The sequence below is a fragment of the Protopterus annectens genome, chromosome 1.part0 (assembly GCF_019279795.1).
Source record: "Protopterus annectens isolate FY-2018-M chromosome 1.part0, PAN1.0, whole genome shotgun sequence".
NCBI lineage: Eukaryota > Metazoa > Chordata > Ceratodontiformes > Protopteridae > Protopterus > Protopterus annectens.
This window is the reverse complement of record NC_056725.1, coordinates 1,420,768,326-1,420,840,414: the sequence shown is the minus strand read 5'-3', so window position 1 is coordinate 1,420,840,414 and position 72,089 is coordinate 1,420,768,326.

The following is a 72,089-nucleotide window of genomic DNA, read 5'->3' as shown; positions in this document are numbered from 1 at the left end:
CAAGTGTAACCCCCTAGATTTAGTAGGCATTGCCCTTCCAAACACTGGTCCTTTCTAACCCCCTCCAGGCCTTCTCAAACCAGACCCAGGGGAAACAGACCACCCAGACTACAGTCTCAGAGTATGCAAAGATCTAAGCAATGGAGTGCCCCCACCCCTAAAGCAGGGAGTGGTAAGCCACCTTCTTACGGAAAAAACTCACAATGACTTCCTTACTCCACTCCCCAGCCCTCCCAATTGCTTGTGCTCCTAGGAGGAAAACCTGCCCTTCATGCAAAAAACTGGATGTCCATCACACAGGACCACTGGGTCCTCAACATTGTATCCCAGGGGTACAAATTTTATATCCATTCACTGCCAACCCCAAGCAGGTTTCCAGACCTTCCTCCAAACCAGTGGGCAGAGGTTCAAAGTCAAGTAGATTCCCTGCTCAATATCAGAGATATCATTTCCAGTAGAACAGAAGGGTCACGGATTCTACTCCAGACTCTTTCTGGGACCCAGGAAAGAGAGCTCTTGGTGCCCAATCCTGGATCTTTCAATTCTCAACACCTTCCTGGTGGTACTAAACTTCAAAATACTTACCCTGCAACAGCTTCTTCCTATGCTAGCCAAGGATGCCTGGTTAGTCACCCTAGACCTAAAAGAAGCTTATCTGCACATCCTCATAAGGGAGTCATGCAGGAAGTATCTACGTTTCAGGGGCAGGATCTATGCATTATCAGTTCTCTGCACTTCCCTTTGGCTTATTTACCGCACCCAGAGTATTCACAAAATCCCTGGCTCCAGCCATTGCATACTGCAGGCAGAGAAATATCCAAATTTATCCATACTTAGACGACTGCTTGATTCAGGTGGACAGTCAGAAATTGCTGTTGCAGCACCTGACATTTGTGAAACACCTTCTCACTTCCATGGGGTATACTATCAACGAAAACAAAACTGGTACCCAGTCAAAAAAATGTATTCCAGGGAGCAAGCTTGGACACAACATCTCAGATGGCATTCCTCACTTCAGAAAAACAAGTCTAATTGACAGCCTACTTCAAAGAAATGGACACCAGAACCCAGCTTTCCGCAAGAAAAATACTGCAGGTCCTAGGGTTCATGGCCTCATGTATACAGCTAATTCCATATGCAAGACTGCATATGAGGAAACTTCAATGGTACTTAAAAAAAGTCTTTGGTGCCAACATTCTCAGGACCTGGAAACAGTCATTCCTATCATACCCTGTCTAAGGACAGAGTTCCTTTGGTGGGTAGAAGCATGCAGCCACAAGGGACTGCCCTTTTCTCAACCCCATGCTGCCCAGACCCTAACCACAGATGCATCAGACTATGCCTGGGGAGCACACATGGACAGCAAATGCATCTGCACATCAACCAAAAAGAGATGCTAGCTGTGCAGAATGCCCTGACAGCTTTCAGATAATTTCTCTTTCCAGGATAACTGCTAATAAAAACAGACAACATCACAGTTATGTGGTACATCAAGAAGCAGGGGGGAACCCACTCCTAACCACTCTGCAGATTAGACATGGCCCTGTGGCACACAGCCTTGGATATGCAAGTCCATTAGCAAGATCAATTCCTGCTAGGCAAACAAAATTCACTGGCAGATGACTTAAGCAGAAATCTACTAGACCTACACGAGTAACAATTGGAGCCCACCCCCTTCAACCTTCTGATTCAGAAATGGGGACCACAGAGGTGGATCTCTTTGTCTCCCCCTACAACCACCAGCTCAGCAAATTCTGCACCTGGAATCCTCACAGCAGGGTCTGGAAAGTGGATGCCCTATCTTTTCAATGGGTAAATCTCTCAATCTATGCCTTTCCCCCTCTGCCCCTTCTCTCAAGAGTATTACTCAAGATAAGACAAGACAGACCAAGGATAATTCTGATTGCCCCAGTCTGGCCACGCCGGCCCTGGTACCCACTACTGCATAGCCTGTCACCGGTGCCACCCTGGCACCTACACCAGAACTCAACCCTACTCTCTCAGCAGGACGGACAAATTTTGCATCCACAACTGCAAACCCTAAATCCTGCAGCCTTGCTTATTCCTTGATTTCTCCCCCAGCAACCCTAAGCAAGCAGGTGCTGGATGTCATTCTTGAAGCCAGAAGACCCAGTACAAGAAAATCCCATGCTGATAAGTAGAAAAGGTTCTGCTCCTGGATTCAATCTAAAGGAAAGGACACAACTCTGCCCTCCCTTCTTCTAATCTAGGATTACTTAGCAGATCTACTCCACAAAGGCCTGACCTTCTCCTCCATTAAGATACATGCCTCAACCATTTCGGCTCATTACAACACAGAGCCACCTCTCTTCTCGCACCCTCTTATCAACCAGTTCCTGAGAGGGGCAGACAATTTAAGGCCACCAAGGAGAGCACCCACCCCTGCTTGGGACCTTAACTTTGTACTGGAAAAGCTCACACTTCCCCCTTTTGAACCTGCTGCATTAGTAGACTTAAAATTCCTCTCTTGGAAAACAGCATTGCTCTTGGCCATCACTTCAGCTAGACAAGTGTCTAAGCTACAAGCACTTATGGCTGGGGAACCCTTCATTATTTTCCATGTTGAAAGGTTTCCCTCAGGACTAACCCTTCCTTTATGCCTAAAGTGGTGTCCAGTGTGGCTGTCAACCAATCCATCCATTTGCCAACTTTCTTCCCTAATCCTCAAAATAAAAGGGAAAGGATCCTGCACTCCTTGGACGTGCACAAACAGCTCAGATTCTACCTTGGTAGGACTAAGGCCCTTCAGAAAATCTGACCAGTTACTAGTCAGATTTGCAACAGGGGCAGAGGGCAAGGCCATTTCAAAACAAACAATTCCCAAATGGATAGCACACTGCATCCATTTCTGCTACAAGCACCATGGGAAACTAACCCCTCAGGGGGTCTGAACACATTCCATTAGGGCAACATCTACCTCTGCAGCATTTCGCAGGGGAGTCCCTACTAGGGACATCTTAGAAGCTGCTACCTGGAGTTCTGTACACACCTTCACCAAGCATTACCAGCTGCCTATCTTTTCCAAATCCAGGGCATATTTTGCAACAGCAGTCCTGCAAGGCATACTAGCCAGCCCCAACTCTTCTTGACTGCCTCCACCTTTCTTCAGCTTTGGGAATCCACCCAAGTGTGATGACTGCAACAGTGAAACACGAAGAACATAGTACAGTTGTGTACACTTACCATTAATGTAGATGTTCAAGTGTATTCAGGATTGCAGTCCTGGTTTCCCTCCCTCCACCCCCCTGTTTTTTTTCTCTCTCTCTCTCTGTCCTCTCTATGGCTATTACTCACCCCTTTCAGGGGTAGTGGTATTGGTATTTACTTTTTACTGGTGGTGTTTTCCCCACCATAACTTAGTTCCCTATTTGGGGGGCTCCTGACATTTGGGGCAAGAAAAACTGATGTAATGGCATCGGCTGTCTGTTTTTATACCCCCTGATAACCTGACGTCATTCCTGGAGTAACAGCATCTGACACAGAAATGCTAAGTCTCTGGTATTCGGGCCGACCTGCAGGCAGATAACCTAAGTGCGATAACTGCAACAATGAATACACTCGAACATCTACATTTATGGTAAGGGTACACAACTGTACTTTAAAGATTACCCAAGCCCCATAACACACAGGGCACCACCCTTTTTTCCCATAAAATTGCCAAACTGCGGAACACTCTTCCTAAACCTATGGCTACAAACCCCAACATTTATGAGTTTAAAAACCTCCTTAAGGAACATCTACCAAAACACAGGCTCTGCTCCTGCCATACTCCTGGTTAAGCTACCTACTACTCCCTTACATTACCCTAAGCCAGCTCATTATCACAGCTACAACTATTAACTGCTGAAGGCTATTTTGATTCTACACTCAGTTTCAGTTAGCAATGTATACACATACCGCTTTGTCTTCAACTGTTACGTAGACTGCATTTCTCTATCTTGCAATTACTGTATCACATTGTACTCACTATTAACTCATGCGGCCAGGTTTTATCACTAACTGTGCCATTTTTTGTTAAATTTGTTAATTTGTTTGTTGTTTGCTAATTATTGTTATATAATTAATTTCTTTACTGACTTGCTTTGTACATTGTTGATTAATACGTGTTCAGTTTGATTGTTTAATACTATCTATTTGTATGTATGGAGATTTTCTCCCTGGGCCTCCTCTGAAAATAGGCCTCATGCCTAGTTGGACATTACCTGGTAAACAAACCAAATAAATAAATAAATATGTCTATATATACACATGCATGTATTTCTGTGTTTTGTATATTTTTATATATATACATATATATATATATATATATATATATATATATATATATATACATACATACATACATACATACATATATATGTATGTATGTGTCTGTATATCTAAATACATCTGTATATATATATATATATATATATATATATATATATATATATATATATATATATATATATATATATATATATATTTATACACACACACACACACACACACACACACACACACATGTACAGGGGTTGGGGAATCAGCAACAGTGTGGACATATCTCACACCCCTATATGTTCCCACTGCTTTTCAGGTTTTACAGAATGGATGCTTCTCACACTCCCATGCATCACCAGTGTGCTTCAGGTGATGCAGGATACTGGTTAGAGCCCTGGTTGATAATAGCCATACAGAACCTGCACAGTATGGTTGACCAACATCCATACATATCCTGCACAGAATGGCTGACCCACAGTATAATACCACCTACATGCAAACATGCTTTGCTTCATTGCCAGTTGTCTAACTGTGTAGTATATTTTTTGTAGGGTATAGCTAAATATGCATATGCATGACACGGTGTACACCTGTGAAATAATTTACTTTGTTCAATGACGAGGGCTTGAATTTAAATTTAAAAAGCTCTGGCATACATAACATTGTTTGGTGTTATTAAATTGTGCTTTGTCATTTCGATTTTTTTTAAATGCCTAGTTGGCTTTTTCCCCCTTCTTAAACCGGTAGTTTCGGTTTATTTTTAAGTACTAAAAGGATACGCTTTCTAGAAGCACATACTCTGTAGGTTGGAGTTGGTGTACATTTCCAAAGATCCTTTCTACATTCATGGTTTCTGGTATTTCTAGAAAAACATGGAATTTCTTAGTAAGTTAACTAACAACAGCACGGCTAACAGTTGGAAAGAACAATAATCTGGGTTCCATGTAGATAGAATTATCATTTGCAACAGTAGCCATCAGAAAAAGCCAGTGGAAGTGTAATAAAGAATTTGATATCCATTTCATTATTCCTCAGTCTTGGGTCTATGGAGCTAATCTCCACTCCGATTCATCTATTTCTCAAGAATTATGATCTGAGCCTTGAGCTCTACCTTCTCCCATAATGCCTCACTCCTTCTCTAACTCCTCCAATTTCATTTGCTGCTTTCCATCTCAGATGTAATTCCTTAGCCTTGAGAGAGATAAGTGGTTATTTTCTATTCCCTCAATGTTTATTTTTCTAATTTCTGTCAGTAAATCTCCATTTTCTCTAGCACTAGTGTTAATTACTTCTTATCTATCCTCCCCTTCCTTTTTAACTACTTTTTTTCACTGCCGTTAGGGTTGTTTGCCCTCCCCCTCGATGTTTCTTTTTCTGTAACTGTTGACTCTTCCTTTACTGTAAAAAAAAAAAAAAGAAAGAAAGAAAAACAAAAAATGTTCCCAGTATGTTTGTTTTTCTTTTGGTAGTGTTAGTCCAAATTGCCTGTAATAATTACTCTTTGGGTAGTGCTTGTGTGTGTGTGTGTGTGTGTGTGTGTGTGTGTGTGTGTGTGTGTGTGTGTTCTAACCCTTCTACATTTTTAGTATGTTTGACAGACCTACAGGTTTCAAGAGGTGTGCCTCTTTTGGGCATAAGTTTCCCCACTCAGATACCCACAAGAGGTGTGTGTATTGTCTCAGGATGGGGTTTTTAGAGGTCAAATGTGACACCTGTGATACCTTTAGTCCCAACGCCCTTGTTGACTGATGAAATAAGTTGATTTTGAGAGGTCTGCTACTGACCTCTAGAGCTCAAACTCCTGTTAAGCCCTGCGCTTCAGAGGAGCTTAAGAAACATGCTCCCTCAGCTTCCCCGGGGAGGACTACTTCTGTACCTGAGAAATATCAGTGATCATCACATCCAGCTACTTCAGATCCTAGAGATCTCCGAGCTTCATCAAATCCAAGAAGTTCCTGGGATCTAACTGAATCATTGCCAACTAAGACTCGAATGCTGTCAGATCCTCAGGCTTCGGATCTGAGCCGCCCCCTTGGATCCTTTCAATGTCATTCAGATCCAGAGTTCACCATCTCCAGGCGAATCTTTCTCTGTTCCACAACACTTGGATCAGAGGTCCCTGAGCCATGCTCCACATTGGAGCAAGTCTCCTTCCCCAACTCTGACTGCTTGAACCAGCCTATCTCTGGTCAAGTTAACCCATTTTTCAGCCACCCCAAGATCCTCTCGGCTGTCCCATTCAGGTATGAACAGGTTGATGCAGAGTTTTCTCAAATCCAGATTCAATTGGGGATTTTGCCATCTCCGATCCATAGGGGATCCATGAGAGTTGCAACTCCAATATCTCAGTTTCCTGTTTTGATTCCACCTCCAGTTTCAGAACTTCAGGATCTGGCTTTTCTGTGTGAGCCATCATCAGAGCAGAGAATTCATCTTTCTTCAACTTCAGCAGTGTTCCAGACTGGCTCCGCTCTGATGCCTTCAGAGCAGAGCTAGTCCCGAACCCAAGAAGTCAGTGCCAACTCCTCAGGGTGGTTTGTGCTGTGATCTTTTCGGATCCATCTCTTCCCCTAGGGGCTTCAGCCCTTGACAGTTCGAGTCTAGTGCTATCTGGAGGCATCGGATTTGGTATGACTTCTTCCTTCTCTCCCTTGGTAGCTCCAGCTGTAAGGAAGGGGAGAGGAGCCTCTCCAAGTTCTTCTGCCTTTCAGGTGGCAGAGAGAGCTTTCTCCAGACCACTGGAAGTGGCTCCTCATCCCCAAGATCCTACTCAATCTCCCTCCGATTCCAGCTTTGCGCCCATTCATCCTGTTTGTAGTCATCCCCTCCAGAAGAGTCTCCAGACCTATACCCAGCGAGGGGTACCCCTTTCCTCTGATTCCTCCCCTGAGCATCCCATGGGGGAGGGTCATCAGAAGAAACAGTACAAGAGGAAGCATTTGACTCCACTTTGGAGTCAGTAATGGAAGACACTGACTTTGATGAAGGAGGAGGGTGCCCAGTCTCCACCAACATCATCTCTTTTGGAAATATTTTGGAAATCCTGAAGCAAAAGGGTGCCTGGTTGTCCCAACCCCTTTCTTTTAAGGAGTCTATGTTCTGGAGGCCTTCAGGATGGGCACATCTATGTCCAGGGTAACTTCGGTGGATCACCTTATTGATTTGGTTGCCCACCAGGCATGAAAGGAGCCAGACACCATGGAGCCCAAACCCAAGTGTGCAGACAAGTACCTCAGCCCATCTAGTGATTGCCTGTAATGGAGCAAGCGTGTCCCTGTTGATGCCATTGTGGTGTCTGCAGCCACCAGGAAGGAGCTAGCTGAGCAGGGCTACTCATCCCCCAAACAAGGAGTCTTGGACTTTAGCAAGCAAGTGAAGTGTGTGTATGCTTCATCTACCTTTATGTTGAGAGCATTGAAATCACCAACTCTCTGGCAGAGTCCTTGTCGGAGGAGGAACTCAAGAAGGTATCCCCCCACTTGGCCACTATACCATCTATTTCTAATTCCTCAATAATGTTAATCTCTCACTCTGCAGAAGGAACCTCTTGAGCAGCCAGTGCAGGCATAGCCCTTAGGAGGCATGCCTGGATGAGGCTTTGCGGGTTTGCAGATTCCTTCAAGGTGTCTTTCATTAATGCGGCTTTTGATGGTTCCTCCTTGTTTGGACCATCAGTTAAAGAAACCTTCAATTGCACCAAGCAGGGAAAGACCTTATCTGTCATAGGAATCAGATTTTCTTCCCCCCTCAATAGACCTTTTCGAGGAACCAATGGAGTGAGAAGATGTGGTTCTGAAAGCCCTGGGGATCTTTCCTGGAGTTGCAGGACGAGTCCTCTTCTAGAGGCAGAGGAAGAAGATTTAATGGCAGGCACCTCCACAGAGGCAAAGGAGGTCCACGGAATCGGGGCTTCAGAGAACCTTTCTCTGACATGCCCTGTCAGTGCTCCTGAAGCATTGCCTGATTGTCCTACTCTGGAGGCAGTCGGGGGCAGACTATCATTGCCTGACTATCACCCTTAAGTAATGAAATGTACATGAGATCCAAAATGTACAAATGTGGTGGATGTCGTTCATGTAGGTTCATCAATAATGGACCATATTTATCTATATACAACTATGAAAAAACAATTAGATGTCCAGGAAGTTGTGATTGTAACACCTGCATGGTTGTTTATGCTGCTACTTGTACAAGTTGTCAGGCCTTCTATATAGGAAAAACACACAGAAAATTAAAAACTCGTATCATTGAACACACCAGTGACATTAGGATAAAGAAAGAAACAAGTGCCTTATATATTCACAGTACGGTGTGTGTCAATTTCAAAAAATTTTTATTTTTTGTTATAGATAGAATACCACAATACAAGTTGTACAATGGGGGCGATATTAAGACCCTTTTGGAAGCCAAAGAATGTATTTGGCAACTAAGATTAAACGCCAATAAGTGGCCTGGTATCAACGAACAAGTCTCCATTACAAGTATATTGAAGTTAAAATCACAAATTATTTAGTAGCCAATCACACACCCACAATGTTTTACTTATTTTTCTTATACATATTGTATACACTTTTTCTACCTACATATGTTTCTCACAGCCCTTTCACTTATTTGTACAATTATTATATATACATACAAAAATAGTCACGTAATTAGATATTACCTATCTAAAGGTACAATAAGTTTGTACATATTTCCTTAATCATTAAAACTATTTGTTACAAATCATTCAAACAATTTTCTTATTCCCATTTTTAACATGTTTCATTCATTTTATCTACACAATTTATTAAATTTAATAATTATTGGTACAAGTCATCACGTCAATGTATTATTATATAACTTATTCTTGTTAAACACTATTAAAATAAAATAAAATTTATTAAATTTAAATGGAATGTTAATATAAATATTAAATTAAATTAGATTTTAACAATAAGGTTCACTTAGTTTTTTAATATTTAATACTTAATATTTAATATTTATTATTTATTATTTATTATTTAATAATTATTATATATACATTTATTACATTTAATAATCAACATTATTGGTAAAAATGTTTATTACATCAATTCACAACTACATAATTTATTTGAAATTATTTTGTGATATAAACATAAAAATAGATTTAAATAAATTTATACAAAATGTTTACGTTAGTGTGAGGATTTGTAGTATGAACAAAACATTTTTAAAAATTTTATAACAAAGTGACACATGGGTTAAAACTCTCGGTTAATGTTTGCATTAGTAGTTTTATTTTAACTTATTTTAAATGCATCTCTCATTCACTGCCAACACAATACAAACTTCTGTTAATGAGTGTTGATTGACCTAATTATGTAATTAGAGTAATCAAAGTATTTGTATTTAAGGGACGTTCTAGGCTAATATATTTTGTACTCTGATGATGCCCTGACATGGAAGGGTGAAAGCGCTTAGTACTGCTGTTCATAACTGTTTTTACTGTTTTCGTTGTGGTCCAGTTTTATTCGAAATAAAGAAGATTGTGCACCAAACTCTAGGAGTCAAGGTTCTGATTGTTGCTGCTTACTAGTCTTGGTTGGAAGTTGGCAGACTATCATTGCACCCAGATGTCTAGGCAAATTTAACAAATAACAGCTGGGTGTTAAACATAATTACTAGAGGCTACTATATTCCCTTTTCCCTTCTGCCACCAAGTCCCAGGAGGTATCTCCCTGATGTACCACCCAGTCAGAGGGAGAACACCATTCAAGAAGTTCAGAAACTTCTAGAAAAGAGGTCCCGACCTAACATTAGATGTGGAACTTAATGCTTCTTTTTGGTGCCAATGAAGACAGAGGACCCACGACCAGTCTTAGATCTAAGTAATCTAAACTTATTTGCAAAGAAGTCGAAGTTCTGCATGGTTAGACCTCAGTCTGTACTGCCACTACTATGCAAGGATGATTGGATATGCTGTATAGATCTCCAGGACAAGTACTGTCATATCAAAATAGACAACGCTCTCCAGGAGTCACCTGCGCTTCCGGCTGAGAGCCAATCGTTATCAATTCAGAGTACTGCTGTTTGGGCTCACCATCTCCCCCTGAGTGTTTATCAAATGCATGGCAGTAGTTGCAGCACACATGCGACTGCAAAGATTCCACATGTTTCCATACTTAGATGATTGGCTTCTGACAGCACCCACAAGGCATCAACTACTCTGAGCCATTCAGTTTCTGCTGCAGCTCTTCAATTGCCTGGGAATTACAGGACATAGAGTCCATAGGGACACAATTAAACACAGTCATGCAAATAGCTGCCCTGCCTCCTCAATGAATGATGTCCTTGAGACAACAAGTCCAACTCTTACTGGATACCCTGGGATCAATGTCAGCTGCCATTCTCCTAGTACCATTGGCAAGGTTTTTCATGAGAGTCTTCCAGTGGATCAGTGGTCGTTTCTGTATCATCCATTATCTTTTCCCATCAGACTAACTCCAATTTGCAAGCATCATGTCCAGTGGTGGATGCTCACAGATGACCTCTATCTCGGCAGACCCCTTTCTATTCCTTCTCCCATAGCCATTGTGACAATGGATGCTTCCCTGTTTGGGTGGGAGGGGCATTATCAGGGAAGATTGGTCCAAGGTACATGGTCCACAACAGAGACCAAATTGCACATAAACATTCTGGAGATGAGGCAGTCCTTCTTTCATTGCCGTCTTCCACAACTGCCTTCCTCTGGGAATGATTGCAATTCTAACAGACAACATGTTGGTAGTCTGGCATATCAACAAATGGGGGAACCTGATCATATCTCTTGTGCAGGGAGGCCACTAGGGTTTGGGAATGGGCAATCTCTACAAACTGCTTTCTCATTGCAATGCACATTCCAAGGGCGATCAACGTTTTAGTGGACAGACTGAGCAGATCTATCTTGAGTCCACACAAGTGGTCCCTGAATCAATCAGTAGTGAATTAGATGTTCAGCCATTGGGGCCAACCATGCTGCGACCTCTTCACTTCTCCCCTGAACAACAAGTGCAGCAAGTATTTTGCTCTGATTCCAACTCTCTGGGAGTCGCCCAGGGATGCTGTAGTCCACAATTGGACCTGGGTCTCCTGTATGTTTATCCTCTGATTCCTCTGATAACCAAAGTCCTACAGAAAGCCAGCAGGTTTAAGAACATTCTGATCCTCATAGCCCCTTGTTGGCCTTGTCAAGTGTGGTTCCCCTTCCTAGGGTCTCACAGCAAGTATCCCCCATAGATACTGCATCCCAGGCAAGGTCTGATTTCTCACCCATCAGAGCTTCAAAGTCCCAATCTCAGATCCTGAAGGTTGAGTGCTTGGCTTCTCCACTTCCAATGATTTTGTGAAAGTCCAGGCTAACATCCCCGGTTTGGGAAATTATTCTTGCTTCCCAGAGGCCTTCTACCAAAAAAGTGTACAATAGCAAATGGAAGAGATTTTCATTTTGAGCATCGAAACAGAATATTGATCCTTTTTCTGCTTCTATTTTGGATACACATATTCACTTTTTCAAGATGAGGCTAGTTTTTCCACAATAAAATTGCAACTGGCAGAGAGTGCAAATTTTCATGTAGGAAACGGCAATAATCTTTCATCTTCCCTTTCAACGTCCAGGTTATGTAGGGCTTTCAAGAAAAGAATTTTTCTACTTAGACCTGAGATAAAAGATCCATCTCTGCCTTGGGATCTCAAAGTTGTACTTTATGGCCTTGCTCAGAAACCATTTGACCCTGCGAGTTCTTGTGACGTGAAATTTCTGACTTGGAAATCAGTTTTCCTGGTGGCCAACAATTCAGCAAAAAGAGTGTCTGAACTACAAGCCTTGTCATCCAAACTACGTTACATTATCTTTTTCAAAGACAGATTTTCCTTAAGAATGAATCCTACGTTTATGCCTAAAGTGGCTACAGAGGCAAATATTAGCCAAACCATTCATTTGCCAGTATTTTTTATAAGTCATTCCAATAAGGGCGAATATATACTACATTTACTGGATGTGCAAAGACAGTTGCATTTTTATTTGCATAAGACAAAAAATAGGAAATCTGAACAACTATTTATTTCTTTTTCACCTAATTGACTAGGCTGGACAGTATCCTAAGTTGCACTAGTGATGTGGATTACCGATAGTATTTCTACTGTTTACTCTTTTAATGGCATGCAACTTCACCATTCCCCAAAAGCTCAATCTACCAGGTTGATGTCTACCTTGTCTGCTTTTTCAGCAAAAACTCCTATTGACGAAATTTGTGCAGTAGCAACTTGGTCCAAGTCTCTTACATTTATTTCTCATTGTAAATTTTACATTATATCCAGGAACAGAGCATCCTTTGGCTCCGCGGTGCTCAGGCATATCCTACCATGAGGGCCACCCAGGACTTGCGTAGCTAGAGACTCTGACCCAAGAGTGAGGAATAATTAAACGGACATCAGATTAGAAGTTACCGTATTTCTCCATAAATAAGACCTAACCAGAGAATAAGGCCTAACATGGCTTTCCAGGGTGGTCATGATATAAGCCCTACCTGAAAAATAAGCCCCAGTTAAGATCATCAACAACACACGACGGATGTGTTGAATTATAAAATAATAATACTGGCACCTGTTGACTGAGGTTATCATACTCTGCTCGCCATTTTCAGACACCCAACTTCTTCTCTTTGCAGACAGTCATAAGATTCTCTCCCCGGGTGTCCTCCATGATTTTTACTTTAACCCTAATCCTCACTCACACTTGACATTTCATATCCTTGGCCCGTAAACACTGGCAAGTATTCTTTGGTCAGCATACAGATGTGCACTTGATAACAAGCGGGTGTGGTTGTGTCTTAACTGTTGCCATTTTTGTTGCCACTCCTGTCTCGTAAGTCTTCAGTTACCCCCCCAGACAAGATGAGTGCAAAAAGAAAGAGCTATTCCATTGAGTGCAAGAAAGGAATCATGTAGGACTCCTGGGGAAAGAATCTGATGGCTTTCTGCAAAGAGAAGAAGTTGGATCACCGAACGGTCCAAAAATGGTGAGCAGAGTACGATAACCTCAGTCAACAGCTGGACGAGGGAAATGCTAAGAAGTGCAAGTGTGGATCAGGTCAGCAGCCATTATTTCCTGAGCTGCAAGACATCATCCGTGAATGGATTGCAAACAGGAGAGCAGAAGTTTTGATTGTGCGCAGGGCTGATATTCAAGCATTTGTTCTTGCAATGGCACCACAGTTAGAAATACCCCAGAATAATTCAAAGCAGCACAACATTGGCTGGATGGCTTCCTTCAGCCATATGAACTGTCTCTAAGAAGATCAACAACACTGTTCAAGCTGGAAGATACTGAAGTTATTAAATGAGCACTTGCATTCAAGTCCTTTGTTGATGGCATCGACTTTTCTAAATAGCAACTCTCCAACTTGGTTGCTATGGATGAAACTGAAGTGTTTATGAGCCAAGGATCTCAAACAATAATTGATCAGAGGGGTGCCTCATCAATCTACATTCTCTCCACTGGTTACAAAAGTGCACGTGTTACCTGTATTTTGGCAATTCATCTAGATGGAAAGAAAACCCCACCTCTAATCATTACTATGGTCAAGAAAGATAGGATTGAACATGTTTCAGGCATTTACATTCTTGAAACCGTAAAAGCCTGGTGCACAAAAGCAGTTATAAGGAAGTAGGTTGATGTAATGCTGCCACTTGTTTTGAGAGGTGGTGAAAGAGGTCTGCTAGTCTGGGATTCAGCCAGCACACACTGCGCTGAAGACATGAAGAACTTCCTTGCACAGAGAAGAATAGATAACCCGCAGGAATGACTGCCTATCTCCAGACTCTTGATATTGCAATAAACAAGCCATTCAAGGACCATTTGCGCATGGAACTCAATGACTACATTGAAAATAGAATGGAGAGAAATCAGCATGGAAACTTTGTGAAGCCTAGCCTGCAAGAGGTCATGACTTGGATGAAGAATTCATGGGATAAAATCACTGACAGCTGTGTTGCCAATGCACTATGAGCAGGCTACATGGGCAAGCAGTGTTCATTTAAGGAGAGCTCTTTTGCTAGGCATGACAGATTGGGGCCAATGGTTCTACAGGAAATGGAGTCACAAGAAACTCATGCCAGAATTCAGGGGTTGGAGACTTATGACAATGTTCCAGAAGAAGATGACATGACTGTATTTGAATAACTTTTCCGTTATTGGGGCAACAGATGGATTGCTTCTGCTTTCAGCTGCCAGCAAGCTCTTGTCAGTTTTTTTACTTTATTGTATTAAGGTAACGTTTCATTATCAAAGTAAGGCCACTAGTTCCCAGACTTCATTTTTATGACTTTCCATCGTTCTCTTACAGTTTGGGTAAGGAATAAAGAAAGCATCACCACTCAAAAAGTGGCAGTTATTCACCTGTTTTATTCCCCTCCAATAGAGATGTATTGAGATTTTTCTGCACTTTCTGTTAAGCATAAAATAGTGCACTGTGAAAGCCAAGGTGCAGACATTCTGAAGCTTGAAATGTTTGTTGCACTCTTTAAGTAGAATTCTCATACAACTGTTAACGCATTACCTAGATCCATTGGCCAATAACGGAAAAGTACCAAATAAATGGCAATTTGTGTGCATGAATAAATGTCGATTTGTGTACATGAATAAATGTCAACTTGTGTACATGAATAAATGTAAATTTTTGTACATGAATAAATGTAGATTGTTGTATGGGGGGTAAGTAAGGCATCCCCTGATAATAAGCCCTAATGCGTATTTCGGCGGGGAAAAAAGTATAAGACCCGGTCTTATTTTTGGGGAAGTACGGTAAGTACTTACCAAATCTTGGCATCTGTTTCATTATTGCTCACGTTCCACCCTACCACCCCCCAACCTAAACAGTTCAGAGCAATCTAGAGGATACAGGAATCCATGAGTTCCTAGTTTGAGCTCCAGTTTTGGGCTTAATATGACTGTTTTTACTGGTGTATATGTAGAGAATGAGTGAGGCATTATGGGAGAGGGAGGAGCTCGAGGCTCGGATGGTAAGTCTTGAGAAATGGCTGAATTGGATCCAAGATTGGATCCATAGACTCAAGAGTGAGGAATAATGAAAATGGACAACACAGATGCTAAGTTATGGTAAGTACATAACTTCTATTAAACTGCATACAGGGTCTGATTATTCCAATTTTCTATGTAGTAATGACCCAGCAAATTGAATTTATTTTTTGTAAGGACTTGTCTCAATGAATTAAGGCTCATCAACAAGGGCATGGCAGTCTATCCCTGTTTTAACATTTTGTGACACTTTTATTGAATAGACAAAAAAAAATCAAAATTAAACTAAAATTAAAATTCAAAAATGTACTAAAAAGCATACTGATAAAGGACATCTTTTATATCAGTTAAGAGCTTGTTTTTTATATAACCACAAATGTCATAGATTACATGCAAGAGAATGCATATAGAGAATTAGTCACATAGACTCTGGAAAGGGAAGGCCACCACCACACCATGGTTATTTTATAGCTAGATTATCTCAATCTTCAGTCATGGTATTGGTACCAAGACATCCATTTGTTTACCAGATATTGCCTATTAGCACCCTTATGTGTAGTGTTTTCCTCATCAGCCAAGGCTATTATTGTCTATTAGTTCTTCCAGATGGGTAAATCAATTGACTTCTGTTTTCTAATTATTAGTTTTTTTATTCAGCAAAAGAGTCAAAATCATTAAATAAATGTTCCTTTTTAGTTACCCCTATTGTCTGTCAAGTCTAGGCAATGCAGCTGAAGTGATATCTGAATTTCTTCCTGGGGTACCTCCCCTAGGAGGCCAGTCAGATACAACCTGAAATCCTGCAGTGGTGGGCATTACCATAAACCATGCAGCCTACCTCCTCCTGTATACCACCAACATCAACAATCACTCACTGAAGTTCAAAATGTATTTTTTAAACTTTCACTGGGTATTAAAAGACCTCTGCAAACATTTCCACGTAAAGAAATGGAATCTTCTCGATATGGTTGCATTTGTCAGTTAGCAGCAGGCTTGATCCTATACCCTTTGTGTTAAAGTTGTATCCAACACTTTATTACATCTCTGCTTGCATTTTTCTTGGAACCCCTTAAGTCCATTAACACTATATATGCTTTACCTGTTATGCCTTTCTTTACCTGCTGACCCTCCCTAGCCTCTACAATCTAGTCTAGCACCCATGGAAGAGTTACATTGAGTTCCACCCATCCTACATTTTTTCATCCTCCACCAAGAGATCCTGACTCTCAGAATCCTGCAGTTCAAGTTTCTGTTGTACTCCTGTTAAATCTCTCACACTCTCCCACAATGCCAGAACCCCATAGCTAGGACCAAAAATGTAACTTTGCACTTTTATTTTGCCTTCCACCACCACAAAAGGTTATGATGCTTTTTATTTACTACAGAAGGCTTCAGTGGGACAAGGTCTGGCAGCCAAATCTGATGTTATCCTAGTCATCATTCCTCACCCATGGGTCTAGGATCCGATATCTGGTCCAAGCTGGCAAAAAACTTAGACAACAGCTTAGCTCAAGCTCCTCCCCTCCCATAATGCTCTGCTGCCCTCTAACCCCTCAGATCTCATTTGCCGCTTTAACTGTCAGACACAGATTGCTCAGCTCCTCGGGTTTTATGTACTTCCTAGTAAGTAGGTTCCTTCTTTGTTATTTTCTTGTTCGCCTTTATTAAGTTTTTAGTTGTAGTGTACTCCGTTAAGTCCTCTGTAGTGTCCTTTTCCTCTCCGTTTGGCCATTTTGGTTGGTTTGGCTTTTTGGTTGGGAAGTGTGGTAGTGTAAAATCTTTCCCTTGGAGTACTTGTTTCTGTTTTATCATTAAGTTTTTGTTAATTTATTGGTATTAGTGTATTGCTGTTTAGGACAACACTTTAGTGTTTGGATCTCTTGCCTGGTTGTTTGACGACTCTTTGGTTTTTCCCTTTGACTTTGGTTGTTTTTTCTCTATGTTGGTAAAGCCTCTATGGTTTAAGAGGTGCTCCTTGTGCGGTCTAAAGTTGCCGGTTTCTGACTCGCACGAGGAGTGCCTCTACTGTCTCGGCACAGGCTACCTGGAGGTTGAATACAGCATTTGTGCTGCATTCAACCCCAGAGCTCTGGTCGACCACCGGAATAAACTTCTTTTAAAATGCATGGTTCAAGGGGGGGGGGGTCCCTTGGTCAAGGAGTCTGGCCCTCTGGCCATAAAAGAAAGCCTTCCTTTTGTTCTTCTTCAGGGGAGGTTTCATCTAAGAAAGCTAGGATGTCGGATCCCAGATCCCTGGATCAGACTCCAGCCTTAGCAAGAGGGGATAATTTGTTTTCCCCTCCACTTAGGACCCATTTCCTAGACCATCAGAGAAGGCCCTTGGGGTCCCGGTATGGATCTCCAGCCATTTCTTCTGTTTCCTCCCGATCCTCAAGGAGCATCCTTCCCTCTGATATGGACAGGGTGATGCGGTCCTTTTTGAGGGAGCAAATTGAAATAAGGCTTTTGGTTTCCTCAGCCCACAGGATTAGGGAACCTTCTCCTACTCCCCAATTTCTTTCTCCTCATCCGACTTCTCAGGGTTTGGACTTAGGGAGCCGGTGTGCAGCTTGGAGGGGGTGGGGGTTTCTGGGACTTCTCTTGTCTCTACCTCGTCTGAGTCTATGGCCAGTTCTGCTTCCCTTCCCTCAGGACAGGTGGGGCAACCAGTCTGGGTTGTCACCCCAGAGTCTGTGGGGGCTGTTTCAGGTCTGAGCCTTTTGGAACACTGTCTGCCCCATGGTCCTTCGGACCCGGACTGGCATTCTCGGAAGGATTGGGGGTACTGTTGGGGTGTGCTCCTTCCTCTGTTGTAGTGTTGTCAGCAGGGGAAGGAGAGGGGGGGCTTCATCCTGTCCTTCTGTGTTCCAGGTGGTGGAAAGATCTCTCTCTGCTATGAGAGAAGCCTCCCCTGTGCATCGTGCTCCATCCTAGCTCCAGAGTTTGAGTGGACCATCTCATCCTGCTCTTTGTCAGTCCTTTTGACCTAGCCTCCAGGGGGGAATTACCCTATTAGGGTCTCCACCTCTTCAGTCTTCCCCTGAGCCTCCCATGGAGGAAGTCCCTCGGAAGACGACATGTAAAAGGAGACATCTTGACTTCCCTGATGGAGTCCCTGATGGAGGACACAGATATCGATGAGGGGGGGGTGGGTCTCCAAAAATACTGCCCGATGTCTCCTTTAGGGACATTCTGGAGATTCTTAAGGGCAAGGGTAGTTGGTCTACCCAACCCCCATCCTCTGATGAAGCTGTGTTTCCATCTGCCTCTTGGGTGTCCCCTCTCTTGACCCATTGATCAAGATTATGACCATCAGGGCTTGGAAGGAACTCGATACAGTGGAGCCAGTACCCAAGAGAGCCGACAAGTTTTTGAGTCCCTCATCAGATAAGGCTTTTTTTTCCAAGGCAGTTCCAGTTGATGCAATTGTGGTAGCTGCTGCCACCAAGAATGAGCTGGTGGAGCAAAGTTCATCTTTCCATCCTCCCAATTGTGAATCAAGAGTTGGACAGATTTGGAAAGTGGCTGTTTGCATCGGCTTCTTTCAGCCTGCAAACATTGAACTACCTGACACATTTTACCCATCTCCAGAGAGATTTGATAAAGGAGCTTACCACTTCCTTCTAAGAGTCCATGCCTGCAGAGGACTTTAAGACCATCTCTCCCAAGCTGGCCACGCTTAAATCCATAGCTAATTCATCCATGAGGTGGATATCCAGTGCTGCAGAGAGTTCCTCAGAGGTGGCAGGTACAGGCATTGCCATCAAGCATCAGCCCTGGCTGCATTTATTCAGGTATGCAGAGGTCTTTAAAGTGTCATTCACCAATGCCCCCTTTGATGGTTCAAATCTCTTTGTACCAAACGTTAAGGAAACTTTGACCCACAGTAAACAAGAGGAGAAGATGCTCTTGGCTGTAGGGATCAAGTTCTTTACCCCCCAATATCCTTTTCCAAGATCCAGTGGGGGAACAGGAAAATGTGGTTCCGTAAATCACAGTCTTCCTTTCAGGAAGCTCAAGAAGATTCTTCTTTCAGTGGACAGGGGAGATATTTCAGTGGTCAATGCCACCCTATGGGCAAAGTAGGCCTGCAAAATCAGGGTTCCAGGGAGCTCTTCTCTGAGAAGACCTTCCAGCACCCCTGAGGCATTACCTGACTATCCCTCCCTGGAGGCAGTTGGGGGCCGGTTAGCTTTGCACTCTTTAGCCTGGGTAGACATCATAACTGATCAATGGGTGCCAAGAATTATATCAAGGGGCTACTTTATTCCCTTTTCCAACCCCTGCTAAAAAGCAGAATTCTCCTGGACATGCCACCCAGTCAGAGAGAGTTAGCCCATCTAGAGGTAACCAAACTAATTCGAAAAAGAGTCATCCAAAAGGTCCCCACAGAACAAAGAGGATCTGGAACTTACTCCCGTTTCTTTTTTGTACCAAAGAAAACAGGGGACCTGCATCCAATTCTGGACCTCAGTCAGTTGAACCTCTCAGTCAAGAAGTCGAAGTTCTGGTCAGTCACTGTACAGTCGATTGTGCCACTCCTGCACAAAAATGACTGGATGCGCTGCGTGGATCTCCAGGATGCATACTACCATATCAAAATAGACAGGCAGTCCAGGAGATTTCTCCACTTTCGCATAGGAGGCCATCACTTCCAGTTTCGAGCCCTGCCCTTTGGACTCACCACAGCCCCCCTGGGTGTTCACCAGATGTATGGCAACGGTGGCAGCTCATCTCAGGCTGCAGGGATTCTAGATGTTTCCCTACCTCAACAACTGGCTCCTCACAACTCCCACACAGCATCAGCTGGTGGAGAACACACAGTTTCTTCTTCACCTTTTTGACAATCTTGGAATCACAGTCAGTCTTGACAGGTCTTCTTTGACCCCTTCTCAGCACCTGGAATTCATTGGTACTCAGTTGGACACTGTCTCAGGGACTGCAGCTGTCCCCCTCTGATGTGTGCTTTTCATCCAGTCTCATGTTCAATCTCTTCTGGAGCAAACTCGCCCTCCAGCATCACTCATTTTAAGAACCTTAGGAGGGATCCATGGCAGCCGCCATTTATTTGGTTCCACTGGTCAGGTATTATATGAGAGTCCTGCAGTGGACCTTAGCCATCCAATGGTCAGCTCTTTTTCATCCCTTCTCAGCTCCTATATGGCTCACTCCAATGTGCCTGAGGCATCTCTCATGGTGGATGCACTCTCCAGAGCTCCTAGTGGGCAGGTCCTTTTCTCGCCCACTTCCGATGGCCACAGTTAACACAGATGCTTCCCTCCTAGGGTGGGGTGAGGGGTACTTCCTAGGGAAGACTGTCCAAGGGACGTGGTCTCAGAGCCCAAACTGCACATCAGTGTTCTGGAGATGAGAGCAGTCATCTTTACGTTGCAAGCTTTTCAGGGCTGCCTCCCTCTAGGCACTATAGCAGTGCGCACGGACAACATGACGGTTGTGTGGTACATAAACAAACAAGGGGGCACACGTTCTTTTCTGCTTTTTCATGAAGCCATGAGGGCCTGGGAGTAGGCAATGTCCTTGGGGCACTTTCTCCTTGCAACACATATTCGTGGAGCTTCCAACATGCTGGCAGACAAGCTGAGCATGGCTATTCTGACCCCGCATGTGTGGTCCCTGAATCCGCTAGTGCCGAACCAGATCTTCCATCGATGGGGCCAACCAAGCTGTGATCTGTTTGCTTCCCCTCTCAACTTCAAATGCAGCAATTACTTCACTTTGATCCCCCCAGAAGAGGAGTCCCCCAGGGATGCTGTGACTCATGATTGGCCTCCGGGTCTCCTTTATTCCTTCCCTTCACTGCCACTAATTCTGAGAGTTGTTCAGAAAGCAAGATGCCTCAGGATGCAGTTGATCCTCATTGCCCCCTTCTGGCCTTGGCAGGTGTGGATGTTCTTCGTGTTTCACTGTTACAGTCATTACATTTGGGTAATCTGCTGGCAGGTTGCCCTCAGTCAGCCTGAATTCCAAAGTCTTGGGTCCTGTGTCGGTTGCTGTCTTCTCTTCCATGACATCAGGTCATCAGGGGTACAAAACATGCAGCCGATGCCATTTTCTTTAGTCTTTCTTGCCGTGCGGTGCCTGAAGCAGAAGCATTTCGCAAGTGCCGATCGTCCGACTACTGAAATATTCGAGTTTGAGTTTCATAACCGAAGTCTTCACTAAAGCTAAGTACCCCGTTGGGGAAACTTTTTTCTTACTTTTTACCAATGTCAGAAAAAGTTAATAATTGTATTACTTGTGGGAAGCAAATACCTCATAAGGATTTCCATTTATACTGTATTCCTTGCCTAGGCCCTATCACAATGTGCCTGGCTGTCGGTTTTGTGCTAGATTTAACCAATGCACTATTAAGCGTCTGTATATTTTTGCATCAAAGTATTTTGGAAACAGATTTAACTACCCAGAAATGTCATCAGATAGCAATCTGACTACCGGAGTACATAAAAAATGCAAAAAAAAAGGACAGAGAAAGGCAGTCGAGATCCAAAACCGATGACGAAGTTTCTCCTAAGTCAGTCGCCGGTACTCAGTGAGCAGCTTTTGCAGCCCCTGATACCTGCTACCTTCGAGTCGCAGGCCTCTACCGACACCCATGTGGAGTCCAGCATACCGCAAGTTACTCAAGGTATTGGATCGACGGATGTATCTCGCTCGGATGGGTCCAGAGCCGCTGAGCAGGCACCGGCTTCTGAGGGTGTATTCAGACCTCAACATTTGTATATCAAACCGACGACAGCTGCAAAACCTAAGACAAAAGCAACTTCTAAAACTAAAAAACCGATGCATGAGCCATGTGCGCAGGCCTCTATGCCTAAAAAACAGATGATCAAAATGGCTGAAGACCTTATTACCTTGATCAGGGGTACCCATCCCCCTCCAGATAAGAGGCCTAGGCAAGACACTGATTATGAATCTTCAGATCAGGTTTCTATTTCTCTTGATTACTCTTTTGATCAGGAATTATCTATACCTCCCTATGAGGAATCTGATGCTGAGGAGTCTATTCCATCTGCATCTCCTCCTGAGGATTATTCATTTGGAGAAACCTTGCATACTTTGAGGGAGCATTTTCACTGGGAGAGTCAAGACTTCTCAGAATCAAAAAAGAGGCTCAGGGATTTCCTTCTTCTCCCTCAGAACAAGCCTTTAGCCATTCCCCCTGTTTTAGACATTGTGGATGATGTGTTTTTGGAGTCAAGCTTGACCCCTGACTCCTTACCTCCGGCTCCCAGTAAGCCTGATAGGTATTACAGGGTCCATGACTCACAGAAATTTTTATTTAGAAACCCTGCTGCTGATCCTGAAATTATTTCACAGGGCCCAAAGGGACTTAAGGCCTCAACAGCAAAAATCCTACCCCCTCTGACAGAGATTCAAGGGCACTGGACAGATGGGGAAAAAAGTTTTATACATCTGCAACCTTGGCAATCAGGGCCTTAAACTGTCAATTTCATATGCTTAAGTACCAACGACATGTTATGGTATTGCTGAAACAGAAAATGATGTTGATTTCAGAATGTGCAGAAAATAAAGATTTGCAGGAATTATTGCATGCAGCTGAACAAGTTGGAAAGCATACTTTGCAATGTGGTTTTGATTCTTTAGAGGCCTCCTGCAGGGCCGCAGTTACTGGATCAGTGATTAGGAGGAATGCCTGGTTAAAGGAACAAAATTTGCCTGATCATGTTAAAGCTAAATTGCTAGATGCACCTTTACAGCATGATTCTCTGTTTGGTATTAAGGTAGAAGAGGATTTAAAGAAAATGGAAGACAAAGCTAAGTCTATGCAAATTGTTAAAGACTTCTTGCAAGTGCAGCCACCAAGATTCAGTAGACACTGACCTACAAAAAATTGGTCCTTTCCTGTGTCAGACAGCTCAAAGGGGCAAATCCAGATGCCCTAAGGGTTCCAGATAGCAGGTGCAAGACTCTTATAGGTCAAAGCAATGGGGCACATCCACCTGAAAATCTACAGAAAGCAATCCCAATGATTTCCCTCTGCCTACACCAAGCACTTATCTTTTGGCAGCACCCATAGGGGGAAAATTAGCACTTTTTGCTCAAAATTGGCAGTTAATAACCCACAGGGATACAGATTCCATTTCCACACTCTGCCAATGGCAAAGGGTTGGCCAGATCTGCCAAAAAAATCAATGGGCAGAGGCACAGAAACAGGTTACATCACTCATGGATATGAGGGCCATTCAGACAGTACCAGAACAGGAAAAAGGACAAGGTTTTTACTCAAGACTGTTCTTGGTACCCAGAAAGGACAAGGCCTGGTGGCCAATACTGGATTTATCGATTTTGAACACATACCTGGACATTCCAAAATTCAAAATGCTGACTTTGCAGCAGCTTCCGCCCATGCTGGGCAAGAATGCTTGGCTGGTGACTTTAGACCTAAAAGAGGCATACCTGCATGTCCCAATAAGACAGTCGTGCAGAAAATACCTCAGATTCAAGGCTGGCTTACTGCATTACCATTTCTCTGCACTGCCCTTTGGCTTATCTACTGCACCCAGGGTCTTTACAAAGTGCCTGGCACCAGTAATTGCATTTTGCAGACAAAGAAGTATACAAATCTATCCTTACTTGGACGACTGTCTCATTCAAGCAGAGAACAAGGACACTCTTCTTCGACACCTGGCATTTGTGAAAAGGCTTCTAGCATGCCTAGGGTACACAATAAATGAAAAGAAATCACAACTGGTACCCTCTCAAAAGATAACATTCCTGGGTGCAAGCTTGAATACAACTGCCCAGATGGCTTACCTCACGCCAGAAAAACGAAGCCAACTGACTGCTTACTTCAAACTGATGGCAACAAAGGCACAGTCTTCTGCAAGACATATTCTGCAGGCTCTGGGCTACATGGCGTCCTGCATCCTACTAATTCCATATGCAAGACTGCATATGAGGAAACTTCAATGGTACCTAAAAAGTTTATGGAGTCAACATTCACACAGTCTGGAAACCATGATTCCTCTCATTCCCTGCCTGCAACAGGAGTTTTTATGGTGGGCAAAGGCCTGTCACCAAAACATGGGACGGCCCTTCACTCTACCCCCTGCCAGCCAAACCTTAACAGACGCATCAGATTATGCCTGGGAGGCCCACATGGCAGGAAGATGCATTCAGGGCATATGGGCACCAAAACAAATGCATCTACATATAAACCAGAAAGAGATGCTAGCTGTTCAAAATGCCCTAACAGCCATCAAGGACTTACTTCATCCAGGGCAACTACTGATAAAGACAGACAACACCACAGTCATGTGGTATATAAACAAGCAAGGGGGCACATACACATACCCCCTTTGCAGATTAGACATGGCACTGTGGGAGACAGCTTTGACCTTCCAAATACATCTTCAAGCTCAATTCCTGCCAGGAAAACAAAACACTCTGGCAGACGATTTAAGCAGAAACCTTATGGATCCTCACGAGTGGAAACTAAATCCACAAGTCTTCAGCATAATAACAGAGAAATGGGGGAGCCCAGACATAGATCTATTTGCCTCTCCTCAAAATTATCAATTGAAAAGATTCTGCACAAGGATTTATCACAAACAAGCATGGAAAGTGGATGCTCTATCCTTTAGTTGGAAAAACCTATCAGTTTACGCCCTTCCTCCTCTGCCTCTTCTACCCAAGGTCCTCCTAAAAGTCAGACAAGAGAAGCCAAAGATGATATTAATTGTCTGGACTGGCCCCACCAATACTGGTACCCAATCCTAAGGAATACCCAGCTTGGACCTTGCCTCAAAGACCATACCTACTGTCCCAGCAAAACAATCAGATCCTGCACAATCAACTACAGACTCTGAACCTGACAGCATGGCTAATCATGTAACCATACAAACAACACCTCTTAGTAAAGCTGTGATGGATGTCATTTTGGAAGCCAGAAGGCTTAGTACTAGAGAATCTTATGCTGACAAATGGAAGAGATTCTGTGCTTGGAATCAAGCACAAGGAACTGATACAGCAGAACCACATATTCCTCAGATATTTCAGTACTTGACTGACATGCTTGACAAAGGCATATCTTTCTCATCAGTCAAAATCCATGCCTTTGCCATTTTGGCTCATTACAATACAGAGCCACCAATCTTTTCTCATCCTTTAATAAAGCAGTATCTTAGAGGAGCCAAAAATGTAAGGCCTCCTAGAAGATCACCATTACCTGCATGGGACTTCAATTATGTGTTGGAAAAGCTCATCCTGCCTCCATTTGAACCAGCTGCTACCGCTGATATAAAGTTCTTATCATGGAAGACAGCTCTGCTACTAGCAATTACTTCAGCAAGAAGAGTTTCAGAGCTACAGGCCCTCATGGCTGTAGAGCCTTTTATCATATTTTACCCAGACAGGGTGTCTCTGAGGACAAATCCTACTTTTATGCCTAAGGTGGTTTCCAGTGTGGCAAACAATTCATCTGCCTACTTTTATCCAAATCCGCAGAACAAAGGGGAGAGAATTTTGCATTCCTTGAACTTACACAGACAGCTAAGATTCTACTTGAGCAGGACTAAAGCTGTAAGAAAAACTGAGCAATTACTAGTGTCATATGCTGCAGGATCAGAAGGAAAGGCTAGGCTATTTCAAAGCAGATAATTTCAAAGTGGATAAGCCACTGCATCCGTTTGTGCTACTTACACCATGGTAAACCTGTGCCCAAGGGCATTGGGTCTCATTCCACTAGAGCTGCAGCTACTTCAGCAGCCTTTCTCAGAGGAGTACCAACCAAAGACATTCTAGAGGCTGCGACTTGGAGTTCTGTTCACACCTTTACAAAGCATTACCATTTGCCTCTTTACTCTAAGTCCAGGGCAGGCTTTGCCACTGCAGTGCTGCAGGGCCTTATAGCCACACCTAATGCTGTTTAGCTCCAGCCTCCCAACCATAGCTTTGGGATTCTACCCAAATGTAATGACTGCAACAGTGAAACATGAAGAACATAGTACAGTTGTGTACACTTACCATAAATGTAGATGTTCGAGTGTATTCACTGTTGCAGTCCAGCTTACCCTCCTGCCATCTCCCTGTCATTCTAAAGTTTATCTTTCCTTCTCTATCTTCTACAACCTATATGGTGTATTTGCTTGTAGATGAAGGTAAAGTTTATATTGATGCATGTATATATATATATATATATATATATATATATATATATATATATATATATATATATAATATTGCTACCTTTTTGGGGGCACCTGACATCGGGGTCAAGAAAAACTAAAGAAAATGGTGTTGGCTGCATGTTTTATACCCCTGATGACCTGACGTCATGGAAGAGAAGACAGCAACCGATGCAGGACCCAAGACTTTGGAATTCAGACTGATTGAGGGCAACCTGCCAGCAGATTACCCAAATGTAATGACTGCAACAGTGAATACACTTGAACATCTACATTTATGGTAAGTGTACACAACTGTACTTTCCCTCTTCCATGGTCTCATCTGAAGCACTCCCCTTTGATACTTGATCCTATTCCAGGTCTGATATCTCATCCATCTCTCTTTCCGCTTCCAAACCTGCGGACCCTCCGTCTGACAGCTTGGTTTGTCCAATTCCACTGATTCTTGCTAAGTCCAGGCTTTCATCCCCTTTGAAGGACATTATTCTGGCTTCTCCAAAATCTTCTCCCAGGAGAGTTTACAGAAGTAAATGGAAGAGATTTTTAATCTGGACTAAAAATCAGAATCTGGATCCATTTTCTGCTTGTATTTCAGACATTCTGCTTTTCTTAGCTTCCTTCTTTCAGGAGGGCTCTAGTTTCTCTACAATTAAAGTCCAAATGGCTGCTATTTCTAATTTCCACCTTAGCGATAAACCTATGTTCTTTTACCTCTGCAAGGCTTTCTTGAAAGGTGTTTTTTATTACGTCCTCCAGTCAAGGATCCTTCCCCACCATGGGATCTTGCGCTGGTACTGCAGTCTCTAACTCTGTCCGTCTTTGAGCCTGCCACATCTTGTGATCTCAAATTCCTTTCTTGGAAAATGGCCATTTTGGTGGCTAAAACTTCAGCAAAAAGGGTTTCAGAATTCCAGGCTCTCACCATTAATCCTCCTTATTTGATATTCCATAAAGATAGGGTGGCCTAGAGCTCCAGTCCTTCCTTTATGCCAAAAGTGACCGCTGAAGCAAACATCAGTCAGTGTGTCCAGCTTCCAGTGGTCTTTCCTAATTATGCTACCAAGGGGGAATATATTTTGCATACCTTGGATGTTCATCATCAACTTCACTTTTATTTACACAGAATTAAGGCTTTTTGTCTCTCAGACCAATTGTTTGTGGACTTTTTGGTCAAGAGGAAGGGCAAAGCTGGTTTCAAAAGTTACCATTTCCCGTTGGATTTCCCAATGCATATCGTTCATCTACTCCTCCTGTGAATCTCTCTTGCCTGGACTGGTTAAGGCTAATTCTACTAGATCAGTGGCTACATCAGCTGCTTTCTTAGCTCATCAGTCCTTGGATGACATTTGTGCAGCAGCAACTTGGTCTTCCCCCCATACCTTCATTTCTCATTACAAGCTTGACTTAGTTTTTAGGGGAAGGGCTTCCTTTGGCTCCGCTGTTCTTCAGCATGTCCTTCCTTGAGGCCATCTGAGAATGTTGGGTAGCTGGGGACTCTGACCATGTGTGAGGAATGGTGACTAGGATAACATCAGATTGATAGTTATGCACTTACCATAACTTGGTATCTGTGTTATCCGTAGTCACCATTCATCATGATCCCACCCTCTTATCCCCCTTCCTGAGGGATTGACAGGAGATTAGCTGGATCCTTTCCAGTGGCAGATCTACTCTGTCTGTCTTCCTTCTCCAGGGCGAACTCGATCTGAGTGATTAGAGAGCAGCAGCAGAGCATTATGGGAGGGGAGGAGCTTGAGCTAAGCTGTTGTCTAAATTTTTTGCCAGCTCGGATCCGATGTCAGATCCTAGACCCATGCGTGATGAATGGTAACTACAGATAACACAGATGCCAAGTTATGGTAAGTATATAACTATTGTTCTTGTCGATAACTCTCCTGACCTAGTAGCAACTGGATATGGGGGTACTTCAGCCAGAAAATATGCAGGATTAAGCCTTTTAAATTATTCTAGTACTCAAAAGGGTCTATTCCACACTCTTTCTCTACCTCATCCAACTTTCAAGAATATCTATAAAACTGCAGTATAGAAATATATAATAATTTCATAAGTACTGCTTGATCACATTGCCTAAAGTGTGTCATCCCCAAATGTTCCATCTGCTTTGGAAGCCTCATTATTTCCTACCAAACCTGCATCCTTTATCCAGTCCACACTTGTTTCTCAAGTGTACTCAACTCCAAAGTCTTTGGTAAGGTCAGAATTTAAAGTGCAATATAAAGAAATAGTGGAAAAGTGAACATATTTAAGGCTTGTCTTCTGTGACCAAGATCCAGATAGCCTTCTTCCCTTCACTTTATCAAGTATTATATGGTGTGTCGGGTCCATTGAAGATCTCATTGTCTAGGTTAACCACAACTCATAGTATTTTACCTTGTTACCTTCCTGTAAAAATGGTAAGTATCCCTTTGCTCATCTCTTATGATATAGTTGAATGAGGCCATTTATCCTTAGCTTATTAATGTTATAGTCTGAAAACTTAGCAAAATTATTTAAAACCTGAAATATTTGATCTAAGTATTTCTCTGGATCTAACAGTGTTATCAGGGCATCATCCACAAACAAAAATATTTTATATTGTGTATGACCCCAAGTGTAACCCCAAATTGGTGAAGCCCTAATGTACAATGCTAGTGGTTCAATGTAAAAGAAAATAGAAGAGGTGAATGTGGATAACTTGTGGTCAACTTAAACCTGTCTGAAAAGCATACAACACTTTTCACTTGAACCCCCAATTCTTAATATATCTGAGATCAATTAATTTAAGCTTCTGGGATTGCCATTCTTCACAATGCCTCAAATAAATATCACTATGCAACTCTACTGAATATTTTTTCTGCATCTAGGTTCAATATAAGAAGGGGATCCCCATGTGCCAGACTCCTCAATCCACATCAGTGTCCTAATAATATTGTCATGAGTCTACCAACCAGAAGTCCACACTATTCCCAGTGGACTAAACTTGGTATCCACTTTGCAAACAAGGCCATAAAAACCTTTTAGCTAAGGCTGATGTGGACCTGTAAGAGGACAGCATCAATGGATATTTCCTTTTTAAGGAATAACAAAAACAGAGCCTGTCTCCTCAATTGAGGAATCAGACATTTAGTTATAACCTTGTTCATTATATGGGCTCACACGTTATGTAGAGGTTCAGCCACCATTTTCCAAACATCTGCTGGGTCTCATCAGTACACAGAGCTTTATACAAGGGCTGCTGCCACAGAACTTTGCCTTAGTTCCTCTTAAGTAACTGAGCTAATCAGTTCAGTTCAGTTCATTTGCCATTTTGACAAATAATTGTGGAACCTCTATGCCATCTAAAAATTTTCCCATCAGCTTTAAACTCTCCAAGAAGTTCAGACCAGTCATGTATAATTCTAATACTTTTTAAAAATCTTGAGTACTTCCCCCCCACCTAACCATCAAGTCTCATAAGAAATCCTTGATTTTACAAAGACTCTTTTCTCTGGATGTATCGATTTAAGAGATAATGTCTCAAGAGCCTGGGGATAATTGTCAAATACAAATTCTCTGAAAATATTCCTCTCTCTCTTTTTTTTTTTAATTCTGCTTAACTGTGCTTCCTCTGAGAATCTTGAAAGGCTCCCATAGAATTTGTCAGTCAAAGACAGAGTATTTGTCTTGGGGCTGCATGTGGCATCATTTGAGTAGCCTTTCATAGTCCAGTACCAGAGGAACCAGAATTACTCCTGCTGAAAACCATTAATTTAGCAATTATAGCCCTTATTTCTACTTGGTCTGCCATTACTAGCATATAGACAGAGACAAAACTCTACAACTGTCGTCCACACCAACCCTTGCCCCCAAATATCTACCACAATTGTCTTCTATAGTTTTCTTCTTTAGACTAGGAAAATAACTCTTTTTGTTAATTAATCTCAGTTTAAGAGGCAGTGCCATAAGAACCTGGGGAGAATTGTCAAATGCGATTTGGTTAAAAGCTGCTTTCTGAAAGCATAACCTTCTCTGAAAATAGTCCTCTGTTTTTTAACGGTGCATAACTGGTCTTCTTCTAACAGTCTAGACAGGCACCCATAGAATTGCTTCAAATTGGCCATGACACAGAAATACCTCTTTCAATTTCCTTTTGTTTAATCTGCCGTGTTATGCTCCAGACCTCTCTTTACATGACATCATCGTATCCCATACACTTAGGGTTTACTTTCCATAATTCCTATCAAAGCTAATATATACAGGGGTAATCTCCAGTGTCTCTGAAGATCTTGTACTGATCCTCCAGAGTTAGACTATCATTGGTACCAACCAGATCAAGGGCCCGACCATATGGAAATATTCTTTCCTGATGTAAATTTTGTCTAATCTTGACAATGATCTATGCCTTTGAGAATAGTATGTATAATCCATTTCTCCCAAGTAAAAATTAGAGTAAGAATTAAAAATAATTCTCAGTTAAGGAAAGGGTACTTGCTTTGAGGCAGCTTTGACATTGGTTGAGCAGCCTGATATAGTCCATTCCCTAAGAAGTCAGGATACCTCCTGTTGAAATAAAATAATATAGCCATTATAGCCATTAATTCTTCTTGGTCTGTTCTTACTGGTATATAGACAGAGACAAAAGACATATGTGCCTATCCTTGGCCCTGAAATACCTACCACAATTGTCTTCTATGCTTTCCTTTATTTGTTTAAAGAGTGATTTAGAAATAAGCAAAACAACTCCTCTCCTTCTGGCTCCCATATAGGTAGAAGCAGCTGTCAACCTGAATCTGTCTGTCTGCACTTTATTGCATTCCAACAAACAAATGAGTTTCCTGTAAGGCCATAACCATTAGTCAATATGTTTTCAGTAATCAAAATCCTACATCTCTTAACAGGATTGGATATCTCATTAACATTCCATGAACAAACTCTCACCTTTATGGTCATATCCTAATAAAAGGATTACCACCCAGTATCAAGTTTAAGCCATCTTAGGTCTGGTCATGTGGCACACAGGGATAAAGTCCTTACTGTGCCTCAGATTACCCAAGTTTGACTAGCAGCACTGGAAGTACCTGAATAGGGCAGCAGGATTGAGGGTATCACTCACCCTGAGTGGAGAAAGGCAGTCTAGGCTCATTGCAATAGCAGAATTAACAGCCATGTGAACTCTGTGCTGCAAGCAATATACCATGTGGTCAGGAGGCTTCACATGTACCTCCCAATTCAAAAGGCTGCTTTGGGGTTGGAAGAGGTTAGGGTACACTCCCTGGCAGCAGTATGCATGTGTGGATGGAGAGCAAAAAAAAAAAAGGAACAAAAGACCTTACTCCAATGAAACAACTCCATCTCATCACCCTCAGTTTGTTTCAAATGTATACCAAAGTCGAACATATTTTACCCATACTATTGGTTTTGATACTTTAATATCCATATGCCATGAAAAAGAAGTTATGTCTTACCATAATGTTCTATCTGAGTTGTCCATCTTCATCTGTCATCACCTGTGGGTTTGGTTCTGATCCTTCAGAACCAACTCAGCTGTTATTGCAGCTCGTGGACTCAAAAAAACTATTGAGCACATCCCTTACCCATAATGCTTTTTGTAGATTACTTCAGATCACGTTTGCTGATGAGAGAAGAAAACATAAATGTAATGAAGGAGACCATACCTAGATTGAATGAATGCTCCAAAAGGAAACTTACAGGTGAGTGCCCATTCTTCCAGGAAATCTGGCTGGGGGGAGGAGGGCAGGAAATTGATGACAGATAAAGATGGACAACTCAGATGGAATGTTATGGTAAGACATAACGTCTTTATCTAAAGTTGTCAATCTTCATCGTGTCATCACTTGTGGGACAGAGTCCCAAGCTACTTGGAACCCTGGGTGGATGCAAGGAAGGATATTCCTGAGCACCATCAAGCCAAATGATACTGTGCCACTACAGACCAGATCTAATTTGTAATGAGCAATAAAGGTATGGGGAGATGCCCAAGTTGCAGCTGCACAGATGTCATCCATGGAAATTCTTGATTGGAAGACAGCAGAATTAATTAATGCTCTAGTTGAATGTGCTTTTGGTGTTATAGGTAAAGAAATACCACTCTTCTTATAAACAAAGGAAATACAGTCCAAAATCCACTTATCTAGGGTTACTTTGTTAACAGGCTGACCTAACTTGATATGTGAAAAGGAAACAAACAGCTAGTCCAATTTCCTAATTTCCTTAGTTCTGTCAAGGTAGAACTTTAGTTCCCTGTGAACATCTAACAAATGTAATGTGTACTCCCCCTTGTTAGAAAAATACTGGCAGATTACTGCACTAAGTAAGGTTGGCTTTAGACACAACCTTAGATAGGAAAGATGGATTGGTCCTGAGAGAAACTCTGTCTTTGTAAAAAATCAAATATGGTGGCTTGGATGAGAGTGCCTGAATTTCTAAAATTCTTCTAGCCGAGGTAGTGGCCACTAAGAAGATAGTTTTCCAAGAAAGGAACTTCATGTCGCATGTAGAGGCCGGCTCTAAAGGGGATTGTGTCAAAGTTTGCAGCATTAAAGTGAGGTACCAAGAAGGAGTAGGATACTTGTAAGGAGGCTTTAAGAGAAGGGCACTTATTGAAAAGGCTTTATAAAGTCTATGCAAAGCAACAGATGATCTCTGGAACCCACTGTGAAAATTAGAAATGGCTGCCAGTTGAACTTTAATGGTAGAAGTGGAAGCACCATCACTGAAAATAGAGGCTAGGAAGTGAAGAATTTCATGGATTGGTGCTGAAAAAGGGTCAATGTGATGTAGGGAGGCCCACTGAATGAACCTTTTCCATTTACTCTTGTAAAGTTTGCAAGTAGATGATTTATGAGACACTAAAAGTATGTGTTTAACTGGGGAAGAAAGCACATCGTGCCTGGCCACTAATGGAACTGGAGATACCAAGCTGTTAGCTTCAGAGTTGAAATGTCTGGGTGACTGATGCCCGTCGGATGTGACAGGAGGTCCAAAGTTGGATCCAGAATCCATGGTCTTCATACTAGGTGAGGCCATAGGAAGGGGAATCATATCTGCTGAGGCCAAAAGGAGGCAGTGAGGATGACTTTGCTCTTCATCTTGGCTGCTTTCTGTAGAAATTTGGGAATTTAAAGGGGTGAGTGAAAAAGAGTAAAGAAGACTGGGTGGCCAGTTGTGGAGAAGAGTGTCCCTCTGTAATTCCTCCTTTAAGGGAATGAGGCAAAGTAGCTGCTGCATTTGTTGTTTAGAGGGGAGGCAAAAAGGTCACAGCAAGGCTGGCCCCATGCTCAGAAAATCCTTTCCAATACTTTGTAATTGAGGGACCATTCGTGAAGTAGGAGGATTCACCTGCTCAGTTTGTCTGCTATCATGGTGGACTTCCCCAGAATATGCGCTGCGATCAGAAAACAGTTGGATGAGATCGCCCACTGCCATAACCTGAGGGCATCTCGGCATAAGAGGTAAGATCTGTTTCCCCCTTTTTTTGATGTACCAGACCACTGACATATTGTCTGCCTGAGTCTCAGTTCCTAGAGGTAGAATGTCCTGAAATGCTCGCAACGCCAATAGCACTGCCCTCATCTCTAGAACATTTATGTGCAGATTGGCCTCTGATGGGGACCAAGTGCCTTGGACTGTCTTTCCCTGGTAATGCCCCCCCCCCCCAAGCTGGGAAGCATCCATGATCACTGTGACCTTGGGCTGAGGGGAAATGAATGGGTGTCCTTGTCGAACTTGGCTTAAATCAATCCACCATAGAAGATCTCTTTTACATATGCCAGTAATTAATATCGGCATTGATAAGGAATGCTAAAGGACTGACCATTGGACCGCAAGTAACCATTGTAATATCCTCACATGATACCTGGCTAGGGGAACAAGAGTTATGGTGGCCACCATTGATCCCATTGCCTGAAGCACTAGTCTTGCAGGAACTCTCTTTCTTTGTAGTAGAGTATGGACTTGAGTCTGGATAGTTTCCAATTGAGATGGAGGGAGTGAGGCAATGGAGGTTCTTGTGTCTAACAAAACTCCTATAAACATTAGATTTTGTGTGGGTTCCAGTGAGGATTTGGCAAAGTTGATTGTGATGCCTAGGTGGTCGCATAATTCTAGAACCTTTTGTTTTGCTGTTAGAAAAAGTTGCCTGGTGGTAGCAGAAATGAGCCAGTTGTCAAAGTATGGAAACACCCAGAATTCTTACAGTCTTAAGTGAGCTGCTACTACTGCCTTGCATTTGGTGAAAACCCTGGGGGCTGTGGTGAGACCAAAGGGCAGAACTCTGAATTGGTAATGACTGGCTCCCAGCTGGAAGCAAAGGAATTTTCTGGAATGTCTGTCCATGTTTATATGGTAGTATGCATCTTGAAGATCTATCAAGCAGATCCAGTCATCCTTTCCTAAGAACAGAAGACTGGACTGAACTGTGACCATTTGGAATTTGGTTTTTCAATCAGATTTGTTCAGAATGCTGAGATCCAAAAATCATCTCCAGTCCTGTCTTTTTTTGGCACTAAAAATCTTGAGCAAAATCTGGATCCTATTTGGTTTGATGGGACTTCTTGGATGACCCTTTTTTCTAGCAGCTTTTGAATTCATATGGCTGCCTGTTCCCTCTGACTGGGTGGAACATCAGGGAATTTCTTTGAACTGGGAGGAGAAAGGGAAAAGGTAATTGTATAGCCTCTGGAAATGATCTTCTGCACCCAAGTATCGGAAGTGATTTCTTGCCAGGCTTTTAGGTGCAGGGATAAATGTCCCCTGATTGCCTCTGGAGGTGGACAATTGGGCTTCCGTTCAGGAGCGCTGAAAGGGTCTCCTGAAAAAGGAGTCTCAGGAACCCTGATGTTGCGGACCACCACTGCCACAAGTGTGGCATCTTTGATTACTGTTCCTCCCTCTGCCTCTGGGGGACCTTTCACCAAGTGTAGTCTGGGAAGACCCTTGAGATTTCCTGAACCACATTTTTCCTGTTCCTCATTGGTTCCTAGAAAAGGGCCTCTGAAGAGTGGAAAAATGTACTCCTACAGAAGATAGTGTTTTCCCATCCTTTTCACACCTAGTTTTAAAGTGTCTCTAACAGTGGGGCCAAAAAGGGAAGAGCTGTCAAAGGGTGTATTGACAAATGAAGACTTGAAGGGCTCCACAAAATCACACAAGCACATCCAGGCATGTCTCCTTATGCAAATTCCTGAACCTGCTGCTGTTGTTCCTTTGGCAACATGAGCAATGAGACTCATGGGCAAACTGGAAATAGATGTCAGGGTAGCTAACTGAGAGGTGACTGAATCCTGTACTTCAGAAAGAGCTCTTGAGAGAGTATCTGAGAGATCCTTGATCAGATCTCTCTGCAGTCTTGTAAAATGTGCTAGGTAGTTCAAAGACCAAAGAGCAAAGGTCGATGAAGCATAGACTCAATTCCTGAATCTATCCATTGTCTGCGACTCCTTGTTGGGGGGATGGATAGAGGAACTTTCTTCCAGTAGTTCCTTTTTGGCGGCTGTTGCTACCCTGAAGAAGATCGCTTCTTCACCTCTGTGACTGTAGAGAAGGAGGAGGAGGAAGAAGAAGATGCCCGTCCAGATTTTTTTGGTCTTGTCCTGAGAACCAGATATGGCCTCCCCAAAGGAGGAGGGAAGGAGACCTTTCAGGATGAGTTTATTCTTTCTATCTACCAACAGTTGGTGACTAAAAGTTTGGCATATAGAACAGATCTTTTGCAAATGAAGGGGCCAAGGCAATAAACGCAGAGGGAATGCTGGTCAGAAAAGGGAATTTTGTGACTGCATTTAGAGCATTTTTTAAACCCGGTCTCACTTTTCTCTTTATAAGCCATACTTGGTAAACTTCAATGGCAGCATACACACACACACACACACACACACACACGTACACACACACACACACACACACACACACACACACACACACACACACACACACACACACACACACACACACACACACACACACACACACACACACACACACACACACACACACTGCTGAGAAAAAGGGAATTAAGAGGACAGAAAGGAGTTTGTTAAGGAAATGTCCAACACTGATAATGGAAAACGTAAAGAGCGGTAAGAGGGAAGGGTCAGGGATACCAACAATGGTATTAGAGAGCTACCTCATGGTAGTCAAAGGAGAAAGGGAGAGAGAGAGAGAGACACAAAACAAATGAAAATTATCTATCTAAAAACAATGGCTAAAAGCTTAGAAGATATTATAAAGCAAGGTAAAGGGTTTTGAATAGTTTTGAAAAGATAGAGATTTAAAGTAAAATTTTTAAACTTAACTGCTAGACTTGAGAGCAATACGGAGAAACCACATCTGAAGCTGAAAGCAGCAAATGAGACCTGGAGTAATCTACCCAAAGCATTATGTGTAAGGGATGTGCTTGAGTGATTTTGGAGTCCATGAGCTGTAGTAACGTCTGAGTCGGTTCTGAAGGATCGGAACTGAACCCACAGGTGATGAAAGGATGAAGATTGACAACTTCAGATCAAAGTTTTATCATACCAGTAGTGTTGTGAATAACAGATCTTTCATTACCATCTGTATACAGAAATGGATAATAAGAAGATTCCACTGCATAGAAGTTTCTCCAATAATTCAATGTATATCAGTCTGTCTATCTATCTATTACTTGACAGTCCAAGATGTTCATCATTCCCACTACCTCAAAGGCATTTTGGGTTATCTGCTAATTTAACCCAGTATTTGCCAGCTTTCAAAAGCTCAGACTGCCTTTCCTCTCTCTTCCTGTAGCAGCTGATTGGCTGAGCATATGCTAAGAGGGAAGCCTTCAGCTGTCGCTGGAACTGAGTTTTTAGTGTTTTTGTACCATTCAAAGAAGAAAGTACTCTGACTGTTCACAGGATCTAGAGCTGACCTTTCTGATTTATTGCTTAAATAAGCCCCATTTATGGAGCTGTTTCCTCTCTTTTTATTTTTAGATTTTTTATTGTTTCTATTATTATGTTGTAAATTCCTGTGGGACTTTCTCATTGTAGCAATATATATATTTAGCTTCTGCCTTTGATAAATGCTTGTTTTTGTGTTTTTGAGAAAACTTTCAGTATTCCTCTCAGAAGTGCAGTGTGTATGTGTGCTATTGGACACTAGAGGGTGTCTCATGCAGTCAGAACCTATCTTTCCTGTTGTTACTCTGCTTTATTTTCATCTTATGACAGAAAAACATTGCAGAATGTGGATTTTTCAGCATTTATTAGGTTCATAGGTAGGTACTAGGTTATTGGCCCTAGGGCCTATATAAGCCTAGCCAAAGGTACCCTGGCTTTCGCCACCCAAGAAAATTATTTTCCTGTGCCACTGTTGAGCAGAGCCACAGAAGTGATCCCCGGGGTGAATTTCCTATCTCCCATCCAATCATCAAGATTTTTCTTGAAGAGCGCTAATGAGGAGCTTTGTTTGATATAGATAGGTAGTTTGTTCCAGAGTATGTGAAGTCTCTGGGACAGGAATCTATCCCTCCAGCATGTTCTGTTTATTGTGGTGACAAGGTTTAGGTCCCTAGACCGTGTAGCTCGTAGGGAATGGGATTTCTTTAAGTGGAGCATGTCTAAAAGCTCTGGGTTTGACATAGCTTTGTGTGTTAGGCAGAGATCGCCTCTGAGTAGGCGATATGCACCGGAGTAAAGCTGCAGTTTTTTGAGACGGTCTGCATAGGGCATCTGTTTGAGGCCGGTAATCCTCTTTGTGAGGTATTTCTGTGGCCTTTCCAGTTGTTGTAGATGTCTTGTGAGGTACATACCATAAGGGGCATTGTACTCAATAATGGGTCTAATGAGTGACGAGTAGATTGAACAATGACCTCTTTTTATTACATTATTACATTTTATTACATTATTTACTATATGTATGGCTCTGCTCTGTGTGTTTTTAACACTGGATCATGATTTCACCATAAGTAATTTGAATATACTGTGGGGATTTTACTCTCTCAAAAATATAGTTTAAATTGCTATTAAGCACAATTTTATGGCAGTTTATCATGGTTAAAATGTGTGGAGCTAATTTTAACACACTGGTTTGGTACATTGGATGTCCTTCCATATCACTGTTTCAGTATTCATTACAACAGAGATACCCTGCCAAGGGCAGCCAGACATCCGGCCAGTATACCAAAGCCTTTAGCTTGCTTTAAGGTATGCCATACATCACACATATGCTCCTTACATAGGGTAGGGCATAAAGGTGACGTCCAGACACACCAACCTCAGAACTTTGCTGCCATTGCAAAAGCCATTTCTTGATTGTCAGTCTGAACACCTGTTCCATTGCTGGTTCGCCAAGTTGTTGCAGATAAGTGCCCCATTGGGATTTATTGTTATTTTATCTTTTTATTTTTTGTTGTTTGTGGGGTTTCATGTCATCCAAGAAGGGTAAATGCTAGTGTGAGAGACAGATTCCCCATAAAGACTGTCACAAGTAGTGCTTGTTTTGCCTCGGTGCTTGCCATGATCATATGTCCTATTCATTCTGTTATGCCTTTGTTCCCAAGACCTTCTGTAGTAGGCTTTCTTCTTTGGCTTTGTATCTGGTGAATCAACGTCTTAAGCTCTTAGCTAAAGACACAATGGAAGGAACTTCCCGCTCTGAGAAGCAACCTTCTGTGAAGAAGGCCAAGAAATCTAGGCCGGATTCTTCTACTGTTCAGATTCTGCCAGATATCTCTGTTGAGGCGAGTGAAAGCCTGGATGTTCAGCTGGCTCCATCATTGGATTCTTTGGTCCTGACTGTTTTGGAGGCCGGCAAGGGATCCAACCTTAGGCACGTCTGTGGAGGCCTTGCAGACTTTCCACATTAGACATTTAGGGGGAACCATGGCTGACTATTTCTGAGAGGCCTAGGGGTGTTCTTCAAATGCTGGTCAGAGAAAGAGTCCCTACTACAATTATTGAATGCAGTCCATGGTTGGAGCCTTCTACATGTCATAAGGCGGATGTCCCCTTAAAGAAAAAACAGAAAACTAAACATATTACTCCAGCTCCTAAAGACCCACAGAGTGAATGGCAAAATTTCACTTGGGTTATTTAATGCTTTGATGGCTTTAAAACCTCCTTGTGGAGTTTCTGATGTTCTTCATGTTTCACTGTTGCAGTCATTAGATTTGGGTTATCTGCTTGCAGGTAGCCCTCAGTCGGCCTGATTAACAAAGTCTTGGGTCCTGCGTTGGTTGCTGTCCCTTCTTCCATGACGTCAGGTCATCAGGGATATAAAACATGCAGCCAACATCATTATATCAGCCTTTCTTGCCGTGCGGTGCCCGAAGCAGAAGCAGTTCGCAAGTGCCGGTTGACCGACTCCTGAAATTTTCATTTTCGAGTTTCAGAACTGAAGCCTTCAACTAAAGCTAAGTACCCCGTTGGGGAAACTTTTTCTTGCTCCTTACCAATGTCAGTAAAAGTTAATAATTGCATTACTTGTGGAAAGCAAATACCTCATAAAGATTTTCATTCATACTGTATTCCTTGCCTAGGGCCTGACCACGACGTACCTTGCTGTCGGTTTTGTGCTTTATTTAATCAGCGCACTATCCGTTATCAGTATATTTTCACCTCTAAATATTTCGGTTCTCGATTTAATTATCCAGAAATGTCGTCGGTTAGCCATCCGACTACCAGGACTCCAAAAAAAATGCAAAGATAAAGACAGAGACAGGCCTCCGAGGTCCAAAACTGCTGACGACACTTCTCCCAAGCCAGTCGCCAGTACTCAGTGAGGCACTTTCGCAGCCCCTGATACCCGCTACTTCTGATTCGCAGGCCTACTGAGACCCATTCGGAGTTCGGTATGCCGCAAGATGCTTCAACTATGGAACCTGTGGATGTCTCTACCTTGGATGGGTCCAGAGCCGCTGTGCAGGCACCGGCTTCTGAGGGTGTATTCAGGCCTATGGACTTGCATATTAAATTGATGCCTCCTTCTTTACTTAGGCCTAAATCTCAATCCATGCCTAAAAAAACGATGCTCAGGCCACATACTCAGGCCTCTATGTCTAAAAAACAAATGATAAGAATGGCTGAAGATCTAATAACTCTAATTAGGGGTAGCCAACCCCTCCCCTCCAAGAGGCCTATGACTGAAGTTGATTATGAATCTTCTGATTAGGATTCTTTTTTTTCTGATTCTTCTGATGATCTGGATTTGTCCTTATCTACTTATGAAGATTCTGATGCAGAGGACTCCATTCCCTCTGCTTCCCCTTCTGAGGATTTTTCTTTTGGGGAAACCTTGCATACTCTAAGGGAGCATTTCCACTGGAAAAGCCAGGATTTTTCTGATTCAGAAAAGAGGCTCTGTGATTTCTTACTCCTACCTTAGCGTAGGCCTTTAGCTATTCCTCCTGTACAAGACATTGTTGATGATGCTTTTTCAGAATCTAGTTTGGCTCCTGATTCCCTGCCTCCTGCTCCCAGAAAATCTGACAGATACTACAGGGTCCCTGAGTCCCACAAGTTCCTTTTTAAAAATCCTATTGCAGATCCAGAGAGTATTTCACAGGGGCCCAAGGGCATTAAGGCTTCTACTGCTAAAACTCCTACCCCTTCTGATATAGACTCCAGGGTGCTGGATAGATGGGGTAAGAAGGTTTACACTTCTGCAGCCTTGGCCATTAGGGCTTTAAACTGCCAGTTTCATATGTTAAAGTATCAGCAACATGTTATTGGACTGCTTAAACAGAAAATGATGTTGATTCCTGACTGAGTGGAAAATAAAGAATTACAGGATTTAATGCATTCTGCTGAACAAGTTGGAAAACATACTTTGCAATGTGGTTTTGATTCATTAGAGGCCTCTTGCAGGGCTGCTGTTACTGGGTCTGTGCGCAGAAGGCATGCTTGGCTTAAGGAGCAATCTTTCCCTGATCATGTTAAAGCTAAATTGTTGGATGCTCCTTTAAATCAGGACCGCCTGTTAGGCAACAAGGCTGAGGAAGTTCTTAAAAAGATGGAATATCTAAATCTATGCAAACTGTTAAAGATTTTTTACAAGTTCAGCCTCCTTGATTTAGTAGGCACTGGCCCTCTAAGAATTGGTCCTTTCAAGTCCCTTCCAGGTCTTCTCAAGCCAAACCCAGACACAGCAAAAACCCTAGGTTTCAGTCCCAGGGGACACACAGAACTAAGCAGTGGGGGGCCTCCACTTCCAAATCTGGGAATAATAAGATTCCCCCTATGGTAAACTGTCTCAATGACTTCCTTTTAAAATGTCCAAGCACTTATCAACTGACTGCCCCTTTGGGGGGAAAGATTGCTCTTCATGCAAAGAATTGGGAACTCATTACCTAGGACAAATGGGTTTTATAGTGTCCCAGGGATACAGATTTCACTTCCACATATTGCCAACACCAAGCGGGTGGCCGGACCTACCCCCAAATCAGTGGGCAGAGACCCAAAAACAAGTACTTTCTCTCTTAAGCATGGGGGCTATTCAACTGGTACCAGAAGAGGAAAAGGGACAAGGTTTCTACTCAAGACTTTTCCTGGTACCCAGAAAAGACAATTCATGGCATCCTATCCTGGACCTGTCTACTCTAAACACCTTTTTGGAGATTCCAAAATTCAAGATGCTGACTCTTCACCAATTACTTCCTATGCTGGGCAAAGATGCCTGGTTGGCAACACTAGATTTAAAAGAAGCATACCTGCACATCCCAATCAGAGAATTTTGCAGAAGATACCTACACTTCAAAGCAGGCTACACGCACTCTGCACTGCCCTTTGGCTTATCTACTGTGCGCAGGGTATTCACAAAGTGCCTAGCTCCAGTTATTGCATTTTGCAGGCAAAGAAATATTCAAATATACCCATACCTGGACGATTGTCTAATTCAGGCAGAAAGCCAGGACATACTTTTGAATCATTTGGCCTTTGTACAAGGGGTTCTAACTTGTCTGGGGTACACCATAAACGAAAAGAAATCACACCTGGTACCCTGTCAACAAATTATATTCCTGGGAGCAAGCTTGAATACAACTTCCTAGATGGCTTACCTCAAGCCAGAGAAACAAATTCATTTGACAACCTACTTCAAACAAGTGGCCACAAAAACCCTGCTATCTGCAAGACAAATACTGCCAGCCTTGGAGTTCATGGCCTCCTGAATTCTTCTAATTCCATATGCAAGACTGCATATGAGGAAACTACAGTGGTATTTAAAAAGCCTGTGGTGTCAACATTCTCAGGACCTAGAAACAATGATTCCTACCATAACTTGCCTACATCTAGAGTTCCTTTGGTGGGCAGAGGCCTGCCACCAAAACAAGGGACTACCTTTCACACCACCCCCTGCTGCCCAAGCCCTAACAACAGATGCATCAGACTATGCATGGGGGGCTCACCTTGCAGGGAAGTGCATTCAGGGCAAATGGAACCCAAGTCAAATGCACCTGCATATCAATCAAAAAGAAATGTTAGCTGTACAGAATGCTCTGACAGCCTTCAAGGACCACATTCTTCCAGGACAGCTAATGGTAAAGACGGACAACACCACTGTTATGTGGTACATAAACAAGCAGGGGGGTACACATTCTTACCCCCTCTGCAGACTAGCCATGGCATTGTGGAACACAGCCTTGAGCTACTAAGTGCACCTACAAGCTCAATTCCTGCCAGGAAAATTAAATACACTTGCAGACAGACTAAGCAGAAACCTCATGGACCCACACGAGTGGAAACTGGAACCAATGACTTTCAACATGTTGACAAGCAAATGGGGGAGCCCAAATATAGACCTGTTTGCCTCTCCCCAGAACTACCAGTTGGAGTTTACACAAGGACTCCCCAAAAACATGCCTGGAAAGTGGATGCTCTGTCCTTCAGCTGGAAAAACCTATCAGTCTATGCCTTCCCCCCTCTACCTCTACTCTGCAAAGTACTACTAAAAATCAAACAGGACAAACCAAGGATGATTTTGATTGCTCCAGACTGGCTGCACCAACACTGGTACCCCCTCCTGCACAGTGTGTCACAGTTATCTCCATGGCACCTGCCTCAGACTCCTTCCCTGCTGTCTCAGCAGGAGAACCAGATTCTGCACCCTCAGCTTCTACACTGAACCTTGCAGCCTGGCTAATTACTTAATCTCTCCTTTACCATCTCTCAGCAAACCTGTGATGGATATCATTTTTGAGGCAAGGAGGCCTAGTACTAGAAAATCTTATGCTGAAAAATGGAAAAGATTCTGTGCATGGAACCAGTCTCAAGGCATGAGCACAGCAGCACCCAATTTACCTCAGATTTTACAAAACTTAACTGAGATGCTTCACAAGGGCCTGTCTTTTTCTCCATTAAAATCCACACCTCAGCCATTTCAGCTCATTATAACACAGAACTTCCCCTCTTCTCTCATCTACTGCTCAAGCAGATCCTCAGAGGGGCCAAAAATTTGAGACCACCCAGGAGAGCTCCAACCCCAGCCTGGGACCTTAACTTTGTCTTGGAGGAACTCACTCTACCTCCTTTCAAGCCAGCTGCTACTGCAGACTTAAAATTTATTTCTTGAAAAACAGCTTTCCTTTTAGCAATCACTTTAGCTAGAAGGGTATCTGAATTACAGGCCCTTAGTGGAGCCTTTCATCATCTTTCATGCAGACAGGGTGTCCCTCAGAACCAATCCATCCTTCATGCCCAAGGTGGTATCCAGTGTGGCTCTTAATCAGTCCATTCATTTGCCAACATTCTTTCCCAATCCACAGAATAAAGGGGAATGGATAATGCATTCCTTAGATGTGCACAGACAACTTAGATTCTACTTGGACAGGACTAAACCTCAAAGGAAATCTGAGCAACTGCTGGTGGCATTGGCTGCAGGGGTAGAGGGGAAGGCTATTTCAAAGCAAACAGTTTCTAAATGGATAAACCATTGCATTCATTTCTGCTATAAGTACCATGGAAAACCTATCCCCCAGGGAATCAGACCTCACTCCACCAGGGCTGCATCTACCTCTACAGCCTTTCTCAGAGGCGTCCCTATCAGGGACATCCTAGAAGCTGCTACCTGGAGTTCTGTACATACTTTCACCAAGAATTATCATTTGCCAATTGTCTCTAAATCCAGAGCTGGCTTTGCCACTGCAGTCTTGCAGGGCCTTATGGCTGGCCCTAATGCTATCTAAAGTCCTCCTCCCAACCATAGCTTTGGGACTCTACCCAAATGTAATGACTGTAACAGTGAAACATGAAGAACATAGTACAGTTGTGTACACTTACCATAAATGTAGATGTTCGAGTGTATTCACTGTTGTAGTCCTGGTTACCCTCCCTCCAGTCCCCTAACTTCTTTTGGCTATACCTCTACTTTCCTTTACTATGCTTAAAAGCCTTTTTGGTGTATTTGCTTTTTTGTTGGAGGTATATCTTTGTACTTTTATATTTAATTGCTTCCCATTAGGGGGGCACTGGACATCTGGGGCAAGAAAAACTGATGTAATGGCATCAGCTGCATGTTTTATACCCCTGACAACCTGACATCATGGAAGAAGGGACAGCAACTGATGCAGGACCCAAGACTTTGTTAATCAGGCCGACTGAGGGCTACCTGCAAGCAGATAACCCAAATGTAATAACTGCAACAGTGAATACATGAGCATCTACATTTATGGTAAGTGTACACAACTGTACTTTCCAGCACCTCGTTGGTCCTTTCCTCCTCTTAAAAAAAAGAGGGAATAGGATTCCTCTGAGGAGGAGATGGATTCAGATGAGGAATCCCTTGCTTACTCCTGTCCGATTCCTTCTCCTTTAGATTATGGGTCTGAGGAAAAGGAATTTACTTGTCCTGATTCTGCTTTTAAGGATATTTCTTTTGGGGACACAGTCTCGAGAATGATGTCTTTTTTTTAAATGAAGTTGTGCTCAGGTTTCTGAAGTACATAAAAAGTATTATGAGCTCCCGCAGATGGATTATCCCGGGCCTTCTGCTGTCCCTCCTGTTTATCTGCCTTGTTGGATACCTTTTCTAATGCTTCTAAAGCTCCTGACTCCCAGCCACCTGCCCCCAAGAAACCTAATAGGTTTTATAAGGTGCCTGAGGACTGTAAATTTCTTTAAAAGTACCCTTCTGCTTACCCCTCAGTGGTCTCAGTAGCTTCTGACAAGCTGTCTTAATTGCTACCTTCTCCTAAATTACTGTCTTCTGATAAAGATAGTAGAACCATGGAAAGGTTAGGAGAAAAGGTTTATACCTCTGCTACTTTAGCTTTTAATCCTGTCAATTGTCTGACCAATATGTCCAGGTACATGTTGGCTCTTTTTTCCCAGGCCTGTCAGGTAATTTCTGATCTTCCAGACACTGACGGGAAGACTTCTGCCCTTTCCCTGTTAGGGGCTTCCTCTCAAGTGGCTCGCCATTCCATCAAGTGTAGTTATGGTGCAGCAGATGCTTCCTCTAGGGCTGCTGCTTTTGGGTCTGTGATGAGGAGATATTCTTGGCTTAAGCTTCAACCTTTGCCTGATGATATTAAGGTTAAGTTGATGGATGCTCCTCTGGATAATAAATACTTGTTTGGTGTACCTGCTGCTGCTTTGTTTAAATCTCTTCAGAATAAGGGCAAGGCCTTACAGGAACTTGCACATGGTTTTGTCACTCTTGTACTTAAATTTCAGAGAAATTACCCCAATAAGTCAGCCTTTGTTCATAGGCAATCTTGCCCTCCCCCCAAGGGCAAGAAACATGGGAAGTGGGCTTGTCTTGCTAAAGCTACTCAGACTTCTGTGTCCCAGAAGTCTCATTTTCCTGATAAACCAGGTGCTGTCTGACTATCCTAATCTTCCCAGCTACATTCCTCTTTCTCTTTGCTTTCTCTCTCTCTCACCCTGTTTGGTTAAAGGTTACTCAGGACTCCTAGGTTCTCTCCATTATCTGCCAAGGTTATTTCATGGTCTGGAAATCTCTTCCCCATCCCTACATCCATCCTCAACCCCTTTTCCCATTTTGCACATGGAGTTGGAGTGTCACTTCAGCAGTGACAATCATTTTGAGCCAAGGTTTACACCCCCTTTTATGGGAATTCCTCAGGTCCTTCTGGAACAGGTGTCCATCTTTCCAGGGGTGCCTCAGGATCTCTTGACTCAAAGTACTATTCAGGAAATTCCAGTTTCTCAAGGGGGGGATTGTACTCCAGAATGTCCTTGTACCCAGGAAAGAGGGTACTTGGAGACCAGTTTTAGACCTCTCCCATCTAATTACATTTCTGAAGGTTTCCTCTTTTAGAATGTTGTCCCTTCAGAGTTTGTTCTCTGTTTTTCTTCCTCGGGCTTATATGGTATCTCTGGATCTCAAGAATGCTTAGCTCCTTATCCCAATTCATCCGCTTTTCAGGACATTTTTACATTCCTCTGTTGCTTCCTGGCATTTTCAGTTCTTTGTTTTGCCCTTTGGCCTTTCTACTGCCCCAAGGGTTGTCACCAAATGCCTCCCTCCTGTGATTGCTTTTTGCAGATTAAGGGGATCCAAGTCTTTCTCAACTTGGACAACCTCCTGTTTCATGCATCCTCTCCAGAGACATTGCAAAATCTACATTTTGCCATTTCTCTTCTGCAAAGCCTGGGGTTCACTATATATTTCAAAACATCCTTTCTGACTTCCTCCCAGGATCGTGTCTTTCTGGGGTGCAGTATCCAGACTGTGCCTTTGGTGGCATCCCTGCCTCCTCCCAAGGCTCTAACTCTCATTTCCTGTTTTTAATCCCTTCTTCCTCTGGATTCACTAACAGCAAAGGAATTTCTGAAAGTTCTGGAGTTCATGGCTTCCACTATTCCTAAGGGTCCCTATGGCCGAACTCCACGTGAGAAAGTTTCAGTGGTTTCTGAAGTCAGTTTGGCATCAACATGCTCTTCCCCTCAGTTTGTAGTTCCTCTTCTGCCTTCTCTTAAGAAGGAACTTCAGTGATGGATTTATCAGGTGACCCTCAATCCAGAGCTCCCTCTTTATCCACCTCATCCCTCTCAGGAGCTGTTTACAGATGCTTCAGATGTGGGATGGGGAACAGTATTTGGCTCACTAAAGGTGTAGAGAGGTTGGGTGCCTCATCATGGTGCCATGGTGGGTTAATGCAGTGGGATGTAGGTGAGAGGGGCTCGGGTTCGAAACTTGGCAGAGATCTGTGAACAGGAAGAACACTTCAATGTCAAAGAAATGAGAGCTCTTCTGCTGGCTCTTCAGGTTTTTCATCCTCTCTTCTCCCCAAGACATCTTAAGGTGTTTACAGACAATACCACAGTGATGTGGTATGTAAACAAATGGGGAGACAAGGTTGTATCTTCTCTGCTGGTTGGCAATCCTAGTGCGGGAACTTGCTATTCAATATCAACTGACTCTTTGGACAGTTTACATTCTTTCAGGTCAAAACATTATGACAAATTCTCTGAGCAAGTCCATAACTCAATCCCATGAATGGGATGTGTTTCTGGACATTGTCTGCCAGTGGGGTACTCCTCAAGTAGATCTTTTTGCCTCCCCTCTGAACGGATAACTTCCTCTATTTTGTGCCAGAGTCCCAGATCCTCTGGTTTATCTTTTTCTTGAAAAGGGATGTTTCTTTATGCCTTCCCTCCCTTTCCTCTCATTCCAAAAGTTCTGTTCAAAATTCAACAGGATACTCCCAGAATTTTGCTGGTGACTCTCTTTTGGCCAAGACAGCATTGATTCCCTCTTCTTCTGCGTTTAGCCAAGGGCAGTCATCACAAGTTACTTCACAGGGGGGACCATCCCCACCTGTTCATTCTTCAACTGAAACTGTGGGTGATAGGATTTTGATTCCACATAGCTTTTTTTCTGAGGACATGGTTAGGGTCCTGCACGAGGCCAGGAAACCCAATACTCAGAAATCCTACTTATCCAAATGGAAGAGGTTTTCTGTTTGAGTCTTTCCTGCAACCTGGATTCACTTTCTGTTGATGTTCCTTTGGTTCTTTCTTATATATGTGAACTGCTCAATGCTGGGTTGGCTTATTTTTTTGTTAAGGCCCACTTATCAGCTATCTCTGCTTGTCTGCCTTACTCACCTCCTTTAGCTTCTAGATTTGAAGACAAGCAATTTTTTAAAGATGACCTACGTATTAGACCTCCCAGGAAGCCTATTCCTCCTCCCAGGAATCTTAATTTTGTTTTGGAAAAATTGATCCAGGCTCTTTTTGAGTCTGTAGCTTCAGCTTCCTTGCAACATTGCTCTTGGAAGATTGTACTTTTGTTAGTCCTTACCTCTGTCAGATGGGTGTCTGAGCTTCAAGCCCTTGTGACTTGTCCTCCTTTTTTGTTTTTTCATGACAGAGTGTCCCTTCATACTAATCCTTTTATACCTAAGGTGGTAAATGAATTGTCCCTTAATCTGTCTATTCATGTGCCCACCTTTTCCCTTCTCCACAATCTGCCATTGAGAAGGTCCTGCACACATTGGATTTATTTAGATAAGACTAAGCCTTTTCGTAAATATGATCAGCTCTGTTTCTTTCCATCCTAGGTATTTAGGATTGGCTGTGTCCAAGCAAACTATTTATTATTGGATTTGTAAAGCCACTTGTTTTTGTTATCCCTTTCTTGGTAAGAGCCTTCCTTATTCTGTTAAGGCTCATTCTACTAGAGCTGTGGCTTCTTCTGGTGCTTTTTTTAAAGGTTTGGATACTAACTCTATTCTTGAGGCAGCTACCTTGACTTCCTGTGCATACATTAACCAAGCACTACAAGTTGGATGGAATTTCCAGAGCTAGAGCTGGTTTTGCTAGGGCCATCCTTCATGGCTTCCTAGAGAGCTCTGCTGATCCTTCCTCCTCCCTCTCTTCTTTGTGAGCTTTGGCACTCTCCCTATTGTAATGAATACTGCAGCAGTGAAATGGAAGTACATAGGGCAGTTGTGTAAAATATTACCATAACGGTAGATGTCCTTCTCTTCACTGTTGCAGTATTGACTCCCTCTCGCCACACCCTGGTCCATTTCTCTTCTGGTTGTACTGATTACCTCTATGCCCTAAACTATGCGAGGAGCATACATGTATATGGTGTACTTTAAAGCAACCCAAAGGCTTTGGTATACTAGTCAGATGTCAGGCTGCTTTTAGCAGGAGATCCCTGTTGTAATGAATACTGCAACAGTGAAGAGAAGAACATCTACCATTATGGTAAGATTTTACACAGCTCTCCTTTACATTGGTATTTGGACTTTTGTGTAATGGAAATTCTTTAACTTCTGTCAGTTGTAAAAGAATTCTGAACACCTTTCAAACTTTTTTTTTTTTTTTTTTGCAATAATAGGACAGTTTGGTTGAGTTTAGTTGTATGGGGACATACTTATTACTAGAAACTTTAAGGACTTATTATGATGCATTATCCAGTACTATCAGTTTATAATTCTGGCTGGTGTTCTCTCCCTTCTGACGTAATGGAGCCTAACTCTGGTACACCCCACCAAGTCTGGTTACACCTAAAAAGAAAAGAAAAAAAAATAATATGCCTCAGCCTATTTGCCCTGCCTCCCTCTAGTATAACTTTGTCGGCCACTAAGGAATGGGAGTTAGACACATTCTCTGTGACTGTTTCAGTACCTGGCATAGGTAGAAAAAAAACAACCCTTTAGCTCTCAGGAATAGTCCAGGGTAAGAGACTCCCTGCCAGACATAATACTCTGTCCCCAGATATTTTATATAGTAGTGAAGTTCACAAGAAAAAGAAAGAGAAGCTTCCTCATACAGCTGATAATCAGATTATAGCTGTTTACAAGGCTGATGAGGTTTCCATGGCTAACAGTGTTCTACAGACAGCTAATTCTGGTGATTGTGTTCCCACACATGGCTCTAGAGCTAGTATGGCTAGAAACCTTTTTGTTGTTTCAGAGAGTGATGAGGAATCTGTTGAGGACAATGGTGATTTCCTAGTTGACACAGAGTGTTCACTCTGATTCTTTGTAAAATGAACTTCAGCAGAGGTCCAAACAGGTGTTCATTTTTCCTCAAATGATTGCTAGATTTAGTTATATTTTACATGGGTGCAGTTTGGAACTACCCCAGACCTAAGCATGGTATATCAACTTATAGAGGCCAAGATACCCAATTCTGTGGCTATCTTCCCTGTCTTACCGGTCTTGAAAGATGCTTATAAAGCTGCCTGCAAGATAATGGTATATAATCCAGCATCCCTTAAAAAGGCTCTGAGAAAATATAGGGTCCCCTTAGATATGACAGATCTCTTTCCTCATTTGACTGCTGACCCATCTGTGGTGTATCCAGCTGTCTGCTCATATAAAACGTCCTTGACTTAATCTAATCCAATGGCCCTGATAAAGAGGGAAAATGGTTAGATCTTCAAGGAAGAAGGATGTCTCTTTCTGGTAATTTAGCCTTTAGAATGTTAAATTATCAAGACTGTATATGGAAATTTATCTTACAGTTGCATACAGTTTGGATGATTTTGCTACATCATTACCTGCAGAGTAAAAGTCTTATATGAATAAAATTGTTTCTAATTTGTCTCTGGTTGTGAAACTTGCTTTGAGACAAATGTTTAAATGTGCAGAAACAGTTTCAAGAAAGGCTACTACTTATTCATTCTCAAGTCTCAAATCACCTCCTTGCTAACAACCTCCTCTCCAACACACAAATGGTTTCCGACCTAACCATAGCACCACCACCGCCTTACTCTCTTTCTCTAACACTATCCTACAAAATAAAAATGCAGGTTATCTCTCCTCAGCTACCTTCCTAGATCTCTCTAAAGCTTTCGACATGGTCCCACACAAACAACTCATCTTTCTTCTCAATAACCTATCCTTCTCTCAACCAGTCATCAACTGGTTTCAGAGTTACCTATCTGACCACCAACAAGCAGTTGTTTGGCAGGACAACCTATCCCCCCAACTACCAGTCTCCTTAGGAGTTCCCCAAGGGTCCATCCTGGGACCCCTACTCTTCTCGATTTTCACCAATAATCTAGCCTCAGCCACAACACATGGCACACTCATACAATACGCAGATGACTCAACCATCATCTGCACAGCCCACTCCCTACCAGAACTGCAAAAAGTCACACAGGAAGCATTTTCTTCTATTGAAACTTGGTTATCTGATGCCCAACTAATACTCAACCCAAGCAAAACAAAATTACTAATCTTCCAACCCACCAAACTTACCCTAGACAGCTCTCACTTTAACATCACAGCAAAAGACAACACCACCATCCATCCTACAGAACATACCAAATTACTAGGAGTAGAAATAGACAATAAACTGAACTTTGACATTCACATTTTCATGACCATTAAAAAAGTGAACAAAAAAATAGGAGCATTATATAGATATCAGCAGCTACTTACCAAAGCAGCTAAAATTTCAGTAGCAAATTCTCATCTTATCTCTACCCTACTCTATGCCTCTCCAATATTTACTAACCTTAGACAATGCAATCTAAATAAGCTCGAAACCTGCTACAACAAAATCACCAAATTCGCCACAGGGGCTTCCTACCGTACTCACCACTGTCTCTCACTAGCAGAACTGGGCTGGCTAGAGCTCCCCCACTTCCTTCAATGGTACCAACTCACTCGCCCACAAACTAATAAACCAACCACTAAAAGTCCCATCCCTCCAGAATCTACTCCAACCCTACATAACCACGAGACCACTAACATCCAGCCACAAAAATCTCCTACAGGTCACAAGAGCCATTAACTCTGCTGAAGAAGCTTTATTCTCCTGCACTACAGCCAAACTCTGGAACTCCCTCCCATCCTCAATTACCTCTGTAACTTCTTGCACCCACTTTAAATCCTTACTAAAATCACACTTCAAAACTTGCCAGATATGCCCTTGCAACCCCCCTCTAATACCATCCACTCCCCCCACCCACTACCTCTATCAGCTCCCTATCAACAACCTACTCTTAGCAAGCTTAGCTACTCATGTTCCCAGCTACCTACCACATAATACTAACTTCTTGTAGCAACAACTGCTAATGGCTGCTATGTACCTCAAAAACAGATTGTATCAATTGTTCACTGATGAATCTCAACTACATTTTAACCATATTTAGTATATGTCACCATATTTTAAAATTGTACTATGTTCTATAGCTGTTTTACATCTGTTTTCTTCTTGTCTTGCATCCTTAACTGGACTAATGTCTATATTTAAATGCTATGTTTTTTAACTGTATAATGCAAATAATACTTAATGTGGAGCTTTTGTCCCCGGGCCTCCACTGAAAATGGACCTGTGTCTAGTCGGACTCTTTCCGGTCAACAAATGTAAATAAATAAATAAATTCTTCTTTTGTATTAAGATAGTATGCTTCGTTATGTAAACAGAACTTCCCCGATGGTGTAAAAGCCAAAACTTTGAATATAACTTGAAGTTCTGAATTGGTGTTTGGGCCCCCCCCTGTTACAGAGATTCTCAAACAAAGGGATGATAGAGACAAATTAATGCATGGGGTACATAGGATGTTTCATGTACCCAAGTTCTCACCAAACAAAAGACATTCCTTCAAGGAGCAGAACAAACAAAAATCCCAACTCAACAAATGTCAGGGATCCAAATGAAAATGTCAGGAGGAGGATAATTCTTCATAACTAAACAAGGGGGGTGGGGGTGGGGGTCTTCTCCAAAAAAGGAATCAAATCCCTGCAAAGGAATGACTAAGCCAAGTCACACAGCACTCCCTCCCCTTACTTTCCCTCCTTCCCTCAGGTAGTAGTATCAGACAAATGAGTTCTGAGAATAATTCAGAGAGGATACACTTGGCAATGGATAGAAAAGCCTCCATCTTTCAGGGGAATTCCCCCAGACACACCAGACCAGATATTACATGGTAGAAGCAGGGGTCATAGAACCAGTGCCTACAATGCACAAAGGTAATGGACTTTAATCCAGAATATTTTGGTACAAAAAAGGAGCACTCCTGGAGACCTGTCCTAGATTTGACCTTTCCAAACAGCTTTGTAAAAGTTCCAGAATTCAAAATGCTTTTCCACATCTGTATTTGGTGACTCTAGATATCAAGGATGTTTATCATTATACTCCTATTGCTCCCAGTTTCAGGAATTTTTTAAATATTTGTTTTGTCTGGCTTACATTATCATTTTTCTGCATTGCCGTTTCGGTTATCTGCTGCACCTTGTATGTTTACAAAATGTCTAACCCTAGTGGTTGCCTATTGCAGAACCCTAGGTATTGACATTTTTCCTTACTTAGATAACTTGCTGATCTGTGCAGTTATTGCATCAAGGTGCTTGGAGTCCTTAGCCAAGGTTGCATCCTAACTTTCCTACCTGGGCTTCAAACTGAACCTTCAAGGAATAGCCTTCATACCAGAAGAATAAAGTTCTGACTTGTCAAGACATTTTCTTGGATTTCTCTGTTCTAGATGTGGGTTTGGAAAGAGAGCTCCTCAAAATTTTAGATCTCATGGCATCAATTATCCTCATGATGCCACTAGCTAAATTACACCTAAAAAATTCAATGGTACACGGACAGTTGTTGTATATATATCATCCTTTAATACCTACTATACATGGCTTACCCAAGATTCATAAGAATGCCATTGATCCACCTATGAGGCCCATAGTGGCTGGAGGAGGTTGGTTGACAGAGCATCTCCCTGTGTATATTGAGAAACATTTAAGACCTATTTAAAATGGGAATCAGCATGTTCTGAGAGACACCAAGCAGTTTTTGATGGATCTATATGTGTGTCTAGAAGAGATAGAAAATATACAAGATCTACTATTGGTAACACTAGACGTACAATCATTATTTACAATTATACCAAATGAAATTGGGATTTAGCATATATATGCATACTTGCAGAATCATAGTGAGTATTCTGCAATACAAATTGATTTAGTTATACACTTTCTTAAATTGGTCTTGGAGAATAATTTGTTTATATTTAGAGAGATGATATATATACAACAAGACGGGGTGGCCATGGGGACCCCATGTGCCAATAGTTACGCTAACATGTTTCTGGCACAATGGGAGGAAAGTATTCTCTTCCTACTTGAAGATTTTAGGAAACGTTTTTTCTCAACGTTTTGTCAATGATCTTTTTATCTTATGGAAGGGCAATGACCATCAATTACAGAACTTTTTTGACAGAATGAATAATTTAACAAATTATTTGAAATTTACAATGAATTGGTCTGATTCAAGAATAGACTATTTAGATCTTTATATAGAAAAGTTACCTAATGGCCTGATTAATACTGGGGTCTACCGGAAGCCTTGTTATCGTAACTCATTATTGATGAGGTCCAGCATGCATCCTTTACATGTGTTTAGGAACATCATTAAAGGTCAGGGAGTAACGGCTTCAAGATTAAATCCATCAGAGGATTGTTTTAAGAAGGAGCTTACAGATTTGAAAGAAAAATTCTTACACAGAGGATATAAAGAAACAGAGATTAATGAGAATTTGAAAGATGTTACTATACTGCGTACAAGTACAGCAGCACCTTACTATGGCCCAGTGGTACCTGGATTGTATCTGGATCCCCCAGCCAAGCACGCTACTATTAGATTCCCTATATTTTTTACACCTGATAATCAAGAACTTAGAGACATAATCTGTAAGAACTGGTCTATACCACAGGCAGATGACAGCATCAGGAAGATAGTCGGTGAACAACCTAAGTTTTTATATAAGAACAAGAAGAATCTTAAAAGACTACTATGTTACTCACATAACACCCAAGAGCAACTGGATGAAGGGAATACCAAACCATGTGGCGCGTGTAATTTTTGTACATACATTGACACATCTAGGGTTTTTGTGCATCCTGATCTGAAAAGCGAGTTTAAGCTTTCCTCTACAGCCAATTGTAAAACATCGAATCTTATATATTTAGCTGTATGTCAGATCTGTTCCTCGTTTTACGTTGGAAAAACAAATAGAATGTTTAGGGATCGTATACGAGAACATGTCTATCACATTCGTAAGAAATCAGAGCACAATGCCCTAGCTAAACATGTTATGCGCACAGATGAAACACATTGGTTTACATTTAGAGCATTGAAAGTCATCTCTCCAAGTATACGTGAAGGTGACATTAGATATCACACTGAGTATAAGGAGAACAACTGGATCATCACACTGAGAGCAGATAGGGGCATGGGTTTAAATGAGAGAGCGTCCATTAAACCCTTATTAAGGAAGCGTAGGAAAATAAAATGAACATTTTTTAAATGGCTATCCTAATTTAATAAGTTGCCCCCTCTGATATATATATATATATATATATATATATATATATATATATATATATATATATATGTTACTGTATGATATATAGGAAAGTCCATAACACATCTAGGCATCATTATATATTCTCAGTAGCTTTATTGAAGTAATGAGTGAGCCATATCTATATGCACAGTGAGCCTTTTGAGTTATATAATAGGAACATGCAGGATTATATACACTCTGTTTGATTTTTTTTTTTATTAAGTGTATGAGCTTGTTTTATATTCAGCATTTACATAGTGAATGAGTTCTACTGTTTTATCATATAATTTATAAGTGCAGTAATTTATGTATCAAGTAGTAATGTTTTTTGTATAGGAACTTTGATATATTGTGATATTCTTTTAAAAATGTATTTCATTGGAAGAGAGTTTGATGGGGCACTGATCAATTTGAATTTGCTATATAAACTGCTATCTGTATGAATCGAGTTATGTTGATCTGAAGAAGCTAATAAGCAAAAGCGCTCATCAAGTTTTAATAAAATTTATGTTCTAAGAGAAGGGACTACCTGTTTTGCTTCGCTACTTTTTTACTTCACAAAATCATACTATTATCTCAGCAATGGAGCATTTATTCAGCTGGCTGGCAGACAAACTTTTCATTGTGATATGAATGTTTTCACTGATTTGTTTCAGTTATAAAAATGTCCATAGAAACACAGACTACATGAAATAGTGGCAGGGAAGGTGCACATAAATGGACTGACTTATCATTCTTTCCCATCCCTTGTTTACCATAAGTGACCTGTTGAACATCCGTCTCTAGGTCATTGATAAGTTGCCAAGATTAGCTTGAGTATGTTATTTGATGATTATTTGCATCATCTTAGACACCATCTTAGGGATTCAAAAAGAGCTGGAATGTTTCCATGATGTGTTATTTTGAGATTCAGAGACACATTAGCTGCAGTGAGAAAATATTTCATTATGAGCTAAATTGCATGTCTCTGAATTGCTGTTAACTACGACTAGTGCAAATCAACACTTTGCAGTAGTTAACACTAGCGACCCATGCATCGCATTGGCACAGGCACCCCACAATTCACTCTCTGTCACACACACACATTTAAACACACAGACCACATACCCTATACCTGTCCCTTACTTTTCAGAATGTCCAGATGTCTTTTTTATGTTTTTCCTGCTCTCATAAATTACGAATGATTACAGTCGGTAATGCCAGACTTTTGAGTTTTATACTTATTGTGCAGAAACTGCATTGCAATGCTAGACCTGTTGCACTAAGTCATTTCAGAATTCTCCCTCATCTAGTGTTTCTCTTTACTTTGACCTGAAGCCCCTCCCCCACAAGGATATACCCCCATCCCTCTAAATTACCTCTGATTTTACAGGACGCCCTTGCTGTTTCCTTTTATAGGCATACCTGTCAACAGTGCAGAGGTTAGCAGAATGTTCAGATTTTCACCTTATCGTTTGGCACTGTTCCTCATAAAATGACTGGCTTTGTGGAAGACTATTGAGTACTGCAGTTTGTATATAAATGAGAGACATTTGAATTTCAGAATTCATTATATTTCAGTAAATGCATGCTAATACAAAAGCTGGCATTCTAGCAACTTAGTTTATAAGAGGAATAATTAAAATCCATCCCTGATTGTGGGTCTTTGTTCCTCCAATTCATTTTGGCTTTATTCAGATTACTTATGCTACAAGGTTGAGAAGTATGCTTATAGTTGCGCTGCCCTTTCCCTGGTAGCTCATGAACTGTTGCAGTCTATGAATAATGCCCAAGATCCCAAGTTAGTGTAGCAGGTAATGATGCTGGTTCCTATGTCAGGGTTGGAAGCCTTTCCCCCCTTTTCTAATTTAAAATTTTTCTAGTTTTAGATTTCTTTTCACATCATCCCTGGTGTCTAGGTGGTGGTACAGTAGACTAATATCCTCTATGGGAGGTGGGAGGAACCGGTTTGAATATATATTTTTAATGCCTGTAGGGCATGCTATATAGAATATCCCTGTTGTCTAGTGTTCCCCCTGACCCACATTGTCTTCATTTTTTTAATAAGTACTTTGCAGATGTGATATATAGAGTATCTCCCCCAGCCCATGTCATGCTTAAGTGCCATTAAGGTGCAACATTAAAGAGTAATTCTTGGTGGCTAGTGTTCTCCTCAACCCACTTCATGTTTAAGTGACATTAGGGTACAATGTTGAAGCATTATCCCTGGTGGCTAATGTTCCCCCAACCCATAGCATGTTCCATTGCCTTTAAGGCCTGGTATTGAAGAGCTTTCCCTAGTGACTAGTGCTTCCTCCCAAGCCTATGATTGTTTAAGTGCCTTTCAGGCACAGTATTAAGGAGAGATTCCTGGTGGCTAGTGTCTCCTCAGACTCAATGTTGCTAGATTTTCTCATTAGTCTAGGCAAGTGTGGACGTATGACAGCCCCCTCAATATACCCCCATACACTCATTCATGCATACATATGCACACACACCCTCACCCGATCACACTCACAGACACACTCACCCTTTCACCCATATACACACACATGCAAACCTATCCCATTCCATAACCCCCCCACCACTGCAACCTTCCAGGCAGACATGCACACATACAAACACACACAACCAACACTACCTGTCTGCTAAACTCATAGCTTCATAGGTAAATACTAGGCTAGATCCCCTTGTGGGCTATTTTAAGCCTAACTAATTTCCCTTTTTGTGTTCTAAATAACCTATCCCATTTGGTATAGACTGGCCTTATCCATCTCATGGTCGATAATTGTATATTACTCCTAATGAGAATAACTGGGATCAAACTGCGTGATATTTACTTCTATAACAATGGCTAAAAATGAACTTTTGGCCATCTTCATTAAAATGAATGCCTGTGAGTGGCCATGTTACTTTACACAGAATTGGTGGGCCTTATAAAATACCTTACTGCAGACAGTTCTGGGGCAGAGTACATGACATCTTAGCATATACTGCTCTCTCAGAATGCCTCATTAGAATTTAGCAAAGCCATAAAGACAGACCACAGTGGTGCTACACATCTTCCTGCTAACGCAACATGGTAGGGTTGTCTCTGAATACGAAATGGCTAATACGAGATGTATAGATCATGTACACCTTGCACTAGCATTTCTGAATTGGCCCCATTATTTCTATTAATTTTGCATCAGTTTGGCTATGTTCTAAACTGAAATGTAAGACATATTTGTATCAGGTTTATTGTTTCAAGATTTTCAGAGATGAGGGAATCTTTAAGTAGAGAGGCAAGGTCTGCTCTCCAGTAAATTGCATATTGTCGGTATCAAAACCACTGCAACTTCTTCAAAGCTCTGCTCACTTAATTCAAATCTCAGTTATGATACAATCCTAGTTTGAAGTGCCTTGTTATATAGCTCTGACATGAAAGAAATGCTAAATGAAGCTTCCATGAAGACCATAAGAACACACTTTATAAATAGCTGCATTTGAAAAGTGGGCTTCATCCTTGAGGTTGAGTGGTTTCCCTCTTTGCCACCTTCTTCTATTTGATGATGCTATGTTGTATCACAAGAAACATCCCTCACTACTCGCAGGAAGAGAAACACTCTTTCCATTTAGAGAATATTAAAGTTATTTGATTGATCCCTTTAATTTACTGCTTAATGATATCATGTATTTTCTAATATTTTTTTGCTCAGTCCTTATGTCTGATAATCTCTGCACTGTTGATAGCTGGGTTAATAATTAAACACAGAGAGATTACCTGAGGGAGAATGACAATCAGAATTTAGAAAATAATCATTAATCTTACTTTTATCAGAGGAAAACACACAATTGTATTTTAACACATTTCCAGTGTCTAAAAGGATGAGGTTCACTGCACCTGTGATCAAACCACTCCAACCATGGATAAATCCTGATACACCCACACACAGTTGTGGATTATTGCTTAATGATAGTACACTTTCCACTGTTGTGGAACTACATACATAAATCAAGTTGCATTCCAGTTAGAGAACTTCTGTGATGTGATCCAAGTATTTTAAGGGGTATTTGCTCATAAAATAAACCTTAAAATGTAAAAGAAACAAGAAAGCAAAATTGAAATAGGTTGAAGTACAGGTTTAAGATTTTGCTCCATAGTACATTGGTATAGTCTTAAATTAAGGAGTCTTTTGGGCAATACTTTTGATTATTTTCACTTTCTTTAATGCATAGATCAAACCTCTCAACTGTCCAGATTTTTCCCTCATATTTATGTACTTTTCCACATAAAATTTGTCATTTTCTAGCAAATCACCGAGGACTGATTTCACTAAATAATGGCACACATTTTACTTTCAGACTTCATATCCTTCAAAAATGCATGCTAACAAAAATCCTGTTATTGTAGCAACTTTCAAAGTTTCCAAGGGCAATATTTAAAATCTGTCCCTATTTTTAAGCCTTTGCCACCTATTATTTTTGGCTTTGTCCAGATTTCTTCTCCTAAGAGGTTGAGAAGTATGGTATAGATTACTGTAGAGGACTAGTGAAGCATATTCATAGGCAAATAAAACAATGCAAATATTTGTTTCTCTAGGTGGTGACTTAGACATGAGCGTAACTACGTCACATGCTTTTTCTCTGTGTGCAGAAACAGATAACTAATACTACAGCTTATCTCACAAGAAGTACTATTTCTGGTTCTTCTACAAGTGCTCAAGTTCCAAGCTCTCAAAGACCACTGTCTTGAAGTCACAGACTGTTTGCACTTAAACTTGAATATGAGTTACTGCAAGCAGCTGCAACACCTTACTTAAAGACATTGAGTTTGAGCAAGGTAAGTGTGGCAGCCATAAGGAGAGAGTGGACAGGGGTGGAAGTGTAGATTAGGGCAGCGATTAGAAAAGAATTTACGGTTACTTAGCACAAGAGTGGCAGGATAATTTTAGCTTCATGGAGCAGGAGAGAAGTTTACGTTTAGGGAGTGATTGGGGAATTTAGGTTTAGGAAATAATTGAGGGTTTTATGGTTAGGGAAGGGAGTGGAGTTGTATGGATAGGTAGCAAGGAATGGGGTAGGAACTGGGTGGGAGCTTTAGAGTCAGATTTAAGGTTCTGGTAGGGCTTTACAGCTTCATAGGTTTGGGTGTTGGGAGGCCTAAAGTAGTTAAGTCAGATCAAGGTACTGGGAGTTGAGTATTTGCCTTTTCAAGTAAGTGAGTTGTGAGCTACTAACATGTAAGCACCTGTAGTAGGCCCATTATTTCTTAATGGCTCATTCAGGTTTAAGAAGAAGACTGTGGAGCTCACAGAAATGTATTATTACCTGCGTGGAATGTCAGGGTTCATGGTTCTCTTTCTCAGAAATTTCACCAAGGACACTTCAGACAAATATAAGAATGGTCTGCCTGGAGTTGTTCAAGTAAAGATAGTTGAATGCTGGCACTTTGGTTTAAAATTGCTGAAAGTCTTGGTCAACACAGGCATGATTGTTTTACTGCAAAACACACACAGTGTACCATAACCTGGTGTGCATTAAGATGTTAAAATGGATTCAGGGCTGGTAAAAATACAAGCTCTTAGTTTCAGAAGTAACTGTGTGAACATCCAGAAATATTAACACATTGCAAGATATGTTGCCCAGACCTTCTCTTGCCGATTGTCTGGAGGTTCATCCCAGTTATCCCTGCCATTTTTGAAAAGGTATATACCCTAAAGACTACATTTTCCTGTCAGTTTACATAAATGAACATCTCACTCCAGACACAGATCTTTATTTTGTAAGGCAATCATCATCGACATCCTGTCTTGTTCCATGTAAACTCTGGTTAGTCTGCAGTTGTCAATGAGTAATTTCTAGGCTAAAGCACATCTTGAAATCTAATGTCAGATGCTATGCTACCAGTTTTATCTGGTTTGTTGCTTTGTTTGCAATCTTTATTTGAGCTATTAGCATTCTTGATTGGGAACGTCTTGCTTCTAGGTTGCTATTTTACTTTATGAGTCCATATCAAAGCTTCTCAGCTTCTCTCATTTCGAAGAAACAAATTACTTGCCTTTCTCACATCTTCAACTTTATTTAGTTTTTCCTCCAAATGTGTTTTCATCATAGGTCTAAAAGTACATATTGTCATAACACCTTGGCACCTCAAGTTCAGGTGTAAGGCCTCATAGTGAACTTTGTGACCTGCTACACTAGTACTAGTGAGACTTAGTGAGAGACTATGCCACACCATCCACACAGCCTGATGATGCAGGCCCAGTCATCTTAAGAGTAGCTACAGTAGTCAGTATGTTCCGAACCAGCATGTACACCAGAGATTAGCACTGAGGTAACAATAATGTTAGAGCTACTCATTTAAGGTGCACAGGGTTTTGTTTATTTAGATACTATATCTGGCTTATTTAGTCATGCATTTTTACAGGTGAATGGGTTCATCAAAAAGGATGTTATTCAGATATGAGTTTAGTCAGAAGCAAATTAATTTGTTTATGCATTTATTTATTCCTTTGGTATTCAGGTAAGAAAAATGATTCTACAGGGCCTTTTTCAACATGACCTAAAATAAACCAATGTGATGACTAGCACGTTACAGCAGGTAAGTATAATTCCTGCATTATTGTGACACATCATGCAAGGTGTGCATCATTCCAGCATTGTGTGTCTGTTTTATCAGAGGATAAAAACATCCATGCATTGTGATGTCTAACACTTTACAAAAAAGGTTCACAGTTACTGCACTGTGATGACTAAAACATTGTAAAATATAATCACCATTCCAGCATTATGGTGATTAAGGCATCATAGATGGGACTCACCACCCCTGCAATGTAATCGGTAAGAAATTACAGAGGGACAAGTACCATTCCTGTTCTGTGATGGCTACTAGATCACAGAAGATATGAGCCATTCTTACACTGGGATGACTATTGCATAAGTACTATTCCCCAATCTTAATGTTTGACACATCATAGAGAGTACATGCCATTCCTGCATTGTGATAGTTAAGACATCATAATGGATAATATAATTTCCTGCATTTTTATGACTAAGATGTCATGGATTATAAACACCATTCCTGCTTTGTGATGAGTAACATATTGTAGAGTATAAACATCATTCCAGAATTGTGAGAACTCGCACATCACAGAGGCTAAGCACCATTCTTGCTTTGTGGTGAATAACGCATTATAGAGTATGAGCACCATTGCTGAATTGTGACGTCTCACACATCACAGGGAATAAGTACCAGTCCTGAATATGATGGCTAACTCAAGATAGAAGATAAGCACCATTCTTACATTGTGGTTATAAACACATCAGTGATGATGAACAGTTCCTCCATTGTGATGAGCGAGACATTACAAAGTGGAAACACTAGTCCATATTAAACATGTTCTGAGTAGCACATCACAGAGTATATGTACTTTGAAGCCCCACCACTGGACGAGTAATCAAGGAGCCTCAATCCTCAGCACTGGCAGCAGTGGGGGATGTACACTGGGAGGATGACAGGTACACACACAGTATTTCCAGATACAGCTTTCTGCATCAAGTTCAATTTCCCTAAACAGTACAGAGACCACAGTCAGTCTGGAGTTGGTTTCTCCCTATTTCTCCAGATCCCCAATAAGACTCTCCACTGGCACAGCTATAGGGTTGAGATCTCAGGCAAGTGTCCAAGCCAAGACCTCCAACACCCTCTCTGTCCAACCAGTGTTTTGTGTCCCTGCCCAAGTAGCTGACACACACACACACACACACACACACACACACACACACACACACACACACCTGGGAAAGGCTGGCACAGGTTTACCAGATATGTCTCCTTTTGCCCAGACTATAAGGTAGTTATCACTGCCACCAACCAATTCCTTATCAGCTACTTTAAGGCCCTTAACAAAGGGTGTCCAATCGTACTGTGTAATGTTACTATTAATACAAATGGTAGTTTGACCAAGAGCAAGGCTATTAAGGAGTGGCCTGCACAGTGTCACCAAATAAATACGCAAGTACTCTCAGAATTTTAATATCTCTACACATATCAGCCACAATGAAAGGTTTGAATATATTTAATAATAAATAATAAAATAACAAGACACAACTAAATATATATTCACAGTGACATTAGAGTTCAAAAGCACAGGAAATATTTAAAGCAACATTGCAGGACAGTCTCAAATAAATAAAGAAAAACATCTAAACAATGCTTCACTATATTCCTGACTGAATCTAAGAGAATTACTGTAACCTAGAAACTTACTTAGAGAGCAAGGCAAATGTGATGAATGGATCTTCTAGGTGTTGTCAGGTCAAAGACAGAATACAGAATGCTTTGTCTCTCTAAGAGACCTGTCAAATTAATATATCAAATATTACTGCTAAGCTAGCTTGCAGAATTACATCGTTTCTTGTCATCTGACGTCTAGTCTGCAGACCCAAAACAACCATTGATGGCAGCTGGTAGCATTTAGCATCTACCTGTAAAAAATACACAGACAAAGTATTTTCCTCAGATATTTGGCAGATGCTGGAAGTCATAAAACAATAGAACACTTCCTAGACAATACAGAAAGTTCCTTAGTTTTAGACATTGTGTCTCCCTGCTGCATTAAAAACTGAAAGATATCATCTTTTATTGCGTAGCCATAAAGTAATTTAATTTCAGCTATTTTTCTAAAATGTACTAGACTGAGGTTAACTTCCTGTATCCCAGTTTCCCCTGTTAAAATATAGACATTTAAACAGTTACAATATTGCATGTATATTTCTGTTCTTTTCCATAGGGTACACTGTGGTTGCATTTCAAACAGCACTTTGGAAATACATTCAAGCAGTTTAATATACACATGACATACAGTTCTAATACATTTGTAACACAAGCATCTTGTATACAGCATGTTGATATTCACAAATGACATATAATTATTTACAAAATTCCAGATAGCTGTGCTGGCAGTATCCCCCTTTGTCACATGGACCAGTCCTGCATTGTGAAGATTAACACATTTCAGAGGAAAAGCATAATTACCACATTCTGATGACTATTGGATCCTTGAGAATGACTACTAATACTGTAATGTGAAAACTAACACATCGCAGACAATATGCACCATTCTTGCATTGGCATGACCAACACATCACAGATATAAACTCTTTTCGTGCATTGTAATGACAAACACATCACTACGAATAAACACCATTCCTGTATTGTGATAACTAACTGTTAGAGGACATTCACCATTCCTGCATTGTGATGATTACATCATACAGAATAAGAACAATTCCTGCATTGTGATGACTAACACATCATAGAAGATGATCACTGTTTCTGCATTGTGATAATTAACACATCAGACAGGGTAAGCAACATTATGGCATTGAGATGACTAAGCAAATCACACAGGATAAAACCATAATTTCTCCATTGTGATGACTAACACATAACAGAGAATGTTGTTGTTGTTGTTGTGTCTTTCGGCTTTTTCCGGTTATATGGATCATTATTTTATTGTGACAAAGACATCACAGAGGATAAGTATCATATCTGTATTGTAAAGCTGAACATACCATAGAGGGAAAACACCATTCCAGTACTGGAAAGACAGAAAGAATTTAAGAGAGGCTTGGATGGTCCACTAATAAGAAAATACAAAGACACTGATAGATAGAGGTGATGAAATACTTTCCACACTGGAATTTTCCAACTGTATTTTAAGAAACTAAAACAATGAGAGAGGTCACACAGAAAACAATTAGTAAAAACTAAATGAAAACTCCAGCCAAACTGGAACTTCCAATGATTGACCTCTCAAACCTCTTGAATCAGAGGCACGTGGGATACATGCAAATGACCCTTATGAACACCAGGTGTTGCAGATAATTGGCAATTCTGAATACCCATTACTTGTTTTGTCATTTTAATGGACAATTTCAGGCCAATGAAGCCAAACCCCACTAGCTGTGGATATGCATATTTTGTCCTTGTTATGACATCATCAGCACAGCACAAGCAGAGTGTTTGACTAAGCATAAGAAACACAGGGCTGTGATACCCAGCTGATGTCCATTATCATTAGGGTGATTGAAAAATAACCCAAATAAACTAAAACAATGAGTGAAAAGGTCACACAGAAAAAACAATCAGTAAAAACTAAATAAAAACTCCAGCCAAGCTGGAACTTCCAATGAGTGACCTCTCAAACCTCTTGAATCAGAAGCATGTGGGATATATGCAAATGACCTTTATAAAAGCATATCCACAGCTAGTGGGGTTTGGCTTTATTGGCCTGAAATTGTCCATTAAAATGGTGAAACAAGTCATGGGCATTCAGAATTGCCATTTAGCTGAAACACCTGGTGTTCATAAGGGTCATTTGCATATATCCCACATGCATCTGATTCAAGAGGTTTGAGAGGTCACTCATTGGAAGTTCCAGCTGGGCTGGAGTTCTGATTGTTTTTTCTGTGTGCCCTTCTCACTCATTCTTTTAGTTTATTTGAGTTATTTTTCAGTCACCCTAAAGATAATGGACATCAGCTGGGTATAACAGCTCTGTGTTTTTATGCTTAGACAAACACTCTGCTTGTGCTATGCTGATGAGGTCATAACAAGGCCAACATATGCATATCCACAACTTGTGGCTTTATTGGCCTGAAATTGTCCATTAAAATGACAAAACAAGTCATGGACATTCAGAATCGCCAATTAGCTGAAACACCTGGTGTTCATAAGGGTCATTTGCCTTTGATTCAAGAGGTCCGAGAGCTCACTCATTGGAAGTTCCAGCTTGGCTGGATTTTTTCATTTAGTTTTTACTGATTGTTTTTTCCTGTGTGACCTTCTCACTCATTTGGGACATTTTGCAGTCACTCTAATGATAATGAACATCAGCTGGGTATAACAGCCCTGTGTTTCTTATGCTTAGTCAAACACTCTGCTTGTGCTGTGCTGATGAGGTCATAACAAGGCCAACATATGCATATCCACAACTTGTGGCTTTATTGGCCTGAAATTGTCCATTAAAATGACAAAACAAGTCATGGACATTCAGAATCGCCAATTAGCTAAAACACCTGGTGTTCATAAGGGTCATTTGCATATATCCCATGTGTCTCTGATTCAAGAGGTTTGAGAGGTCACTCATTGGAACTGTATTTTAAGAAGGAAATGTTCTAAGCAGAAATGAATATTTAAGCAGTGTATCTAACATCAGTAATATAATAAGTCCTAATGAAGGTCTCAAAAGATTAAGGAACTGAAAAACTTATGTTTGTGTAATAAAAGGAATTATCTCATCTCTGTCTTCCAGTGATTATTGGGATGATTACCACATCACAGAGGATAAGTACTGTTACCCATACTGTGATGATTAACACATCATTGAGGACTGACACATTCTCTGTATTGTGTTGAGTAGGTCTTCAAAGAGGATAAGCACCATTCGTGCATTGTAATGACATACACATCCCTTGGTACAAGTACCATTCATGCACTGTAATGGCTAACACATCATGGATGGCAACCACCATTTCTGCATTGAGACATCTAATACATTACAGTGGATAAGCAGTTCCTGCATTGCGATGGTTAGAACATCATAGAAGTTAAGCCCCATTCCTACATTGTGATGAGTAACCGATCACACAGGATCATCATCATTCCTTCATTGTAAGAGTCACACATCACAGAGGGTAATTACCATTCATCCACTGTGATGACTAACAGGATGAAACATAAGCCCTATCCTAGCCATGCATTGTGATGACTATCTTGTGACTCAAGATGAATAACTTTGCTGCATTGTGATTATTAAAACATCGAAGGTGATGAGCACAGTTCGTATGTTATAATGAGTAAAACATCACAGAGGATAAGCACCAGTCTTCCACTGTGATGATTAACAGAATACAGAGTATAAATGCCATTCCTGTAGTGTGATAGTGCACACAAATCTGAGGATAAGCACCATTCCTGCACTGCGATGTTTAAAATATCACAGATGATAAGAATCTTTTCTGCATTGGGATGACTATTGCATCATGCAGAAAGCACCCTTACAGCATTGTGATGAATAAGACATGGTGAAGGTTAAGAACAATTCCTGCACTATGATGATTAATACATCATAGTGGATAAGAACAATTCCTGTGTTGTGATGATTAGCACATCACAGATGCTAAGCACAGCTCATGTACTGATATGACTTACATGTCAGAGACAAGAAGCACCATTCCTGCATTGTGATCATTAGCACTTCACAAAGAATAAGCACTGTTTCTGAACTATGATGGCTAAGACAACTCAGAGGATATGCACCACTCCTGCATTGTGATGGTTAATAAATCTCAGAATATTAGCATTCCTCCATTGTAATGATAAGCACATCACAGAGGATAACACTTTTCCTGCATTGTGATGAATAACAAAGCACAAAAGAGAGGCATGTTTACTGCATTGTGATGATTACCAGATTGAAGAGGGTAATCACCATTCCTATCTTGTAATGACTAAAACATCATTTGGTATAGCGCCATTCTTGCATTGTGACGACTAGCACATCATAAGGAAAAAAAGCATAATTTCTGCATTAGGATACTTATGACATCACAGAGGATAGGTTGAGACGTAAAGAATAGGAGCCATTCTTCCACATTGAAGATTAACACATCACATTAGATAAGCACCATTTCTGCAGTGTGGTGTCTAACACATCCTAGAGGCTAGGCAGGCTATGTACCATTCCTGCAGTGGAATGAATAAGACGTTACAGAGGAAAAACCATGATATCTCTACCATGATGACTGACACATCAAAGTGGATAAGCACCATTCCTGCATTGCAATGACTTAGATATTACAGATGATATGCATCACTCCTGCATTGAGATGTCTAAGAAATAAGTTTAAAAAAAAATAAAAATAAAAGTTGCTAGAGTTATGTAGCTGTGGCACAACTTGGTATATGTCAGTACGTGCCTTTCAAACAGAATTAAACATTTCTGACCAATTGCATTACTTTCACCATTACCAAAACTGATGGAAAATGCATTCACAAATAGCTTCTGCACCACCTTGTTTAATCTATTTCTGGATATATTTCACTTTACTTACTGGGATGGAGAACTGCTTTAAGGAATCATTTTAAAACTCAGCCCAAGAGATTACAAGAAATACCACCACCAGAATGCAGGAGTGGTTCTTACCATGTGTGAAACATTAATCATATCGATGAAGGAAGGATGCTTATTCTCTGTGAAATGATAGTCGCTACACTGCAGGAATAATTCCTGTACTCTGTGATACCATAGTCATCACAGTGCTAGAATGATCTTTATGCTCTGTGGTATCTGAATCATTGGAATTCAGGAAAAGAGTTCTGCCTTGTGATTTGTTAGTCAAAGCATGGTAGGAATGGTGTTCATTCTCCATGCTGTATTCACCATCAGAATGCAGAAATGGTTCTTATCTTATATCTTTTATTTTATCCTGTGCTATTATTTCTATCTGACCACATACTTTGTACCAAACTCTCCCCAACTTGGCACTGTTGTGAAAGTAATTTCACTTTACCACTGTTACTATAATAAAAACTATAGGTCTAAACACTTATTCTGATCTACCTTTGAATTATTTTTTCATATCACTGCATTGCCTGTAAAATGATTCTAACATGTTTGTATGATTGCTATTCATATATATTTTGTTAATATTTTTTGTTTTCTTCCTATTGCATGCTGAAACAATCTTTACATTTTTGTAACATTTGTATGATGGTTATTCATGTGTATTTTGTTAATATTTCTGATTTCTGAAATAAATAAACTGGACACACAAACTAAACAGTATTGAAAGAATATAGGGGAAAATTTGAAGAAAATGTATATAAAGATATTAAGCATAATAGGAAAATATTTTATAGATACATAAAATGTGCTAGGAGTAAGGACTTATAAATCTATAAACAATGGTAGATTCTAAAATGCATTCTCAGACACAACAGATTATACATCTATTTAGTGATCTAATGGATAAGAGATTGGCCTCCTAAGCCAAGGATTGTGGCTTCGAGTCCCATCTTGGATGACATAATCTTAGGCTCCAGGAGCTTAATGGACAAGGCATTGACCTTCTAAGCCAGTGATTGTGGGTTTGAGCCACATCTCGGGTGACATAATCTTGATACAAGTAGAGCTTTTTGGGGACTCAAAGTTTAGCATAATGGTTGATGTGTTTATCTTAGAGACAAGGTGCAGGGTTTGATTCTCACATGGAATAATTGGATAGGTTTAAAATGGCCCACAAGGGCAGTTAGCCTAGTAGCAATCTATGAACCTGTGAACCTGTTTGCAAACTCTCATGCAAAATGGTTTGCCTCCACAAAAAAGAGGAGATCATTTATGCTAGTAACATCCAAGTAACTTCAAATACTGAAATTACATTAAATTATTCTGAAAAATTACTATGCAAACTGGACACAAACAAAGCACATTGAAGAGACAAAAACACTAATAATAACATGAGAACACTTTTCTGTGAACTTACAGTACCATTGTATCTGCCATTCCCTATGTCATTTAAGTAGAGAGAGATCCTTTCAAATTGGAAATACGCACTTGAAAAACACAACTTTAAGGGAAAGGGGCACAGAACAAACCCAGAGTCATAGAGACTCGTACATTTACTTTCTTGTTGTAGAACAATAATGAATGTTATTTTAGATAAATTATTGTCAGAAATGGAAGGATTGGATCTTAAAACCATATATCAGAATGCATGTGTTGAAAAATAGATCTATAACTAGTTGTAACATGTTTTATAATAATAAACTAACAGCTACAAATAAAAATGTGCTGTGATATTATTTTAAATAGTTGTAACTTCAGCCTTTGATAGGGTCATGCACAAAAAATGATCAATAAATTAGAACAACTAGATATTGATGTAATCTTGATAAGATGGATGGCTGCATGGTTTACAAATAGTGCTATACAATAACTGGACAGGCAAAGTTCTAGGTTACAGTCAGGGTATCCCACAGGAGTCTGTCCTAGGCCCATACTTGTTTAGGTTGTATTTTTCTAATTTATCTTTTTTTCATTAGAGATATTATACAGTCTGTATGCTGATGACTTAAAAATGGGAAAATTAATTACATTTATTACAGATAAGACATGTCTGCAAAAGTACTTGACTGAATTGACTAGTTGAGCACAGGAGAATAATATGCTTATAAATACATCAAAAACTAAGCATATGAAATTTGGAAGACATAGACTGAAGAGTGAATATTTAATTCCATAAACAGTAATTAAAACTGCGGAATGATTAAGGACCTAGGTGTATGGAGAGAGCCAGCTGTGAATCTTTCTGATCATAGCAACCACCTGGTTAATAATAGTTATAAAACTATAGGCTCTATCTGCTGTGTCTTTCGGCTTTTCCTGGATAGGGGTCGCCACAGCGGAACTCCGGTCCGCTAATGATTGGCAGTAGATTTTTACGTGCTGAGTTGCTGGCCCTGGTGCACAACCTTCAATGAAGGTACATCCATTCACGCATGTCTCCATACAGTAGATGCTCTAGCTGAGAATCGAACAGGACATCGTCTTACTGTGAGGCGACAACGGCTATATAAAAATATATATATCAAGTCTAGAAAATCAGAAATGATGAAATCATTGTTTATAAGTTACATTACACCAAAAATAGAGTGTAGGATAATAGTATGGAAACATTACAAGGAATCTAACATGACGAAATTGGAAAGCGTATAGTGGCAATATACTAAAGGCATCCATTGATGTAAAAGTTGGGCATCCATGGATGTAAATGATTAAGCTATTATGAAAGATTAAAGTATCTGCATTTGTACAGTGCTGAATACAGATATTTAAGACGAGTCCTTATTTATTTATTTTATTTATTGATCTGGGAATGTCTGACTGAGCCGAATACCTTTTTCAGTGGCAGCCCGGGAGAAAAGCTTCAGTTTATACAGATTACATTTAGTCATTATACAGTTATTATATAAGTAGAAAATGGCAAACAGTTAAATGACAGCAAGATCATTTTTTAAAAGTATACAGATTGCATTTAGTCATTATACAAGCAGAAAATGGCAAACAGCTAGATGACAGCAACAGCATTTGTAAAAGTAGTAGTAAATATAAAAAAGCATAGTAGAACAGCAACATAGGAGTAAAGTTTTTTTTTTTTTTTTTTTTTTTTTTTTGCAGTTGATAACACAGGATAACGATAAAGTATAAGAGAGAGAGGAATGCATAGATTAGCAGAGTTGGGAATATAAGGCATTTACAGACAAATTCTTCCGGGAATACTTGTGGTTATCAAAGAGTAGTAGAGAATCATCAGCCAGCCCATGGGTCGGAATGGAGAGATGA